At 40.5% G+C, this 72,089-nt stretch overlaps 1 protein-coding gene across 1 annotated transcript; it reads right to left on the bottom strand.

The window, feature by feature from the left end:
- Positions 1 to 3,989: 3,989 nt before the first annotated feature.
- On the bottom strand, positions 3,990 to 50,407 carry LOC149305527 (matrix metalloproteinase-16-like). The gene is made up of 9 exons (XM_089477254.1): positions 50,304 to 50,407; positions 35,406 to 35,528; positions 31,004 to 31,308; positions 27,116 to 27,277; positions 24,042 to 24,259; positions 10,157 to 10,295; positions 9,070 to 9,220; positions 6,156 to 6,271; positions 3,990 to 4,324 (listed from the first exon to the last, which is right to left on the bottom strand). The coding sequence occupies exons 1-9, from the start codon at positions 50,405 to 50,407 to the stop codon at positions 3,990 to 3,992; spliced, it is 1,653 nt and encodes a 550-aa protein (XP_089333380.1).
- Between the last annotated feature and the right edge of the window lie 21,682 nt (positions 50,408 to 72,089).

Here is a 72,089-nt window from a genome sequence, read left to right on the forward strand (position 1 = left end):
TTGATTCTCAGCACCATGGCCACCTCTTGGTGTACTGGAGCAGGGCACTACAATAGGACATTATATCTTGGCTTTGTACTTCAATACATCAATACGCAGGTGGCTGGACAGCTAAGGTAGGTAGGTAAGCCCTGATTCTAACCACTCCCCAGATAAAGAGATATAATACACCAACGCTCACCACCAGGAAATGTAAATATTACTTCTTTATTTTTGATCCATATTCAAAGTAATACATGACCGGCCCCCCAGGACTCCTACAGCCTCACGAGCTTTACGCTACAGCCCTTAATCATAGGCAGTTTATTTGGATTCTAATTACAACACAACAATGGAAATTACATAAGATGCAATAGTATAAAAAGCCATTAGACCCTTCCTTCGGCTAACACCCTTATAGCTGACATCTTCCCCGCCCCAAATACCACCATTAAAAGGAACATAAAATAAATATAATAAATAGAACCAAGTCACTGCACAGACTTTTCCCCTTTGCTGTGTAAAAACAAACACTTTCAGCTTCTTTAAATGTTCCCAAAGGAAACTCACAGCATAAGATTCAAAGAATCAGACCTCTGAGTGCCAAACAAAAGTGCACTTCTGACTTCATCTTCTGACTATGAAATGGTTAAAACATTGTAAACATTGCACTTGAAATGGTAAATCATGTTTTACATTAAATTGAATGAGTCCATGACCCCTGGACCATGATATAATATGACGACTACAGTTGACATAGACATTTATTGTATAGTATTTTTGTATTAATTTACCCATGCAATGACTTTAGTTAATAAAATACCACTTTTGTGTGAATAACATACTGTTTTATGCATCGATTAAAAAGTCAGATGTAAATAAACTTAGTCTAAGCACCACAAACCCAGTTAGAACTCACAGTCATTAAAAACGTTTAGCACCATTTATTCTGCCTTGCATTTGCACACAAATAAGTTTTGTGTTTGTCCGTAGAAGAAAAATTAGAATATTATATCTAATGGACCTTAGAAGGTGAATATAAGACATGTCTTATGCTGGAAATTGTCCTGCCAGTTTATTACACTACAAACAACAGTGAATATTATTCCCCCTACTATATGTGTGTGTGTATGTATATATAATATATATAGCGATCTATCTACACACGTATATATAATATATATATATATATATATTTGGGTTTTTTTTATTTTATTTTAAAATACCACTTTTTTATATTGAAAACTTGATCTAAATAACTTGGCTGTTCGCACATTTCCCCAAATCCTTTTTTTCAATATATATATATATATATATATATATATATATATATATATATATATATATATATATGTTAGTGAAACAATTAATCATATAGAAATGGATGAATAGCAGATTGGTATAATAGGGCCACATAATAATTTCACTTTTAACCATCTTCCGACATGGCTGCAATCAAAAAGCAACATTTGCACTATAGGAAAGAATAATATTCCTTAATTTTTTTTCTACATTTGTTTTCTAAATTTACAATATAACTCTACAAGCCTGAAGCATTTCTTTACAACTATTATATCGGACTGTATGCTTGCCATTCAAATTTAAACAATAAATCAATAGATATATGGGGTTTTGTATTGTTTATGTTTACAAAATAATTCTGTAAAGTATTACATAGTTATTTTTTAAAATGAACAGAATTCTTAACATAAAAAGTACATGTCCGCCAAATGGTTATAATTTATTATTTTAATTATGTACATTCGTGTTTCTGTAAATTTGAAACTTTATTTAAAATATGTGTTCAACAGTAATGAGCGAGTTATTTGCATTTCACCTAAAGAACAAATGTTAAACAATGTTACAGAATAAAATGTGAAAAAACTACACTTTTACGTTCAGCAAAATAAAACATGGGGTACCCTTACTACTAATTACTCAATATACATAATTTAAAAAAAAACGTTGACATGTTGGTGATCAGATGTCAAAAAAATTGCTCTAAAAATTCAAGTAATTTTGTAGTTTGTTATTTAATAAACACGTGACAAATGAAAAAGTTATGCTTTATTAAACTCATTTTTAAGTTAATGAAAAAATGGTTCTTTATTTATACTATTTATTTAAAGAAATTGCTAGTTATAGACAATATCGTGTTAATTTAAGTTCTGCCTAACACCATAAGTATACTCTGTAAATTCTTTTTTTTATTTAATAGTTAACTGACTCTCATCAGAACAAACGCAATGTACAGACAAAATTATTCGCCCAACTTCGTAAAGTTACTCTCGCTAATACTGACTTGCAAAAGAAGTCGGCCTAAATAACCACGGGCCTGCATTCTGTTCGGGACTGCATTCGGTTTTGACCGCCTCGACGTTTTTATAGCACTGTGCCTATAAAATCCTAACCGCAAAAGGCAGTTTTTTAGGTTTAATAAAAAGCTCTGTCAACTTTTCTTTAAGGAAAATAGGCTCCTGCTTTGCAGGTCACACAAAGAAGACAACAGCACTTTCAGTACATAATACGCTTGACAAGAAAATGCTTTGGTGGTCCTTTGACTCCATAACTGTTCGAAAGAAACTGTCACGTGTCAAAACACTAACTCTCCCCTTTGACAATTATAGCAAACATGCATAGGGGTGACAAGTAATGTTCGCTACACGCAGCGGACAGATTGTAGTGGGCTGACATTATGCGGACCTGGATGTACTCATATAAGGCAATTAGTGCTATCGAGCAACGTAATCTGAGATAACAGCAGACACATCTTATAAAATGGTGAAGATATTTTTTTCGGTATCCAGTCTTTTCTTTTTTTTTTTTTGTATACCCATTATCTGAAACCAGCTGAGAAGAAAAATAATACAGACGCTTGGAACTTACATCTGGTACAGAATTAAAGCCACTTCTGGAAGCAGATGAATATTTATTTTATGAAACGTACTGTATTCTGTGTACTTCAATTCTTGTCTACTATTTCTCAACATTCATATAATCTAGAAACAAGCAAGCTGAGAGTTAGTTCAGAGTCTGAAAACTGGTACAGTTGCACTCAAAGGGTTACAAAAAGGTAATACTTTTTAGAAATTTTCTTCACAACATGACAGCCATTTCGCAGGCGCTCTTTGCAATCCACTTCAGAGACATACAGATTCCCGCTAGGCTTACAAATGAGTGTTCCTGATAGACCTGCTAAGGGCCCCAGGCAAATTGGATACAGCTTGATCAAATATGATTCAAACAGAAAACAAACAAAATAAAACTTATATTAAAAAAAAGTTCGCTTTCAGTATATTAATGACTATAAATGTTTTTCAAACATTTTGGACAAAGCTCAGAAAAAAGTTGTAGAAAACACAAGATGACAGTATTATTAAGGCTGTTACTATATTGCAGATATTTTGGCCCCTTGTAAGCTGGAAAAAGGCTATCCAAACAGTCTCAAGGTCCTGCGTGACAATGCTTCCCCACGTATCCATGGTGGGCATCTATCCATAGCAAACAGGGAAACAATCCTCTTTGGAAACAAAGCTGTTTGGGGTCTTCACACTCTCCTGGAGCTTAATTTTGGGTGTTTTTGTTTCTTTTGTATGCTGTGTAATATTGAATTATTTAGTTGTATTTGCACTTGCAGCACATAACTTCTCAAAGAGGATCTGGAGTAATATATATATTTTTTTAGAACAAAAACGAAACTTTATTATCACCGGGCAATGTATGTTTTTCCTCCTCGTTGTTCACTCGTGAAAGCAATTCAGAGTAGAGAGGAGAGGCCTCAAACCGAATGACAAAATAATACAAAAGGGGTGGAGGAACAGCAGAAACCGCATTTCATGGAAGCTTCCCAGGTGATTGAATCCCCACTCAGGTGCAGGACACGAAAAACCTCTCAGGTTTTGAAGGTCAGCCATGACCCTAGCTTGCAGATACCTGCCTCTAGCTGGAGAACAGCGTAATAGCTCTGATGTTTGAATCTCAAGTAACCGCATCAATCTCAAGAGTTTGAATCACACCCACTCTTGCATAGAGCGTTTACAATACAGTATGTGGCGGGGTGTTCCTTTTCTTTTGAATTGAAACACAGTGTAAACCAAGACAAGGAGGCACAATGCCAGGATACAGGGTATAACAATAGCTATGGCTTTCACAGTGCTGGCAGTGTTATCCAACTTGATGACAATGTCTACATCATCTTGAGGACTGGTTCTGTCCTTGTCCTTATCGGCTGAATCGTCACATCCCATGAAATCCTTAAGGATAGATCTGGGGTAACCAGATTCCACCCTTAGTCTCTGATTGTGGAATTTCCAGTATTCTTTTCCTTTATAAAAGTAAGTAAAGCCTGAAAAATATAATTAGGATTTTTATTTCTAAGCATTTGTGATAAATAAGCACTAACATTGCAAAGATTTTATACAATGATTAACAATGATTGCAGAAACACTTACTGTATAATGTTTAATTTTGTAAAATACATAATGAGGTTTTATGATATAGTTAAATATATTTCTTAAATAATACAGTTATATTTATTTTGATCAAAAATTTTAGAAAATGACATAATAGCATTTTTACGAATGATCATACGTATAAAAAAAATAAAAAGGGAGTGACCTTTCTTCTTCAGAAAAAAAGAAGCTTTTGCATACAGTATATAAAAATATAGTATTTGTTAAAAAACTAGAGGGAAATGCTACTTTGGTCCGTGACGTGGATGATGTGAGACGCGCACGGTGGGAGGCGCGTTAGAGGACGGCATGTAGCGGTGTGGAGACGCGATTACGCAGCGGTTACGGCTATCGTACCACGAGGAGGGGACGGAGGGACGGAGCGACCGCAAACGGCAGCCCCGAAGATCTAATGCCCTGCGGCAATAGCTTAAACGCCGAACGCCAACGTGGGTGCCTGTCGGCGTTCCACACCGTTCTGCTCCTGGTGCCCCTGATATATAGAGGTCGGCGAAGGTCGGCGGAGATACCCTGGAGATATCCTGACCGATAAAACGACAATCGCGCCACGGAGCTCTTGAGAGGGGAAAGAAATGAGGAGAAGCAGCACTACATAAACTGATAATAACAACTATTAAGAAGCTGATAACAACGGTGTCTCGACACTTGAAAACGCAAGTACCAGCTTCTATTTGGGGTTTCCCCCTCTTTTTGGAATTGAGTCTCTTCATATATATACTCAATATTTTGCTGCTCAGCATTCAATGATTGTAATATGAAAATGCTTAACATATCTCTCTTCTCAACATAAAACTGAAGAAAACTGATTTTCATAATATGGTTGATATAAAGTCTTCAATTACTGCTTTATTAATGATACCATACTAATATTGTGTTGATATAATTTTCCCATAAACATCTTCAGTATAATGATGGGAAATTTGATCTAATATAATATAATAGGGACGAGAGAACTAAGCAAATTAAGGCTATCCCTGTTTTCTTGCGAACTTTCAGTATAACAAATTAATGCAGGGAAAACTACGCAAATTTTACTTGTAATATAAGAAATTCATCAAGGAAAAAAAAAAGAGAAAAAAAAAATTATATATATATATATAATTTAATGGTTATATAATAATCTGCACCTTTGCTTTAATAATCATTATGGCCTCCAAACGGGAAGAATCAAAATACAAGAAAAGGGAAAAACCGGATCAAACGAAAGAAAAAAAGATCTCTACATTATTTTCTCCCCAATGTTCAAAAAAAATGGAGGAATCTTTATATCTCTCAGATGCAACAATAGAGGAATCAGGAAGACAATCCATAAGCCCTAGCACTCAGATGACACAAAAACTAGAGGGAAATGAAAGTTTACAAGGGAAGTTTGATAATTATTTGTGCTATATAAATAAAAAATGATAATATTAATAGGAAAATGAATATAACAGTATTGGTCCAAGGAAATATGGCGTCTTCAGTTGACTTTTTCGTTCGAAAAAACACTGAACAAACGTGTGCCTACATTAATTCAACCTGTCATGATGCAATTCCTACTAGTTTGGCTTATTTTAATTAACAATTGACAGAACCCCACAAGATGTCGGTATTTTTTTGCCATTGAAGTGATTGAGATGATCACTTGAAACCGAAACTAATATCAAAGCTTTTTATGGACTAGGAACTATTTCTGCTAGAATGAAATCTTTAGTTTTTGCTTACCGTTTTCCTTGTCAACAAAAGCTCCTTGTGGAGATTCAGGTATCCCTCTCCATATTGAGATTAATTTTGGATAACCAGGATCCATTACTCTCATGTCTTCACTATAACGCCAGTATCTGCAGAAAAAAATAAAATCAGGAGTTAAGCTTTCAACCTGAGTTATATCTAGTAGATGTACTCATCTGAAAAATCTGAAAACAAACAATATTCAGTATTTTAAGCAAAATTACTTATAGATGGGTTTGGTCATCATTTGTTCATATTTTGTTGGTGTGCAAAATTCCGTGAAGCATGTATGTACAAAATGCACCCATTTCCTAGTCCGAGACATCTATAAATTACCTATATGCTGCACAGAATAGCATAGGAACCGAAGGGTTTATTGGGGTGAAAGCTTCCAATTAGTTACTGCCTGCTTCCTTTGCCTTGCAATAGATTTACTAAAGAATCCTCGTCGATGACAGATTGTCTATACTGTGGCAGTATGTGGACTGTGGACTATATAGTGGCATATTATTAAATACTTAGAATGAATGTCAAATGAAGTTTAACAAATCTATTTGTAACAGTGGAAGTCATGTTTTTTTTCTGTACCGATTCTCTTAATATTATTTCTGTGGATTAATAAAAAATGTAGCTCAATTATCAGCGGTACCACTAATGACTTGAATATGTTCTTTAAAACCTCATGCGCTACTGTCGATTCTATTTTTGGAAGAGCATGATTGCTGAGTATGATAATTATGGCTGGAGAATGATTATGTTCACCTTAACGACTCTTCAAAACATCTACATAGATAGCTACTTCATATGCCAATAAATGCTTATTACTTTAGATGAAAATTAAATTTGAGACATCTGTGTAAAGCGTAGAACATCTTGATTTAATGAAGAGATTTAATATTATCTTGTCCCATATGTCATTCTTGGAGTGCCGCACAACATGTTGCAACACGCTGCAGTGACACGGACCTCTGTAAATCGTTGAGCATCCATAACATTTTTATGATCAAACCTGAATAATTTATATGAAAACATTCACAAAATATAAAGTGCTTTATAGAACAAAAAACCTAAATCTTATATATTGTTTGGATTTAGTTTAGTATTTTTATTATACTTCACTGTCAATGATATGATGAAAACATACACATAATGTGAGCATAATGTTGTGTAGAAGGTCCAATCTGTACTGTCGAACAAGTAGAAGATAACTGTTCTTTCTTGGTATGACTGTCCCTTTAAGGCACAACCTTATGCATGTTTTAAACGCGATAAAATAAGTGAAAGCTCTAGTCACACTTGTTTCCTTCCTAGATAATAACTACAGACCCAGGTGACTTAAAATGTATTTTCTGGTGAGCTGCTAAACAAATTCAAAACCGGCTGCACTGGGGCTATCTGTCCTTTGACATCCACGCTGAAGGATCTGTTGGCACTGCATGCTGTGGTGTTGCTGTGGAATAAACTAAACAGATGATCTGTCAATTCCAGCATAATTAAAATTGGTTGACCTTTGTAGAATAACTGTGTCCCTCATACATAATCACTGTCCTTTGGCATTAAACACAAACCCTGTCATTCTACCTTGACTAGAAAGATAATGCAGTGATTATTATACTTTTAAACGTCCAAGCCACCTACAATCTTCATATATTTGTGGTGTACATGTACCACGGGACAAATTGCTAACAAGAAAGGGATCAGGCAATAAAAAATCTTTTCAATGCTGTAAAATTGGGCTACAGTGTTTTATTTAACATATTATTATTATTTAACATATTTACCAAGTACTATAACTCCTCATTATGTCAAAGAACTCCCTTTTATAAGACTGATTAACTAAGGTTTGTACCTGGTTATAAAGGTTTTCAATAAAGCCTAGATGTTCACTATAAAAACTTAGGGAAGGTCTCCCTATCCTAATCATGGCTTCTCAGAAGGTGATGCTGTAGTTGATCCAGCTAAAACTCCATACCCCCATTCTGTCTTTGGGTCCTTGCACATATCCAGCGGGCTCAGAAAGAAGCCTGGCTCTGTGTGAATCTGGCTTCTGACCACCATGATCCGTTCTCTTACATCATTCAGCAAACTAACTACTGCAACCTCATACTTATTTAATGTAATTGCTCATAATTTTTCCTATAATGTGTAGTTAATGATTCTTGACAACAAGTAAGAAAATCCAACATTATCTGGATAATCTGGATAATGGAACCTCTGTAATTAGCTAGAAGTGAGTTTAGTGGCACTATAGTGATAGAAAACCTAAAACCTCTTCACATTCAGTCCTGAGAGGCTGCAAAGTGGCCAAGAGGTCTGTGTGAACAAGTAGTTTAATAACGGAAGTGTGTGTACTCTAGACAGTAGAATGTCCAAAATTGTGGCCTGTTTGTGGCCCTCAAGGACTGTCTATTGGCTGATTTAATCCATAATAGGACCATCTTGTAAACCTTTGGTGTACACAGCAAATGTATTATCATGCAAAGAAAAACATAACTGAAGTAGAAAAAGCTGACATGACTGGGGCTTCAAATATACAATGTTCTCAATTTCAGGAAAGCCAAGCATGCATACCCAAACTGCCTCAATTTAAATGATATCAGCTGCCTTCCATCACACAGACTGTTCTTTTACCTTGGGCGTGAAACATGAGAGATTCGCTTTCCATCAGTGAAACTCTCTGTACTTCACAGTAAGTAATGGGTGAAAAATGTTGCACGTTTGATTTAATAACATAAAGTTTCATAATAGAAACAGCAAGAATGTTCCAATGATTTGATGCTCTTTTTCCCTATAGTTGTGACTCCGCTACAATATTGCGATCTGTTCTTAGAAGTACCATGTTTTAACTGCTAAATTATAGCCTTTTGGAAACAGGCCTATGGATTTTTTTTTGGGGGGGGTTTCTTACCTGTCACCTTTGAAAAAGTACGTTTTCCCAACATCTTCCCACCAAACAGCTGTATCTATTCCATGAGGGGGGATACCATACCCCAGGTGAACTAAGTCATCAGGGTAACCAGGCTGAAGGGTTGTGTCTTTAAAGACCCAATATTTGTTACCTATAAAAGGAAGTCAGGTCATGTTATTTTCTCACGCTTTAATATTTTGGAATATAGAATGTAAAATAAGTTTTTTGTACATAATATGTTTTCACAAGAGGCATACATTTGTGGACAAAATCTACAATTTAACAGTTGAAATATGCCTATTTGGTTTGATCGTTTGCCGTCTAAAATTCTCCTTTCTATAGCATCTTTTCCATAGATGTGTATTCATGCTTACACTACACCATTCATAAATAGAATGTATGTTAAATAACAAGTAAATAGGAATTAGTAAATGTTTAGAATCAAATGCACACTATCCTTATTTTGGAAAAAAATGGCAGATTTATCGTATACACATTTTCCAGACGCAAGAGACATTGTTGATCGCCTCCCGACAGTTTTTTTTACGTTTTGGTCGTTGCCACGTATGGTGAATACTATTGCTCCTAGAAGCGGTCTTCCAGGGTCCCTACATTTCTTTCTGGTGTTGTCGATGCCAAGGCATTAGAGCATTAAGGCTATTCTTTGAACTGAAACTTACAGGTCTTGAGCCTTGATACTACAAAGTTAATTCAGGAAGATGAAACTGTAGCTGTCCTAGTAATTCCCTCATTCGTGAATAAACACCATAGTATTTGACTAGTATTTTGATATTACAATGATTATAAGATTGGATTCTTAAACACCAAACATCTCGGACACTAGTCAACCTTATTAATTATTGACAGCTGTCAATGGCACGTTTCTCCTTTTGTGAGCTTTGTTATTTGCAGTAACCAAGGACACAAGGATATGAGAGCCATCGAGCACACGCGATGACCTGAGGAATTGGGGTGGGTTCTTTCTCAGTGTTGGACTTTACCTGATGTGGACACCAACTTCTTGACAGATGGGAGAATAAGCTACAGCTCTTTAATATATTCTATTTTAGTAGTAACAATATCTTACCTTTAAAGAAGACAAAGTTTCCCTCACTGTTTTCATAAACTGCATCTATACCAGTCGGCAATCCTCTCCAGAAGTAGGTGATCTGCATTGGATATCCATCCATAACTTTGTTGTTTTTGACACGCCAAAACCATTGATCCTATGGAAGTAGAAAAAAAGCCTTCAGTGCCTGGTGATTGCAATCGAGAACCGGTTGTGCAGTTGTAGAGTTTCCAGATGGATATAGGTGGAAGTTTGGGGCACCCAAAAGTCAAGTTCTGTGGCTCCAATAATTAAGTCATTCTGGGCCTCCTACCCTGCTCATAACCATCAAACTTTTTTGAGTTCACAGACAAGAAGGACACCAGGAGTGGACAGAGGGATTTGGGTCCCAAACAGGGCCCCTTAGGGAGGAGTGCATAACATTGATCTCTGACAATATGCCTGGAGAAATAAAATATTCTTCAACACATTAAATATTTTGAACCTGTAGAAGGGAGATGTGGCAATATAACATAGGCACAGGGGTTTAGAGGAAACGCTTACTACAAACATATTTGTTTTGATTATTTTTCATGGTAAGGGCAAACATGTTGAGTCAACCATTCCATCTTAATACATTTCCCAGTGCTGTTGCAATATGCATTACTATGATTACAGTGTTGTCTTTAAAATGTCACACAGCACTAGCTCCGAACATCCTAACCTTTGAATGAATTAAGGTCAGATGTAACTAGTTAATATAGTGCAATATAGATTTTGCTTGATTTTCCCTCAGTTTGTATATAATCTATAACGCAGCGGAAAGAGCAGTAGGTCACATTTCCTGGTTTATAAACTACAGGAATAAAAAGGTTGCGGTTTCAACAATAAAAGGAAGTGTTCTGTGGAAGGGTGAGACAACCAAATTAAATGACATCCTTTAAGTGAAAATGGAAACATAACAAAAACAGGTATGCCCTTTGCATACCATATTCATAATAGCTGAAGCTACCAATGTACCACCCTTTACTTGCCCTTTTCCAAGTTTATATAGTTTTTATCCAGTTTAATTCACTATGCAGAATGCAAGACTACATAAATAATTATGGGTGTTTATATGGCCAGCTATCAAATACAGAAACACTGACAAGTAACTATATAAAACAAAGGGAACAAGCTGGATAGTTGATAGAGTTAATCCAAAAGCTTTAACTCCTTAATGACAAAGCCCGTACAATGCATTGTTTTCAATGGGTTTAGGGACCGCCCATTGTCCTTAAGGGGTTAACGTGTGTGTAAGTAATTTCATTTAGGACAGATGCACTTTGAGATCAATGCTTTTTTCAGAAGAGCTGGGATTGACCAAAGTACACTATGTGCGCATTACATGGTGTCATCAAGTTTTGTTTTCTGGGTTTGTTGTACCCCATAGGCATGTGAATATAATTAATAATTATAATTAGTAAAGGATGCTGGATAGCTAAGCAAAATCTTGGTCATGTCAAAAGGGACCTCCCAGGAGTTTATGTGAGACCTTATTATAGGAATGCATTGGCCTTCTAAGACACTATCTCCTTTGGCACCAATCCAGCACTATTTATTTCCATAGCATAATAGCTAAATCTAATCAAGAACACATCCAGCAGCATGGATATTCAGGTTTGTGTTTATAAAAACTGTTAATTTAGTACAGCAGTTTAGCACTTGAGAGTATAATCCAATTTTCATAGTTCACTGGCCTGCAAGAAACAGTACATCTAATCCATGCTGTTAATAAATGTGCCAGAACCTTTCCAGTGACATTTAACCTGTAGAAAAGAACAATTTATTTGAAGGCATAAAATGTTACCATCCAGGAATGTGATTCTAGTAATAGATCTTGCTCATTTCTAATCAGAGCTGCGTTAGCTACCTCTTTACATTGATTTGTTTTGGACCATCTGATTCGAAACGTTAACATGGTTTACTGGTACTGATTAAATGACCCGCAAACTAATGTGTCAGGCCATGCAAACACCGAAACAATTCAAGGAGGGTGCGATCTCATGGTCACAAATGGCTGTTTTAAATCAAATGCTGATGTTAATAGAGGTCATATTATTCGCACTTCACTTGTGTAATTCAATTGTTCATTCTATAGAATTGGTTTTTCTCACCTTTATGAAAGAACAAATCAAAACACATTTTATTGATAGTGGAAACTATCATGTTTACTATTGTGAAAATGTTTTGCTTGAAGCAGCCAATCAGTGGCAGGAAAATGATCATTAGACCTCCTTCCACCAGAAATCTCACCAAACCAGTACCGGAGTTACCTGGCGGTAAGTATATGATATAGGAGGAAATGTGCTCGGCAGGACATAGTTCCTGCAACCTAAACAACTGGATGGGGGGAAAAGGGTCAAATGCTTAAAGGGGAAATTCTGCATAAAGCCTCCATTCATTTGGAAGAGGGACACCTTGAGGGACCATTCATTCAAGTCCATATGATGGATGGAGTGTAACTATTACATGCCAAGAAATGTTTCAAATATATTTCTCCATTATATATAACATTTAATGAGATTTAACAAAGTACATCCAAGATTTTAATACAGTTTAAAGGAGGAGAAACGGGCAGACTAGATGGGACGAATGGTTCTTATCTGCCGTCATATTCTTTGTTTCTATGTCCAGCACCATCAAAATTCCTCGTTTAGTCTACAGAAAGAAATTTGTCTACTTAAAATCATTTATACAAATTAGTCAGAAAAGCATTTGGGAATGTCAGCCACTCTGCCGGGGACCTTCACTATGAAAGGCAATCAGTTATAATTTGGTTTGAAATCCATTACTTTAATTCATGTAACTGCCTGCATGTCATGAGTTCAGTTCGATAATAAAATAATGAAGTCGTTTTAGAAATGTAAACATACCTCCCTATGGAGCTGCTTTATTTGGTTTCAAAGACATTTAAGTAGTCATAAGTGCATGTTAGCAAACATTAGTTTTTAATTAGCTGTGGGTGGTTTACTTTTTGTCACTTGCAGGTAGGGATCTTTTAATAACCTTCATCTTTGTAGACCAGGAACGCTATAGTCCAGGTCATTCAATGGAAGAACCGTTCTTCACAATGGGACAGTCGATCAGTTTGCTTGCCCCTTTCCTTCAATATTTAGTGAGGCTTTTCTTCAAGCTGACATTTGTAACTTGGGTATGTCTACATACAAAATATCCAACATGTTGCTTATGGAAATTTGTATGACATTTTGAGAGCCAAAGGTACATTCTTTTTTTTATAATATAATCGATGTGTTGGCTTGCATAAATTATTTTCAAATTGTGCTCGAGGGGGCCACCGGTAGTCTTAAGGACCATTAGGTTTCTCCTCAACATAACAAAGAAGTGTGATGGAGAAGGTATTTGCTTTGAACAAAGTCTTTATATTGAACCTTCAGGTAACTGAAATATTGGAATAGATAAAAGACAAAATAGATTTAGAGTTTTCACAGCACAGATGGCAGAAAAAAAAATTCACCACAGATATGCAACTCCCATGCAATTTGAATAAATTTTAGCCTTCAGAATTTCCACGTTAGTTGCTAAATTGAAAGAATTCAAGGATGTGAAGGTAAAGCTTATACAGACAATGGTTAGGAGTAAAGAGTAGTTTACATGTCAGAAAGCATTAATTTTATTAAATTCAAATTTTCTCCACAAAAATGATACCCAAGACACCACCTGATCACAAAATAGTATAAAGTGTTTTAAGAGTCTATGTTGGTTTTCCTTCGTGAAAAGATGGGGTTAACATTTTAATCACCGCTGCAAGCTTTTAGTCAACATTAGTATGGCTTACAACAGTAAAATTACAATGGATTTTTGTCCCTGCCTTATGTGTGGCTGAATAATATATATTTTGTTGGCTAGGGGTTTATTTAATTGATGCAGGTTTTAATAGCTCAGTGGGTATAAATTATGTTTGTTCTGTAGAAATTCACACACAGTGGCTTTAGTTGTCATGCCATAAAAACAAATGGTCCATTCTTGTTCTTGATCAAGTGAGAACAATTAATGAACATAGCAGCAGAAATATATCTAAGGGTACAAAGGAGAATGTATCTAAGTGTAATTTAGTACTGAACTTTCTTTATTTAATGGAGTATTTTCACACTTTCAAAAAAAATATAAAACTGCAAAATAAATTACTCTAATATATTTGTTAAAATAAAACATGTTTTCCAACAACGTGGCTCAGAAAACAACCCCATTTTTAAATATAATGCATCTATTGAAACAAGAAGGGTTTCAAATCATCACACACGGCACAAAAAAAAGAGAATGTGCATATAGTCACAACCTAATTTACAGCAGTAAACAAATAATCCATACAGAATAGAAGAACACGACTACTTAGAATAACATTATTGTCTATACGCATTTAACTCTCCTCTATTGTCCAGTTGTGTTTTGTAGTCCAAGGCAAACCTCCCTGTTGCTCTTGGAATTTTCAGGCACTGTCCTTCATTCTAGGTAGCTGCCCCACCGTCCAACTTTTACAGACAGTGGGGATCATGGGGCGATGCCCGCTTCTGGTGGCCCATTAAAAGGTGCCAGGTCTGCCCCTCCTCACCTCTTGACATACACCCTGATTTGGACACCGAAAATGTTGACATGGTTACATTTTGTTGGGACCAACAATCTTTTGGGTAAAAGTGTGGTGTTAACTAGGATGGAGACTAATGTGATAATGAAACTTGGGAAATAAAGTTATTATTATTATTTATTGTTTTACATAGCGCCATTATATTCCGCAGCACTGTACAATGGGTAAACAGGACATAACAAGTACTGTATAAAAATGAGGAGGGTAAGGAGGACCCTGCTGAAACTAGCTTACAACCAAATCATTTACTTACTTAAAGGGAAGTTACATTACAAGGCTTATTGCGTACATCATTTTTCAGGCAATTCACATACATGTTGCATAAGATTTGTATGTTTGCCAAGTGTGTAAAATAAGAAATTTGTTTGCATACATAAGGAAAAAAAACATTGCTTATGAATTTCAGTGTAATTTGTGTGTACATGACAATATTTTCAGTAACTAATCCTCTGGGGTCTCATTCAGCTTCCATAGAGCTTGACCTTTAACGACAAAGGAAATGCCAAAAATATTATGACGCTATCGTCTGATAACTTAGAACGGCTCGCTCATGCACTACACAAATGCCTGTAAGTGCCACAACACATTATCATGTCATGTCTATTAATGTAAGCAATTCACCCAGAAAACGTCTGCAAATGTAATGTCAACAAAAGGTTGTCCGGAAACACAGGATATCAGGATATCAGGATATCAGGATATTCCTTATTATATGTGTTAGTTATCGGGACAAATGTTACAACGTCAGTGAATCATCTTCATTGATTGTGACATGGGAAGCAAAAAAAAAACCTACATTTTTGTTGCAGGTTATTATTATTATTATTATTATCCTTTATTTATATAGCGCCAACAGTTTACGCAGCGCTTAATACAATACATAAATTCAAGGGATATGACAAGACAAGAATTGACAGACTAAGACAAACCGATACATTTGGTGGAGAGAGCCCTGCTCGCAAGCTTACAATCTAGAGGGAAATGGGGTGACAAACATAAGGCATAGAGAAAGGGTGAGAGGTAGTGTGGGGGTTGTATCGATGACAAGGAAGTTCTAGCAGCTAAGATGGTATGCTTCTCTGAAGAAGTGGGTTTTTAGATGTTTCTTGAAAGTTGGGAGGGAGGGAGAATGCTGAAGGTTCCTTGGGAGTAGATTCCAGAGATATGGGGCAGCTCGAGTGAAATCTTGTAGACGGGAAAAGGAAGAGGTGATGAGTGAGGAGGAGAGCCTTAGCCCATGGGAGGAACGTAGGGATCGAGTAGGAGAGTATTTGCTAATGAGGTCAGAAATGTACGGAGGAGCGGTATTATGGATGGCCTTATATGTCAGTACTAGGATCTTAAATTTAATTCTAAAGGTAATTGGGAGCCAGTGGAGGGTTTCACAGAGGGGGGAAGCAGAAGAGGAGCGACGTGCAAGGAAGATGAGCCTAGCAGCGGCATTTAGGATAGACTAAACTGGGGCGCAAAAACAAATTGCTAAATCTACGTTGTGAAATATGGTTGCAGCACATGGCTACATTGTCTAAGGCAGGTCCGGTCCCGCCACATCATGGCCGGAACGTCTCTTTAATGTATTGTAAGCCAAGTGTGACCTTTTCTATTCGGCATACTTCCGGCATCCTAGATTTCGTAGTCATTTTGTGTGATAATATATTTCAGTATAGCTGACTTACTAAATATTAACTCTCTTTACACATCATGCAAAATCATTATAGAGAGAAACAAACGATTCAGCAAATTATTCCGGGTAAAATAACGCAACTTAAAAAATTTGTGCCAATGGGTACTTATGGGCTCATTGTCCTTTGGGAATATAATAACATTCCCATAGAGTGATGGACTGATGACTTTCTGATATGGAGTGCTAACAATTATAACAGTTTGAGGGCAGGTGATATATTAATAAGGCACATTGGTTATTACAGCGTGAGTGAAGTTACAGGAACATGGGTCAATATATGCCATCTATATGCAACTAAGACACTGTGTACAGGAAGTATATATATATATATATATTGTGCACCCTGTAGCATGAGGGCCATACATGTCACATTTAGGGGTCATAAGCACAGCTTGTTGCAAAACTCAAACCATAAAAAGAAACACCTAGCTCCCAATTGGAGCCTCTCTAACTGAACTATGCTGATCCACACTGAGCAGCCTAATCACTCACTAACTCAACCTCCCAGCCAAACCCAGCTATGCCAGGCTCTGGAAAACCTCCCCCAGACAGCACACAAAATGTCCAGGCAGGTATTGCCTCACTTGGCTCAGCGATGGTCTTCTTGTTCAGGGCCTCTCCTTGCCCTCTGGGAGCGCAGGGAAACTTCCTCTTCCCCCAACAGTCTCCCTGAGTATCAGGCTCCAGGGGTTTTTAATGCCCAGCACCTGTGCCCAAATGCCACACTAAGCATCTCTCTGGGGTTTACACTATATATATATATATATATATATATATATATATAGTCTCGTGGATTTTAGTAAAACTTGTATAACCTAACTAAAGCTTACTAAAGGTGAAATTAGACTTGGAAGGCAGAACGTGTAATACAAAATAAGAGTATAGCAGTTTATCAGGACCTCTTCCACTGTGCAGGCAGCCTCCATGGGCTCATGCCTGCCAGTTAACAGCGGCGCTGACGGACGTGACCTCGCGGTAAAAGCTAGGCTGCACGCTTTTCTACGTGTGACCGTGACCGGGCTGCCAATGTAGCTACAGGGACAAAATCTATATTGCTCCTGCACCTTCACTGGTGGCTGCACGGGCCCACAGGCACACGTTTAATTAAATGGCCCACGGGAGGCAGCCTACCGGGAAATCTACCGGTACCCCGGTAGGCCAGCCTGGTCCTGGTTTTATGGAAGGATCTGGGATTTGACAAAGCAAGACTATATTCTGGCTGTACTTTATGATATGTTCACTTAAATCAAGGACTCTCTGTGGCCCAGAACCTCCCCACTGAGAAATGGTCTGAGTTAGTTAATTGGTGCCTAAAGGCAAAGTCTTCAATATCCTGTTATAATCTGCTTTCTGGTTTTTTTGCATGTTTATCTCACTAAATCTCCACCTCTATGAAAGTGTCTACACACTCATTTAATGTATGCATCTACTATTTACAGTTTACAATTTAATAAATGGCAGGTACAATATGTGCAGTCATAGTGCAGTAGTCCACAGACTTTTTGATTGGGGTGCAATAGGTATGACTAGGAAAGGCGGCCCCTGCTCAGTAGAGCCTATAGTCTAAGTAGTATTAAGGAACTGATTGAGATACTGATATAACCTGGTGATGGAGGTGGTATAGTGAACAAAAAAAGGGGTTGACTTAATCGCATTAATTCCACTTGGTATGTCAGGCCACATATTAAAGAACGTACTTGCAGTATCTGTAGGATTATGGCTACGCGAATAGGTTTTAAGATAAATTTTCAGTCTGAAAAGTTATGGTAATATTTGGAAGAGAATCTCAGGATCTGACTATTGTAACTTATAGAGATTATAAAAAATACATCCTATCCTGTCAGCACAGTAGCCCACGTCAAGGATAAAAATCTGGGATTCCATCACACTACATGGCCAGTCCAATTCTTCTTGGCTATATTGCTTACAAAGGAGTTTTAATAGGACACAAATTAGTTCCACAAGCAGCCTGACCATTATTGACAAGCCTGACCATTATTGACAATGCACCAGATGATAAGAGATAAGCGAAACGCGTAATGCGTGTTGACGACATCGGGAGGAGGAGCAGAAGTGGATCAGAGGACTAAGACGGCGTCTCTGTGTGGTAGCGCTGCTACAAAGTTTAAAGCCAGGACTCAAAAATTATCATTTTTATCTACTCCCCTCCATCTTCTTTATCTACAAGTACCGTTGTGGGATAAAGACTCTATGTATGGGAATATTTATGCCTTTTAAATTGTAAGGGTCCGATCTGCTTAATACCATTTTTTTGAGACCTACTTTGAGATACTACACCATAATTTTTTCTCTCTTTTTTCTCTTCCCTTTATATATGAACCTTTTGGATACTGTGTGTGGGAACTCTCGCTGGAAGGGTATCTTTGTACATATTATTTTTGTGTTGCACATATAATTTACTCACTTATTATTTGGGTGCGCAGACACTTGTGTGGTTTTGATTGTATTTAATTTGGAACATTTTGGGGATGTCTATATACTGTATTGCTTAGATGCACTTGCCCTGACTGTTCTGCATCAAGTTTTTATATCGGAAAGATATTAAATAAATTGTTTTAAAGTAACTGATCAAATATTATAAAATAACAATACAGGTACGCATTACCTAGCTAAAATCCCAATAAAATTCCTAGATTTATTTATTTTTTCATTTTCTTGCAAAAATAAAAGGTACTTATTTTTACCAGTTAGCCATGAACTTGAATGTTTTTAATCTCTGCTAGAAGATTTCAGAGCGTGTGTGAAATTAAATATGTCTGTGTTTCATTATTTATAAAATGGCATATTCAGAAGTCAGGACTATAAAATGTCCCCACCATCAAGATGAAATGGCATACCGAGTTAAGCTTTACTGCGTTACAAATTTAGCAGTGTAAAATTTAATGCACAGACCCAGAGCAACACATCAATATTCTTAATTAATCTAAAATATTGCAACCATAAGTAATTGAATATTGATTTCAAAAAATTCAGCATGCTTTATCCACACAGCTAAAACCCTGGTGTCTGTATATAGTCTTAAATCAAAAGATGAAACTTGCTCAAAACGCTGCCTTGTTATGAAATATTGCAGGAGTTATTAACTTTTTCATCAGAACGTGTCCTTAGCCAAATAATAATTCACCCGCAATACATTTTGTAGCCTTTAGCGAATGCAAATTAATTTACAAATGCAAATAAATTAGAAATGCTTCCTGGACACACAACGTATAAAATGATTGAGCACATGATGGTCATGTTTTGTGGTTAACTCCTCGTGTATTACTTAAGGAGTTCAAATGATGTAACATATTTCATCATCTGTCAACTATACATGCTAACATACTGAATCTAGGAGCACCTTTAATATAGAAAGGTAAAGGGACGTGCCATTCACCTGGATTCATTGGACTTTGAGAGCTGTAAGGTGCTAAAGCAGCTTTTATAATTGTTTGCAATGCCAGGATGATTTAAGTTTCCACAACATGCTCCTCCTGTGAAACGAGGATATTTTTGTGCTTGATTTCATTGCTGGTTTTAAATGTGGGCAAAAGGGACAGCTGCTCAGGGCCCAGGCTTACGGTAAGACCCCTTTAACAGCCATCTAAGCTGGGGAGCTCTCCTAATGCTTCCTCCCTTGAGTCCTGCACACCACCCGATGTAGGACTGCACATGGCTATGATGTCATATCCTGGTGCCCTAGGATTAGATGACACGCAAACCATGTATAAAGTGTTAGAGGAGGGGTCTGTGCCCGTAGCTATACAGACCTCTGCCTTAGGGATTTTCTCCAAGTTCTTTCATGTTCAAGAACAGCCTTGGCATACAGAAATGGCCAAAGGAGGACACTTGTTTCAGCAGGTGTAGTACATCTAGAAATAGGGCTTTCTGACCTGTCCCTTACGAAAAAATTACTGCAGTTTTTCTGAAGTAATACTGCAGTTTTCTGGACATGAAAAAAACTGCAATACTGCACTTTTACTGCAGTTTTACTGCAAATTTACTGCACTTTTTTTTTATACTGCAAACCTACAGTTGTACTTCAATGTACTGCAGCTTTATTGCATTTGTACTTCCGTACAAAAATAACTGCAGTAAAACTGCAGTACAGTGAAGTACAAATGCAGTAAAACTGCAGTAAATGTGCAGTAATACTGCAGTAAAAGTGCAGTATTGCAGTTTTTTCATGTCCAAAAAACTGCAGTATTACTTCAGAAAAACTGCAGTAATTTTTTCGTTGAGTAAGGTATTGAGCATAATACTGATGCATACAGTGGGCTGTAGAATACACTAATACCCACCAAACATTCAGAGTTGCTAGCAAACAGGGGATCAGTGCAGGAAACATGGACAGAGGTATTAAGGTCCCCAAGATAGACATTCATCCTAAAATGGGACACTAGGGAGGTATAAAGACCTCTCAGAGTTTGCCTCCATTCTTATTATTATAAACTGGGAAACAGGTGTACCCAAATACCAGCCCAGTGTAGACTTGGTGTCTCTAGTAGGCGACACAGCACTTCTGGTCTCATAAGGACCATTTAACCAGTTGAAGAACTTGAATTATGCAATGACTCTAACAAGAATAATACAAAATATATGTATTTAAGAAATACTACAACTACTTAGCCAAACCACTAATATGAAGAAACAAATATATGGAATTTATTAAAACACAGCAAATATGTTGTCCACTATGTAGTCACTGCTGGGAATGCCATATTAAACCTAAAACCATAAAAGCATCAAACCAACTTTTATATTTTTCCTGACCCATACATTTTGTTTATGCTTAGTTACAAAGTGAACCTTGGGTCTCGCAAGAATTAAACGTAAAAGAGCCTAGGTTCATTTTATAAAGCTGTAGACCAGAGGGTCTCCAACTTCCCATTTAACAAGAGCTACTTATAGATGCTAGAAAATGTAAAGGGAAAATGTGACTTTTAAGTTGTTTTAAGTATATATTCTAGTGCTATTTTACGCTTTGATTGTATTTTTTTTTCTCATGGTTAGTTGCTCTAGAACACCATTCCTCCAAATGCGAAGTGTGCCAGTCACTTGATAAATATTTAGAGGCAACCAGAGAGCTATCAATACTTTATGGGCTGCCCGTAAGAGACACCCGCTGCAGAAATTTACACCTTATAATTGCACTCTATATTAATGTAGAGAATGTTAAATTGATTTGAATAAAAGTCTCATTTTATTTTTATTAAAAGTGCAACCTTTCCAGGTTCTTGTAAACATTTTCCATTTATGCTCCACACAGCTCCGTCTGGCACATTTTAAGTATTTTCATCTGAGTGTTGTGAATGTTTGCTAGTTTTAATTTACTTCCTTAAGGGATCTGCCTCGCCAGATCTGGACTCTCACTTAAAGTCTCAGAAAATAAGCCAAAAGGGAAGAAGCTCATTGCTGAAAACATCAAATCGTAAAATTATTTCACTCTTCTCCAGTAATATACCCCCAAGACTATTTTCCTTCAAGGACAGATATTTTTTTTCTTCATATTGTATAACTGAAAAAATTCATCTTGTTTAAATTAGGTCTAGCTGGAAAAAAAGAACAGAAAAATGATGAAATCCATTATTTATTGATAATATGATTTTAAAATACTACTAAAAGAAGCTATTGTTTTAAAGTACAGTATAATTGGCTGCAGTAAATACTAATAAATAAAATAGGTTTTTAATAATAGGTCCTTGGTATCAGTGCCACATTGATGAACCTCTTTTAGGTCGATGACTAGTATTGGGGTACCGGATGGAAATGCTCATCTCAGTCTATATCGATCTATATCTTTACATACTTTATTTCCACATATAAAAATGCTCATAAATGTCCAAGTCATACATATAATGGCTGTGCAATTAGACGCGCATAAAGCTGTCATCCTGGATTACCAGGAAAAAAGAATTATATATTTTTCATCAGAGCAAACAAGTATGTTACTCTTGACTTTCTTTGTGCCTAACTTTGGAAAAAACTAAAACTAACTGCATTGCTTTTTACCTAGACCTCTGTTGGTTTTTTACAGTTCACCTCCATTGGCCTCTGTAACGTGCTATTTTATTTTTATTTATCGCCTTTTCTCTTTTAAATTCCCATGACTTTGACCTTTAGGAACACATCGTTTTTCTGCTGTCATAAATACACTGCCATGGCACAAATACAAATGAGAATAAGAACAAAAGTAAAAAAAAACAAAGAACAAATTAGTAAAAACCTAAGAAAAGGGGAAAAGGAATAAAACATGATTACGGCGATTGCTCGATAAATTATAAAACAGTTTTTATCAATGTAAACATACATATGATACAAGGTACCTCTTTTTGTAAACTCACGTTACATGTTCTTCATTGTTTAAATATTTGTGTTTAATTCTTAATTCTGTGTTTTAAAGCTTTGTCTAAAACAGCAGGTAAGGGATTAAAAAACCATATACCGTGTATTTTAGACATGTCCAGATTATCGTAAATTATATTTTGCATACTCTGCTTTATACAATGGAGGTTTTTGTCACTGTTGACCAAGTTGGTTTTATAAAACAATGGGGTTCCAAAAAGGTGTTTGGTTACTTTATAGCACAATTTTCTTTGCCATATGTAAATTCACAATTTTAAGCTCTTTTAAAAGTCATACTGATACAATTACTCTACAGCACTATGGATTGTATTAAATTAAACCGAATCCTCCAAATCCTTTATCCATCAAATGCTCAAATCTAATCCGTATTTCTTTCAACTGAGTAGCGGAATAAACACCAAACCATGGACAAATATTAAAAAGGAAGAAAAAAGATCAAATTCATCAACTCTGGAGTCATCACAAAGAGATGTCACAAAGCAGTGATTAATTGTAAGTACATCACAGTTTCAAAGGCAAAAGAGATATTCTTATTGTGTGCGTATATAAGAACTTTATCTCAGCATAACACACAAAATATGCTGTTTCTTATATTTCTGTATTAGGCAGTTTACATTTAAATAATGGCTTTTTAGATACCCTAGACAAGTGGAATCCCACAGCTTTCTTCAGTTGTGCATCAGAAATTCATGGGGATTGTGTATAAGAAGACATCCTGGTGTGAAGTGGCAAAAATGGTAGACTCAACATCAGAATCAATGGAATATACACGAAGACTACATGGAGATACCTACTTGTACATTTTGTTGTTTTGTGCACCATTTCAAATGTTCTATCTATTATTTTAAGAAATAGTAATTTTTCACTAAGACTAGTCATCCATGTCAACTATACTAGAAGGATCAGACAAACCGAATTAGCACATGGTCACTCCATCATTGAATTAACGCCCCACCAAGGCTTCAACCACTTTTACTGTACATTCACACACCATTTGCACCATACACACAAGACAGTGCCAGCGTAGATATCAACAACTCCGGTCTTATATACTAAATGGCTGACCACAATAGGAACTGTAGTCCACAGTAGCTAGAGCAAAGTCAGCCATTAGGGTTGCCACCTTTTCTTTAAAATAATACTCGCCATAGTCACAGGTCATGTCTAAAGGACAGTCCCTACATGGGAACATATACAACCATACATGAATAACAATACCAAAAGCATACCTTAAAGACAAACATTTCCCTGCGTAGGATAGCCAGTGTGTTAAAATTCCCATCACAGATGTTAGGTTTGGTTCCTGGATAAGATGGCTTATCTCCAGTAGGGTTTCTGGGAGGTTTGGGATATCTGTCGTTCTTACGGGGGTCAGCTGGTGGGATGGACCGGTGTGGTGGCACTGTAGAAAGAGGCTTTGTTGGTGTTGGGATCTTCTCAGGTGGACCTAACCAAATTATGTAAGAAAACAAAAGTATTAGAGTGACAATGTTGGTAATGATACGATTAATAATTTGTGAAATATTGATGCAAACAAATACACAGACTAGTAGAAAGTACCCATCTAGATACAAATCCCCCATAAGATTATGTTAACAAAATGCTATACCACAAATAAGCTCACCACCACACAACGGAAGTCCTCATTTGTGTCCATGTGGATCAAAATACTTAGCAACAGGAGGAGTATGAGTTGGCTTTGATTAGGCAACATAATCATTAGAAGGAGCCCTAAGCAAAAAAAAAAAAAGAGTCCTATTGTCAGGACTTCAGGTACTGGGTCTGGTAGGAGTCTCTGTGCAGGGATAGCTTCAGGATCAGGACCCTATGTGCAGCAGGCAGGTGTAGATACACCTGGGTGCAGATGGCTGTCTGCTGCAGCTTCACTGGTCTTCCCAGCCGCCATCTACAGGCACTGAGCAGGGAACCCAGAAGACTGAGGATACTGGCAGCAGAGTCTGGGGTGACTTGCAGCAGAGTCTGGGAGACTGGCAGCAGAGTCTGGGGAGACTGGCAGCAGAGTCTGGGGAGACTGGCAGCAGAGTCTGGGGAGACTGGCAGCAGAGTCTGGGGAGACTGGCAGCAGAGTCTGGGGAAAGTGGGTCAGGCAAGCCAAGGTCATTACACAATAAGAAACAATAGCGCGGTACCAAAGGATAATCCAAAGAATAATCACAGTCCAAACCAAGATCAGGTGTAGTACAATGGGCAAAACAGGAACCAAGTCAGAATTGGCTTGGGGGCCAAAACCAGGAGATTCACAGCACAATGTCACGGTGTAAGGTAGATGAAGTGGATCCAACTAGGCAGATAAGCACTGTTTAGGGAAGTCCAGTAAACAGTCCGTGGGCAAATAGCAGGCAACGAGGTCAAACTTATCCGAGGTCAGAGCAGGTAGATCAGGTGCAAAAATGATTAAACAGGTCCGGGTTCGTAGGCAGGCAGAGTAGAATCGAGGTCAGTTAACATGCAAAAGGTCGGTACACAAGGCAAAGATATACGACGGTCACACCCAATACGCTAAATAACGCTTAGAATGGGCAAAGATAGGGAATACAAATGGGGTTTATATAGGAGACAGGTACTCACGTCACAGGCCGCGCCACTGCGTGGACTGTGTGGACTGTGTGCGTCGGGTGTCATCAGGTGCGTCGCCGCGGCCGACTCAGGCCGTTGGTACGTCGCCACCATGGTCCCGGCACGCGTGCGTGGAGGACGCGGCGTTAGGTCCGCGGCGCGGTCGCGCGTGCACGCCGTGGTTGAGGGGGCAGGACTTCAATGCCGGCGTGCGCCGGCAGACGCGCGCGGTGTAGGAGGCAGAGGCGGAGCTGCCGGCGGCGGGCGAGCCGGTGTGAGCGGCAAAGGTGAGATCCGCGGCGGCGCACGTGACACACAATCACCATCAAGATCAGTGTATAATGATAGCTGTTATTCTGTACCATTGTCAGTGGTTGGCTCGCTATATAGTGACAGGTGTTATGCTGCATCGTATATGTTCAGTAAATGTTATTTATTTAAACTCATTTAATTCATTTTTTCAGATTTCTAGTTTTTTTCCAGTTGACATACTGTTTACACATTTGTGCAATAAATATTCTTGCCAACATTTTTGTGGGTGTCTTTACATTTTAAAGTGGGAGGGGGGGTGCCACATACAGGATTCGCCCGGGTGACAATCTAGGTACAACCCTGGAGCTCCAGGGCCCTTTTTTTTATCTTATCTGACAGTTTGTCAGTGTGTGTAGCTTTGTCATACCCTTTGAAAGTATGCACTGTAAGGTGCTATAAAAATAAATGGTAATAATAATAATAAAATGCATGATACAAAAGTTTAATGGAGTATATAATTAGTGATAACATTAATATGAATTAATTCATATTATTTAATTAATATCTACAGGCCTGGAGCAATTGGCATATTACATACCTGCCAGCAAAATAGTTTTTTTTCTTTATTTCCAAAGACTACAAATTACACTGTCACTAACACGAGGGGGAGGGGGCTGATGGCTTTTAACCCCTGTGGCAAGAATAACACATTATAAAGACTAAAGGAACTAATAAAATTCTAGGAAATGGAAATCATTAAAGCCTTTAAGTGAATTGTTTTAGAATTTGACACAAAACAGAGAAAGGCAGAGCTCTGTGTTTTGCTTTTGTATCTTCAGTATTTTGGGTTTACTTAGGAGCACTGCAGATTTAAAGTCTACAGGTATCACAGCCTGTTACTAAGTCTCTGCGTGGGCAGTGGCATCTATTTGGCCATTCTTAAGCACCCACCCATGCCACACAGTTGTACGTAATCACACCTTTTGGTTGATTGTGTCCCCCTTACCATTGGGGTATTTGCCTGTTTCTCCACTTACTAGATGTGTTCAGTGTTTACAACTCCTAATACGTGATATACTTAGTGCCAGTCAGCTTTAGAGCTGCCTCATCAAATGCTCCATAAAGGGGTACACGCTACAAGCATGGCCTGAAAGTACTACCAATAACCTAAATGGGAGAGTTTTCTTGCTACTGACTGGCTGCTTCAAGCCGTCAATCAGTGGCGTAAAACATCAGACCACAAAAGGTGCAGGAAGCTGCAGCTTTGGAGCTGTAACTTCTCCTGAAGCTACTTACAAAGTACTCATAAGCATTCACTGTTTAGGGGCTCCCTGGGACAGTTCAGTGTCCATTCAATGTAATGTGCATCTAACAGTGTAGTATCTAACAGTAAATCTTTGATTAGACTATGTGTAATCCCTCAATAGCTACTAAAACAAATAATGAAAATAATAAACAATAATATAAAAAGTACCATATATTTTCTGGATTCCCTGTAAATCATCTGTAGGTAGTTTGAAATTGTCAGTTTCCATGTACTGGTAAAATGGAGCCATGATCGCAGTCGGGTCATTGGAATGTTCTAAACCTAGCGCGTGGCCCAGTTCATGCACCGCAACCAAAAATAGATCATTACCTAAATAAAAAGAGAGAAACATGTCAGAGAATGTTATTAGTATGAAGCAAAAAAGTTATCTAAGAAACTGTTAAAAACTTATATTTTTTTAAGTTGTGTGAAAAATACATTATTAATACTAAGTGTTGTCTTGCCAGAAGAAAAAACAGACAAGGTTGGGGTTTTTTTTATAAACTATGCTTGAAACCTTATTGTTATACTCTTGGAACTATGACAGTTGTCCTATATTTATTTAAAAAACAATTAACCAAAAAAAGGGTTCCAGGTGTTTGTAAAAACGTTCTTTCTAAATTTCTTTCAGGACCTTTAAAAAAAACCTTATCCTAGCATTTTTAAAGTACTGGTTTTCAAAAAGCATCATGGTGCATTAACTGTACACGTTTTATGGATCTCTCTAAAAGTAAGCAGGCTGTTCTTTCATTAATACAAATAATTATTTGTGGCTCACTGAGCCTCCAAGTTCATAGGATTGCTTTTTAAAATCCATGCTGTAACGCTGAGTCTCCAAGACCAATATGAGAAGGGGTCTTCCAGGGGTAAAAGGCTATGTAAAAAGTAATAGAATCATATTGCATACCAGGTTACGCAAAAAAACACTGTCACATGATTACTACTAATATAATGAAACTTCATTGACTAGGAGCTAATATGTTGCCCAGTGCTGTACAATTTAAATATAAGATGATTAACAAGAACATAACAAAAAAAAACACATACAGATACATCAGAAACGGAGGTCTCTACAACCAAGTGATATTACAAACTAGTCATATTTCTAGCTTCATTACACTAGAAAATTTCCCACGTTTCGGAGTAAAGGAGGCACAGTCCCCTCTTTCCTCCCGTTTATTGTAGTTTTTTTGGTTTGAGTGTATCAGGGCTTTACAGCCCTATAAATCACAATAATGTCTATAAAATATCAAAAACTATGTCCATACCTTCCATTGAGCAAGTAAAGAGAATTAATCTATAAAATAATTATAACATTCTTGCCCAAATAGTTATCAATAGATGATACTCTAGTATTAACTAACTAGTTAATGTCCACAATATTCAGTTTCCGATGCACCTAATTAGAGTTTTGTCAGTAGGTATGCTCAAGCTACAGCTAACCTGCATTACAAGTGGGCAGAAAAATATGAAATATTTGTGTTAAATACATTTCTAGCTTTTCTCCTTGATCCAAAATTAAGTTTCATATATTGGAATATAAAAAAAAATGAAATTAGCAGTTGGAATACAGAGACAGGCACTTATGCCCAGGTGAATGACAGGCACTACTTGTAATCAAAAGACTGTCCTTAAAACCTCCAGGTAATTACCAGTTTTCAGATGATTGGCAATCAAGTAATTAAACTGTACTCGCTGTGTTTCATCAACATAAAATGTGTTGGTTGTTGAGAAGAGAATGATTGTGAGTATTCTTTCCACTGGGAGCTAAAGTTGTCAGCATATAGTGAGAGCCAAGCAATTAAAAGGCATCAAACTGTAACAAGGCATGAAGCTGTGACATTAAGAATTGTCAGTCTACTTCATTGTGACTTCCCAGTGATAATAGTTTATTCTTTTTTGGTGGTTTAATCCCTCCAGTACTTTGTATGCAGAAAACCGGAGCAACCATATACAATTATAAAACATATATCACATTTTCACACTGTGAATAGTAATACATGTATTCAAAAACATCGGTCTACGGAAAAAAAAACAGGTTTTGTGCGGTTTAAAAAATGTAAAAATAGATGGCATTTTCTAAAATTGAATGACCTTATCTTGTTTGACAGATACAATTATTTTGAATACTAGGGAGTGAGCGAACTACTCTAATTTGCCTCTCAGAGAAGAATACAAAGCGTACTTTTGGCAGTCAGAAGCATGGTTAAACTAAGCATGAAATATCCTTTAAAGCTGTTTCTATTGAGTGAGGACTCATATTGGTCTAGAGGCCTCTTTTTCAAGATGGTTTGAAAGGACTTTCTTACTTATCTGGGTCTCATAGCTTATGTCTAAGCAACTAACAGCATGGGGGATCCAATGTAAATTCTTCTCCTTCTATATCAGTATGTCTTAGCGCTATCCATGTTATTGATAACAATGTATACTGCTAATTGTAATGTTATTATTGGTCAAGGTCCGTCCAGCCCTATTATAATGTTAAATGCATACTGGAGCACATTTTGCGTGGACATCAATGGATGTAACTACATGCAAACAGGTGCAAACATCCTTTAGTTATTGGGCCTGGAAAATGAGGCTTCTGTCTTATTACACATCTTCCGTGGCTGCTTTTACTGAAAGCAAGAACCATTTAAATCACTCAATATTATCAACAGAATCGAGTAACAGGCCTGACCATAATGGTAGAATATTCAGAAAAAATATATCATATATTAAAAAATATTAGTGAAAAAACTTGAAATGATCTAAATAGCACCAGCTTGTGTAATGTAATGTAATAAATCTTGTATAGATATTATATTAAACATTTATACATCAAAAAGACAATAAGCTAAGAGCCTAAAAACTAGCTATATTGCAAGAGAGAGCGTTCTTTGTACTTTATGAAGTAATTCTACTGTTTGGTGATTTATTGAGCAGGAAAGCTCCAATCAAGCATATGCCATTTTATTTCAACAGACTGCATGGCAGATGCTCCAAACAAATTGAAAACAATATTAAATGCAGCTGTCTTTTTATTATTTTTTACTTTGCAGAAAATTAAAATCATTCTGGTATGATGTTCTTGATCAATAACTATATCCCACAGAGCATCATAACAGTTGTGCGTTAATGAGTGTGTTTAACCGCCAGTCTACAAGATATGTAATATACACAATACGTAATGACTTAATATAAAAATACAAGAATTTTTGGATTTAATTGGACAATTCATCAAATGCGTCCATTCAAAAAACGTCAAGACCATTGTTTGTTATTGTGCACCATGACAATTGGATGATGTAATTAAGTATTGGTTCGGGCATGGACAGACGTTATGACATAAAATACAAAGGTGGTTGTGGCCTTTTAACCCCTTAACGCCAGCCCAGGCACGTCAGACACAAGCGGTCAGGTAACAACCAATGACGTGTCTGGCACGTCACTTCATTAAACAAGCTTATAAAGTGATCTACGATCACTTTCTTCACTTAAACGGCGTTGCTGGCATTCAGCAACACCGAGATCGGCATCAGGGGCCATGTCTGGCCCCTCCCGGGGACGTCAACATCCGCCATACACTGTACGGTATTGAACAGCCGTTTTAAAAGGAGTTTAGGAGGCGATCAATGATCACCTCCTTAACTTCAATGCTTTCGCTGAAATGCCTCACCCCAGGACGCGTCTTTTAAAAAATAACAAAGTTGGGAAAGTTTGCTAGAGGGTCTCCAGACCCTCTTGAGAACTCTGGCAACCATTAAGGTTGCTGTTCGCCCTGTTTTCTTGAACTTACCATTTTTATAACTAGATGTAGCATTCAAAACATCATCCACAAAAAGCATGGTATACAAAGATGAACAGTACCTTTTCTGCTGTCTAGACTGGTTTTATCTGATAATAATATAAAAATAATATTCACAAGCATCATTAATTTAACCATTATGGTACTTATCTGCTGAATATCTCCAGCACTTTGTGCGATCATTAGTGAAATCGCTATTGTTAATGCAGTTGAAGATAAGACATGGAGTCGATTTGACTATGCATGAAAATAATAGGAATTGTTCTTACCATCATGGTTAGGGTTTCCTAAGGTCCAGGGCTCATCTGAATCAAAATGTGTGTCTCCCCCTATTCCAGGTCCTGGAAAATAAGCGTGTGCTAAAAATCCCCCCTCTCCATCAAACGGAGAACTGTCACCATGAAATCCAGATGCAAATATAATTGTAATGTCTACTTCTCTTTTTCCATTTTCCAATTCATGGTAAGGAACTTCTTCGAATGTCAGTGGAGTTACATTCTGCCAAACATCAAAGGCACGGCGAATGGCTTTACGGGTTTCAGTGTCTCCTACTTTTGGAGTGACGTTCTTTATACTAGAATAAAAATAAAAGTGTCAGGAAGAGTTACTTAATAAAAACAGTAAGCTGGAAAGGCTAAGAACTTTGTTAATTTATCATGAGGAAAATCAGTGTTTGTGATGCAAGCAAATAAAGTAAACTTTAGATAAATGGTTATCATTGTTTCCAAGAAGCAATCACTAGATGCTAAATGTCTTTCTACAAAATTGAATCTTGTTATGTGGCACGATCAATTTCATCAGACTACAGGAATCAACGAATGATCTGTTTGACACAGTTGGTCTGCTGGGCAAATAGATTTCTGGAGATTTGGTGTGTGGCATGCTATTAATCAAGCAAACACATGAGACGATGAGGTTGTTTGCACAGCCTACAAATAAGTAGGAGCACAGATGGACAGGCTGACTAAGAGAGGTCCTTTTTTATTTGGGTATTCTTCAGAACAACCAAATCTGGGCAGATATAAAATAGTTACCATATCTGTCTATATGACATTTTAATATTTATAACTGGTCATCAGTTATTAAGGGGACATATATACATGTAATGTATATGACAGCTCAATGCATGTAGGAGTTTATCTGAACCCCCTCGATACATCTGCATTTTGTCCCCGGCCCCCAGCCCCCAGCCCCTTGGCTTGCAGTAGATGCCAGATTCTCCTTTTCACAGTGAACAACATCCATGTATATTCCATGTCAGTCAGCTGGCTCACATGAGAACTCCTGGGTGTCTAAAACCCCGCACCACTTTCCTGCCATTGGTGTTTTTTTCTGCAAAGCACAACTTTATGTAGCCTACATTTCACCGCTTTTGCTGGACCACTAACCCACATGTCCACACTTTGTTTACATGACCCACCTTGGGCACAAATGCATCAACAAGCATGACTTTTAATGTTCCACCAATGATGAATGCATTTGTAAGTACTTTAAAAGGCATTATTTTACCTAGAAGAAGAACAAAAAAACTAATCTTGGTAAAACAATGTAGCTCTGGAGCCCCATGATTTTTAAGGTTACATATCTGCAATGTGGGTGAAGGATGTGGAGAAGAGGTTTCACAGGTAGTCCAGGAGTCCTCCTTCCTCAACAAATCACTCTCCTAAGAGTTGACTCACTTAATAAGTGCAGCACCCTGAAGCCCTTCGTATCAAGCCACAAATCATCAAACTCTACGGACTGCATAATCTGCTTGTGTTGAAGGCCATGCTTTAATGTCTCATTCTGCATACAGCATAGCTGTAATGAAGATGTCCTTGTGCTGCTGGAAATTTGCAGCGACATTTACATGTTAACTTTTCACAGTGAAATGAAAGATTAAAAGGCGCTGTTATGCACAGCGTTACGATGTTCAAACACCATCCTCCGAGCGTGTCTGCCGAAATACATTCAAATCCAAACTCACATGCAAACAAACCATCCTAATCAGTTAATTAGTGAATAATGCATAATTTGTCAGGGTCTTGTAAAAATCAAAAAAGCTAACAATTCGGCATGATTTGTTACACCTGAACCTTTTCATTCCAGCTGGAATCAATCAAAGCTAAGCTGAAAAAAAGCATCTCCCCATTTTGTCTCGCAGTATGGTTTATTGAAATAAATGAATCGCTTCTAGTCAAATATAGATCCCATCTTCTGCTTTTCCTTACTTCGAGACACTTCGCATCGGCGTATTTTATTAATCCTTTTGCGGTTTAAAGCATTCTAGGCTTGCTTTATTGATTTGTCACTTTAACGAACTTTACAAGAGACGTTCTTGTAGTAGGTGACCACGTTATATCCTTACACGGAAAGATTTACAAACCCGTCATATATGACAAAATTAAAGAGGTTAAATAACATTGTCATTGCCACTTTGTGGCACATCTCTGCCAGCCAGTTCTTTTGGTGCCCCGGTAGGCGTATCAGCGAACGCTCAAGGTTTGACCAGGAGTCTCTGGTCAAACCTCAAGAGTTCCCTGATACGCCTACCGGCTCAATGGCAAGCACTGCTTCCCCGGGTTTCTAGATCACTGCTTACTTTCTACTGGCAGGAGGAGAGTTGTTCAAGCCATGCTCAATCCTCACCTGCTTTCCCTCCTAGCCAAGACTGTCTATCCATTCCTGTCCTTGCATAGTTAGCCATACCCCATGCAGGGCTAATCCAACCTATACAGCTGGTTTATTTCTCCTCCTTGCAAAGTCTCTCCTCGAGAAGAAGGGCTCCAGGTAGCCTACCCAAGGAAGTTCCAAGTTATGTTGGTAGGCCCGTTGGCCCTGACCACCTATGATCCAATCACACTTTTTAAAATACATTTCTTAACAAGTAAATGTGGGGTGTAATTTGGTTTATAAGGTTAGATAAGTAAGTACAAGGCAAGACAATAAAGAAGGAGATATTCGAAACTGACTCCTTTTTTAATTTAACTCGCCATTTAGTGAATAAACCGTTGATTATTATCCTTGTCACTGGGCTGGAAAATTATGAATAAATACAGTGTCAGTTTTATAATTTTCCTGTCTGAACAAAGCAATTGTGTTTCATCATGCAGAATAATAAAGTCTGTTTCTCTTAACTGTTTCTCAAGGCCGCAGAACATTTAAGTCGCAGGTGAAAATGCTAAAGTTAATGCTAATTCTAGTGGAAAATGTAATTACTGTACCCAGGCTAGATACATGTTTCTGTTTCATTGGTAGACACCATACTGGCAATACGTGGAATCGCGTGCTGGGAAACTTAAAGAAATATGGTTGAGGGAGCTCTAAGCCAATTATTCAGGATGACTAAAACCTTTACCTAGTTCGTTCTATAAGGGACTGCCCAAACAAAAGCTATAATAATAAATTAGACTGCCAACAGCATTTGTAAAGAACAATGTTTTATCTATTCCTTCATACTATATTGGCTGTTTATGGGCAAAGGGGCATAAATATGTCAGTAGGGCCACGTCCCTCGCTATGCCGCCCAGCGTAAAGGAACAATGTGTGTTATACATGACTTGTTTAATTAACGTGATTATGCTGCACGCTGTGTCATATACATACATTATATATATATATATATATATATATATATATACATTATATATATATATATATATATATATATATATATTATATATATATATAATGTCAAAGTCAAGCATTCCTTACAACTATAGGACAATAAATATAATGGCTATAAAAACATGGAGTGAGGGAGCCCTTTAAGCTATGGAACAATACCTTTTTTTATAAAAGTTCCTAGCCAGGGACAGAGAGAATATGTGAGAATGGATACGGTAATCACACTCGGAAACCTGCATTTGGCACGGTTCAAAAGACTACGAAATATAAATGTGAATAAAGATACGCAGATTTCTAATACAAATATTTATGTAGGATCTTAGATCACACACAGATCATCGAAATGATTTCTCTGTAAGGTTTTGCATTCCTTTACATTAAATTCTCCTTTCTACCTTTACTTATATGCATTAATATGCGTAAAAGACCATTTTATATTCCCAATAAGCAGGGGACGGTGTTCCCACGCGGGGATATTGGCAGCAGGGCTAACCCCTGGGCTGCTCTAATTTAAAGATAATGGGCCTTTGCCAAGCTCTATCGCTAAAAGGGGAGTTGGAACGATTTACTCATGGGCTGAATATTCTTTGTGTTCCTGTTATGTGTTTTCATGCAATCTCTTTCTGTTAATGTATTTTGATTGAATAGTACCCCACGGCATGTTGTCTTTCACATGAGCTATGGGCTAATTTGTTACTGGGCCAGCTTTCTGGACTTGCCCTTGGGCTGAATGTTCTCAATGCTCCCCTGCCAATGAGGGACCAACACATAGCATATTTATGAAACTGAGTAATTTTATTCTTTAAAGCTCATTTAAAGAATTTATTTTGTGAAAACATTTTCTTTTGCTTCTTAAAGATATGATTGCATCTTATTTTAGTTCTGTAGAACACCATGGGAGACATATACCCAGCAAACACATATACACTGGGTGATAAAGGTGGAGAAGTTTCCCAATGGAATCATTCTGCTTGCTGCACTTAACACTAGAATTACTCTTTACAAAGAAGACTAATTTGTAATTAAAAAGCAAAGGAACATTATTAAAGCTTTCTCTTTGTCTACCTGTAAGTGATATGTTTGTGATGCCATTTCTGCCCTGTTAAGGCATATCGCTTCCGTCGAACATTAAATCTTGAACTACCTCTTGTTTGATCGGGTACTCCACATCGCGGCTTCTTCATCCAACTAATAAAAAAAATATGTATAGAAAAAGAATTAGAATAGTTTAATAAAGAAAAAAATAGGTAAAAATACGTAGACAAAGAAAATGGACATGCATTAAGAAAAAAGTAACACCCTCAACCTCCTGATATCCTCAACTTGTATCTTGAAAGAAGCCATCCATCCTCACTCCTTTGAGGTCTACACACCGCTAAACTTCTCCACATCACAAATCATCCCATAATTAAATGTCATCCAAGCAGTCCCTCATCTCCCCCCTCAACTTCATAAAATATTGTAAGCTCATAAGAGTATGGCCCCCTTTTACTTCTGCACCAGTATGTCTTAACATGTAATATGTATGTCACATGTGAAAGCCTTGTTAGATGATTTATAATGGAAATCACATGAAAACCGATACTATCTAGTTCAGTGGTGTGAAACCTTTTTCTATATATGACGAGCATAGGATTATTACCCAACCATGAGACCCCAAAATCAACATGCCATATCCAGAATATTTCCAGGTATGTTTCCTGATATAGCAACACAACATGATACTTAATAAAGAGATATTTTTCTCACCTCATTGTGTTTTCACTACACCACACAAATGAAGCATAGGGATAAAACAAAACATGATACTATTATAGTTCAACACCGCAATATATTTATGCATGAAAAACATTTTAAGATGTAAATGGTGGATTTGCCTTCAGAGACTGTCCATACTTTCCCCCACCAAACAATATAATACATTTACAGTGACAAGATTTACTGAGTTATGAACTGTTTTACCTCTGCGAAGATGTGCTTTGTAAAATTATTCAAAGAATACATTTAAACAGAAATAGGTCTAGGTGGATCCAGCCCCAGACTTCAGGGTTTTGGAAGGATACAGATGCAATTAAGTCTGTATTATGAACAATTAAGTTAAAAAAGTTAGGACCACTTCCATGCACGGCCAGTATAGCTTCAGGCAGGATAGGCTGCTGACATACATGGGAGTTGGAGATGTAGAACAGTTCAAAAAGACTTAGACCCACGCTAACAGTACAAAGTCGCCATCAGCTTCAAGTATTAGCAAAGGTAAATGTAGGGAGTATATACATGTGAGGGGTGTATGTATGTGTAAGATATTGTACATAAACTTGCATATGTAATTGCTGAAGGACATTTCAGTACACCGTGCTGCATAGTGATCTTTTTAATTTCCACTGAATTCAATTTTAGATTTTAATGTTTAGTTCTTTCACTACCCTCATGTGATGATATCACATTATGGAACAGAACATGAGCATCTGGTGTCCACATAAATATTCCTGGTAAGTTACATATCTTCCTGGTGTCTCCTTTAAGAAAGGTTTTAATGCAGAAACATTGGGTGAAAGTTTCCATTATCCTAAGCATATTGTAATTTGGTTTTTTTCAGTGAACATTTTAATTTTGGATTTAAAAAACAGTTTTATTGCTTCTATATTTCTATGAAATTCTTCAGTGGATACCAAGATCCAGGAAGGTAATTTTCCATAGCTGCCTGTACTCCTTGGCTTTCTCTACTTACTATCACATGTACTTAGTATAAATGAATTTTAGATTAAATGCCAGTTTTTGCCAATACTTTTAAGAACATTTTTTAAATAAAAGCTCATCTTATTAGATGCAAACCCACACAAGCTTGCTTGTTTTGGAACAAAATGTGTATCCGACAAATTATTATTTTTTCTAGCCAGTGATAAATCTGACCATTTATTCAACACTAAATCATCTTTTCCTTAGATAGAAATAAAAGATTTTCCACCTTACAAAAACTGTTCTCATAAAAGCATTTTTTACTGACAAGCTTTGACAAATTAGCCTGGAACAATATAATGTATTTGTCTACACTGACATAGCAGTAGTTTTGGTAAAGCAGATGGGAACTATTCATCAACTCACTGACCAGCGTGAGGGGAAAAAAGTGTTCTTTTTTGTGTTCTATATAAAAAAAAATGCTTACTTACAAGCACCCAAGAGAAATGTTCTTATGTCTGCTAATGAATACAAACACTCAATCACTGGCATAAGTTTTCATTATGAAAAATAAACAAGCTACATCAGAACTTTAGAAATGTGTAGGGACTAGCTGAATAGCATGGGAATTCTCACGCTGGACAGAGATAAAAGCAATGTGAACTATAACTGGGACTTTCTTGGCCTGGGGTGACCACGAATTTGCATGTTGCAGGGTCTGCAAGACAGTGCTGTGCAGGGTGAGGGGCTGCCAGGTAGTGCTGAGCACAGTGGGGGTTTGACCAGATATTGTTGTGAGTTCTGCTGGATAGTGTTCCCTGGGTGTGGTGGGCAGTTGAAGGTTCTGCCAAATAGTTGTGTATGGGAGGGGAGGGTGGTGAGAGGTTGCAGGATAATGTGGTGTGCAAAGAAGAGAGAGGCTACTGGATAGCAATGTGTGTGGGAAGGAAGCAAAGGGTTTCTGAAAAGTACTGTTGGGGTGGGGGCTGTTGGATACTCTTGCTTAGAGACAGAGAAAGGGAAGAGGAAAAAGAAAGAAAAGAAAGAAGGGAGAGTAGAATACAGGAAAGTGGAGGTGAAGAGGAAGAAGAGATGCCTGTATTCATACAATTACTGAGTTACAAATAATCATAAAGTGACTGTAGGCGACAGTTTTATTTTAAGCGTTTTAAAATTATATATCATACATAATGAACTTTCAATGTACTGTCTGTAATTCAGTAATATTATAGATTTGTTAAGTGGGTTGAATACCATTGCAAGCCACTGCCATTATTCCATTTCTACCTTTGGCAGCTATATTTGCTTTAGCAGGTCGGAAATCAAAGTTTCCAACCTACTTTTGTGCTTATTAATTCTCATGTGGTAGTTACTAGACTTGTGCATTCGTCTTCGGGCGAACATGAAAACGAGCACGAAGAGGCCGTTTTTTTGTTCGTTCCGAAGGAACGTAGAACAGAATACAGTGCCGGCAAACCGTAGGCGAAGACGAAGACTCACAATCACGAAGAATCGAAGATTCTTCGTGATCGTCTTCGTTTTTGCCGCGCAACCGCCAAAATTTCAAACAGGAGTGAGCTGATCCTCGTCTGTCCAATCAGCTCACTCTTGTGACGTAACGCTAAGGGTCTCGTCCAATGCCTGTGCTGCTGTTTTTTGAATTCTGAAGGCGCCTTTATAAGACCAGAGCTTGCCTGAGAGATCCATTCATTTTTCGCTGTGACTGCTTTGGCAACACTGCTGTGCTGCATCCGAGCGTTACAGAGAGAGATTGTTCTGTTCTGTGTGAGACTGGTAAGCCTTAGCCTGCCATTTCTCACTGTGTACTTCATCCTCACTTCAGTGCTACTTAATTAATATATTTAATAATAATAATTTGATTAATTTAATTTTTTTTAAATTAATTTGTCATCAACTTTAGTGTAAGTGCTGTTGAGTTGACAGTGCACCCAGTGCCTCAGTGGCACTGGGGTGCCCTTGCCCTGGGCTGGCACTAGTGCCTATTGCCTGTCCTGCTTAAATAAATTAAATAGAATTTATACATTACAATTTAATAGAATCTATAATTTAATAGTTCATTATAATATTATATATATATATATATATTTGTCAGTCATATATATATATATACTATAGTATACTAGTGTAGAGTGTACTGTAGACATTCATCTACTAGTGTCTAATTTAAAATCAGTAATATTAATTAATATAATTAATAATTGAATTCATTATAAAATTATATATATATTTGTCAGTTATAGTTAGTAATAGTATACTAGTGTAGAGTGTACTGTAGACATTCAGAACATCTACTAGTGTCTAATCTAAAATCAGTAATATCAATAATTCTCTAATTCTTTCTTATCTTAATAGTTAATTAAATTAGCTATAAATAAAAGTAATAATATTAATTAATTACTACTAGCGTATAGTTCAGCTAATCTTATTAGTACTGGTGCTGCAGCTCTATAGTTTGTGCTTTGTTTTAGCAACAGTAAGAGACCAAGTCAATTTTTCTTAATTAATCTTTCATTTTATTTCATTTGTTTTGCTCACCTCAGTCCATCAGTGAAGTGAACTTGTTGGGCTAGTGAGTGCAGCCGCATAAGTGCTGTGTTTTTTTTTGATCAGCAAGCAGTGACGTTAACTGTTTTGCAAAGATTTTCTCATTTATTTTACATTTTATTTCAATTTTATTAAAAGTACCCTTAGTGTTTTGCTCACCTCAGTCCATCAGTGAAGTGAACTTGTTGGGCTAGTGAGTGCAGCAAGCAGTGAAGATAACCGTTTTGCTGTGACATTTTATTTTATTTCTAATTCTTTTCAAGAAAAATTGACTGTGACGAGCTGTACTAAGCAAAGCTTCAAGCTACTAGCTGTAGTACTAAAATAATTCTAATCTTCTTTAATCTTAATCTATAATATATTATAAATAATAATATTCTAATTCATAATCTATAATATAAGTAATTCTAATTCTAAATTCTAATTCATAATCTATATTCTTCTATCTATAATACATAATATATAAGTAAATTAGTTCTAATCTATTAATATTATATAACTTAATATTAATTAATAAATCATATACTGAATCTGATTTAACCTCACTTTAGCTTAGTGGGTTTGAGAGCGTCTGCCTAGAGGTAGACTTATAGTAAGGAAATATAGCTTTAGGCTAGCATAGTGGTAGGCTAAGCTCTTAGGCCCGTGTAAATTCAAATTAAAAATAAAATACTGCTAGTTATTAAATAGTTAATCTTGAGTTAATAATTTCAATAACTTTAGGATTTTGGCAGATTGCACACAGCACAGTGCAGTAGTGCATAGTTTTACTTTTTAAGCAGTAGCACTGAAGAGAACTTCCTCTAATTTTTTTGTCTTTAATTCGTTTTTCCTTTTTTTTATTTTTATTTTTTTATTTTTTTTTTTATAGTTTTTTAAACACTACACTACACTACACTACACTACACTACACACACAACACAAAATTTGAAATGGATCCTCCTTTTGGGACTAAGGAGGGACAAGCTCCATCTACCACCACCACCACCACCACCAGCACCACCACCAGCTCTAAGATGCAGCCTTTGCGTCAGTCTAGTCGGCCAAGTAGGCCAAGCTCTCGCTTATCATTTGGGGAAGCATTGCTTGAAGGATCATCAAGTAAAGGAAAGGCACCAAAAGCAGGCAGTAGTAGTGCGGCTAGGCCCACAAGCTCTATGGTTTTTTACGGAAAGCCTAAAGCACCAGAAGCACGTTCAAAGTTAAAGGGTAGCACAAGTAGTACCAGCCCAGTGACTAAAAAGAAGTGCCTTTTGCCCCAAGCAGCATCTTCCCCATCCACCAGCAGCATGCAAGGTACCAAGCAGAGCCAAATTAGCAGCAAGACTCAGAGGGGTCCCAAACCAAAGCGATCTCATTCCTTTGTAGGGAAAACCACCACCACCACCACCCCCGCCTCTACCACCACTAGTGCTGCGCCTACTGTTCCCACTGGTACCGCCACGCCATGTCCTCCTAGTACCTCTAGCAAGCCACCAAGTCCTTACAAAATTTTTGTAAAGACAGTTAGAGAGAGGGCTACACATAGTGGAACTCCACCTAGCGAGGTAGCAGAGGAGCCTGAGACTGAGAGGCCAAGTGCAGAGTCTATTCTTCTTGCTCGCACTACTACTAGTCACGAGTCTCACGACGATATCAGTCTTAGCTCCAGCCTAGCAGGAATTCCATTCGATCTGGCTAATGAAGAGCTAGACTATGAGCCAGAGGAAGTAGAGGAGATGAGTGGTCAGGAATCAGATTCCTCAGGGAGCAGTGTCCAAATGACTAGTGCACAATTTTCCCCTGAGCCTCCACCTTCTCCGCTACGATCATCACCATCACCACCACCAGCAGCAGCAGCAAAACCTAGCAAATCTAAAGCAATTAGCAGTCCCACTATGGCCAGTACTGTTACCACCAGTCCCACCACCACTAGTTCTGCCTCTGTTCATCCACCCCGAGCAGTAAGAGCAGCACCCAAGGCACACTCCAAGGCTATGCGCGCCCCAATTTGGGAGCACTTTGAAAATGTTGAAGAAGGGCGCTATGGAAAGTGCAAACATTGTGGGAAGCTAATAAGCAGAGGGAAAGTGTCTGGCCATTTTACCAGTGCTAGCATGAAGCATCACCTCAGCACTCAACACAACGCTGTGCTATTGGGGAAAGATGCAGAGGTAAAACTTAGTGCAGGCAGCATAGCTGGTGGCCGTGGAAAAACCCCAACAGCTTCTTCTTCTGAGCCAATAGCAGCAGCAGCAGCAGCAGCAGCAACTAGTGCTGGCAGCCAGAGACCAAGGCAGGTTGGAGCACTGCATGCCCAGCCCACCCTGGAAGAATTTGGGGCATTCCACTCCAAGAGAACGATGCCCAAACAGCAGGCCAATAAAGTAACGCGACTTATTGGTCAGTTCATTGCTGTTGGAGGGGCATCCTTCTCCATGATTGAAGGGGAGCCTTTCAAACAATTGATGGCGGCTGTGGCTCCACAATACACAGTTCCGTCACGTTCCACTTTCAGCAGGAACATTGTCCCCTCGCTGTATCGGTCCTGTGTTGCAGCAGTGAAAGAGGAGCTTTCCAAGGCTGCTGGTCAGTGTGTTCATTTCACTACAGATTTGTGGAGTGCACCTAGCGCCCAGCATGCCTTTCTTTCTTTGACAGCACACTGGTGGCAGCCCGGTGTGTCTAAGGAAGTTGCTGCAGCAGGCTACCGATCATTCCTTCTCCATGCAGAAGTGATGGATGAAAAGCACACTTCCCAAAATATTCTGCATGCGATTAGGAAAATGTTTAGCCTTTGGGTGGGAGCAGAGGCGGGCACCAATGTTGAAGTTGGTTTTGTGGTAACTGACGGAGGTGCCAATATGGTGAAAGCGCTGCGAGATGGTCATATTGTTGGTGTGTGCTGTGCAGCCCACATCATCCATCTTGTAGTGAAGGCAGCAATGTCAGAAGGAAATAATGTGGCAGCAGTAGTTCTGTCCCGCTGCAGAAAGATCGCTGGGCACTTTCACCATAGTGTTAAGGCTAGCCAACTTTTGAGGGAAGAGCAAGAGAGGTCAGGTCTTCCCGTACACTGCCTACGTCAGGATGTCAGTACACGGTGGAACTCCACGTTAGACATGCTAGAGAGGATTTTGGAGCAGCAGAGGGCAATCCATAATCTTGCCTCAGAGCACAATATTGGGATTACCTCTCCATTGAATAGGGAGGATTGGACAGTGATCGCCCAGCTAGTGGCAGTCCTTAAACCATTCAGGGATGCCACAGAAAATTTAAGCTCAAACACTGCCAGTCTGGCCCAGGTAATCCCAGTGTTCTCCCATCTAGGCAGCAAGATGGATGTGTTCCTTGGAAACCGTGAGGCTGTTCAAGGTGGCACTCTACATCCTGACGTAGCAGCCATAGTCAGGAAGCTGAAGGATCTGCTAAAAGTACACCTTCGCAAGCGAATGGAAGAGAGTCCCGAAATGATGCTAGCGTGCCTTTGTGATCCAAGAATTAAGGGAAAGCTAGCTTTGAAATTCAATGTTCTCAGTAGCTACCGGGAGCAATTGGTCAACAAGGTGCGTGACTGGCAGCGTAAAATGGGAATGCTGTCCGAGGAGGGTGAGGTGCAGGAGGAGGAAGAGATGATGTGGTCTGCTACCCCTAGCAGCAGCATCAGCAGCAGTGCCACAAGCAGCACAACACAGCTGAGTGGAGCAGCTGCGTTTTGGGAAGAGGCACTTGGCAGTATAGTTGGACCATCTGACAGAGCTAGCAGCAGAAAGGAGAGTAGTGCTGCTGAAATGGTCAAACTTTACCTCTGTGAAGTTCCTTCTGCTCCTAATGTTGATCCTCTTAGCTACTGGGATGAAAAGAAGAGTGTGTGGCCTGCACTCTCATGGGTTGCGCAGCAGCTTCTATCATGTCCGCCAACCACTGTTCAAAGTGAGCGCGTGTTTTCTATGACTGGAAACATACTGAGTCCACAGCGCTCACGCATGGCACCTCATCTGATGGAGCAGATTGCCTTTCTTAAATTCAATCTGCCCAAATTGGGTTACCCAGCTCTTAGCTTGGAAAGTTAAATTTTTTCTCTCTAATGTTTAAGGTAGTTTCTCCCCCTGGTTGCACTTGCTGCGGTGTGGCAATGCCTGCTACCTCCGCTGGTGTAGCCAATTTACGCTATGGCCTAGTGTCTGAGCTCTGTAAGTCCGCTCCCAAACGCCTAGGACTGACAGTCTTTGGATGCTTTGCCCTGGGGTGAAACAGGTGAGTGGGTCGTCAATTGCCCACTCATTCACCTTTTTCCGTTTCCAACGCTGCTGCTGGTGGTGGTGCCAGTATCTTTTGCCAGTTCGCTTCCTGGCTGAAATCATGCCTCAGATGTCCCTAATGGAAAGGGTAGTTTCTCCCCCCTGGTTGCACTTGCTGCGGTGTGGCAACGCCTGCTACCTCCGCCGGTGTAGCTAGCTTATGCTAGGGCCTTGTGTCTGAGTTCTGTAGGTCTGCTCCCAAACGCCAAGGACTGACAGTGCTTGGATGCTTTGCCCTGGGGTGAAACAGGTGAGCGGGTCGTCAATTGCCCACTCATTCGCCTTTCCCAATTCTGCTGCTGCTGGTGGTGGTGCCAGTGTCTCTCTTCAATGCCAGTTCGCTTCCTGGCTAGTGTCATGCCTCGAATGTCCCTGATGGTAAGGGTAGTTTCTCCCCCCTGGTTGCACTTGCTGCGGTGTGGCAACGCCTGCTACCTCCGCCGGTGTAGCCAGCTTACGCTAGGGCCTTGTGTCTGAGTTCTGTAGGTCTGCTCCCAAACGCCAAGGACTGACAGTGCTTGGATGCTTTGCCCTGGGGTGAAACAGGTGAGCGGGTCGTCAATTGCCCACTCATTCGCCTTTTCCAATGCTGCTGCTGCTGGTGGTGGTGCCAGTGTCTCTTCTCTGCCAGTTCGCTTCCTGGCTAGTGTCATGCCTCAAATGTCCCTTATGGTAAGGGCAGTTTCTCCCCCCTGGTTGCACTTGCTGCGGTGTGGCAACGCCTGCTACCTCCGCCAATGTAGCCAGCTTACGCTAGGGCCTTGTGTCTGAGCTCTGGAAGTCCGCTCCCAAACGCCAAGGACTGACAGTGTTTGGATGCTTTGCTCTGGGGTGAAACAGGTGAGTGGGTCGCCAATTGCCCACTCATTCGCCTTTCCCAATTCTGCTGCTGCTGCTGGTGGTGGTGCCAGTGTCTCTTCGATGCCAGTTCGCTTCCTGGCTAGTGTCATGAATCAAATGTCCCTAATGGTAAGGGCAGTTTCTCCCCCCTGGCTGCCTCTGTCTGCGGTGTGGCAACGCCTGCTACCTCCGCCGGAGTGGCCAGCTTACGCTAGGGCCTTGTGTCTGAGCTCTGGAAGTCTGCTGCCAAACGTCTAAGACTGACAGTGTTTGGGTGCTTTGCCCTGGGGTGAAACAGGTGAGTGGGTCGCCAATTGCCCACTCATTCGCCTTTCCCAATTCTGCTGCTGCTGCTGGTGGTGGTGCCAGTGTCTCTTCGATGCCAGTTCGCTTCCTGGCTAGTGTCATGAATCAAATGTCCCTAATGGTAAGGGCAGTTTCTCCCCCCTGGCTGCCTCTGTCTGCGGTGTGGCAACGCCTGCTACCTCCGCCGGAGTGGCCAGCTTACGCTAGGGCCTTGTGTCTGAGCTCTGGAAGTCTGCTGCCAAACGTCTAAGACTGACAGTGTTTGGGTGCTTTGCCCTGGGGTGAAACAGGTGAGTGGGTCGCCAATTGCCCACTCATTCGCCTTTCCCAATTCTGCTGCTGCTGCTGGTGGTGGTGCCAGTGTCTCTTCGATGCCAGTTCGCTTCCTGGCTAGTGTCATGAATCAAATGTCCCTAATGGTAAGGGCAGTTTCTCCCCCCTGGCTGCCTCTGTCTGCGGTGTGGCAACGCCTGCTACCTCCGCCGGAGTGGCCAGCTTACGCTAGGGCCTTGTGTCTGAGCTCTGTAAGTCCGCTCCCAAACGCCTAGGACTGACAGTCTTTGGATGCTTTGCCCTGGGGTGAAACAGGTGAGTGGGTCGTCAATTGCCCACTCATTCACCTTTTTCCGTTTCCAACGCTGCTGCTGGTGGTGGTGCCAGTATCTTTTGCCAGTTCGCTTCCTGGCTGAAATCATGCCTCAGATGTCCCTAATGGAAAGGGTAGTTTCTCCCCCCTGGTTGCACTTGCTGCGGTGTGGCAACGCCTGCTACCTCCGCCGGTGTAGCTAGCTTATGCTAGGGCCTTGTGTCTGAGTTCTGTAGGTCTGCTCCCAAACGCCAAGGACTGACAGTGCTTGGATGCTTTGCCCTGGGGTGAAACAGGTGAGCGGGTCGTCAATTGCCCACTCATTCGCCTTTCCCAATTCTGCTGCTGCTGGTGGTGGTGCCAGTGTCTCTCTTCAATGCCAGTTCGCTTCCTGGCTAGTGTCATGCCTCGAATGTCCCTGATGGTAAGGGTAGTTTCTCCCCCCTGGTTGCACTTGCTGCGGTGTGGCAACGCCTGCTACCTCCGCCGGTGTAGCCAGCTTACGCTAGGGCCTTGTGTCTGAGTTCTGTAGGTCTGCTCCCAAACGCCAAGGACTGACAGTGCTTGGATGCTTTGCCCTGGGGTGAAACAGGTGAGCGGGTCGTCAATTGCCCACTCATTCGCCTTTTCCAATGCTGCTGCTGCTGGTGGTGGTGCCAGTGTCTCTTCTCTGCCAGTTCGCTTCCTGGCTAGTGTCATGCCTCAAATGTCCCTTATGGTAAGGGCAGTTTCTCCCCCCTGGTTGCACTTGCTGCGGTGTGGCAACGCCTGCTACCTCCGCCAATGTAGCCAGCTTACGCTAGGGCCTTGTGTCTGAGCTCTGGAAGTCCGCTCCCAAACGCCAAGGACTGACAGTGTTTGGATGCTTTGCTCTGGGGTGAAACAGGTGAGTGGGTCGCCAATTGCCCACTCATTCGCCTTTCCCAATTCTGCTGCTGCTGCTGGTGGTGGTGCCAGTGTCTCTTCGATGCCAGTTCGCTTCCTGGCTAGTGTCATGAATCAAATGTCCCTAATGGTAAGGGCAGTTTCTCCCCCCTGGCTGCCTCTGTCTGCGGTGTGGCAACGCCTGCTACCTCCGCCGGAGTGGCCAGCTTACGCTAGGGCCTTGTGTCTGAGCTCTGGAAGTCTGCTGCCAAACGTCTAAGACTGACAGTGTTTGGGTGCTTTGCCCTGGGGTGAAACAGGTGAGTGGGTCGCCAATTGCCCACTCATTCGCCTTTCCCAATTCTGCTGCTGCTGCTGGTGGTGGTGCCAGTGTCTCTTCGATGCCAGTTCGCTTCCTGGCTAGTGTCATGAATCAAATGTCCCTAATGGTAAGGGCAGTTTCTCCCCCCTGGCTGCCTCTGTCTGCGGTGTGGCAACGCCTGCTACCTCCGCCGGAGTGGCCAGCTTACGCTAGGGCCTTGTGTCTGAGCTCTGGAAGTCTGCTGCCAAACGTCTAAGACTGACAGTGTTTGGGTGCTTTGCCCTGGGGTGAAACAGGTGAGTGGGTCGCCAATTGCCCACTCATTCGCCTTTCCCAATTCTGCTGCTGCTGCTGGTGGTGGTGCCAGTGTCTCTTCGATGCCAGTTCGCTTCCTGGCTAGTGTCATGAATCAAATGTCCCTAATGGTAAGGGCAGTTTCTCCCCCCTGGCTGCCTCTGTCTGCGGTGTGGCAACGCCTGCTACCTCCGCCGGAGTGGCCAGCTTACGCTAGGGCCTTGTGTCTGAGCTCTGGAAGTCTGCTGCCAAACGTTTAAGACTGACAGTGTTTGGGTGCTTTGCCCTGGGGTGAAACAGGTGAGTGGGTCGCCAATTGCCCACTCATTCGCCTTTCCCATTTTTCAATGCTGCTGCTGGTGGTGGTGGTGGTGCCAGCATCTCTTCTCTGCCAGTTCGCTTCCTGGCTAGAGTCATGCCCAAAATGTCCCTAGTGGTAAGGGCAGTTTCTCCCCTCTGGCTGCGTCTGTTTGCGGTGTGGCAACGCCTGCTACCTCCGCCGGAGTGGCCAGCTTACGCTAGGGCCTTGTGTCTGAGCTCTGGAAGTCTGCTGCCAAACGTCTAAGACTGACAGTGTTTGGGTGCTTTGCCCTGGGGTGAAACAGGTGAGCGGGTCGCCAATTGCCCTCTCATTCGCCTTTCCAATTTTTCAATGCTGCTGGTGGTGGTGGTGGTGGTGGTGGTGGTGGTGGTGCCAGCATCTCTTCTCTGCCAGTTCGCTTCCTGGCTAGAGTCATGCCCAAAATGTCCCTAATTGTAAGGGCAGTTTCTCCTCCCTGGCTGCCTCTGTCTGCGGTGTGGCAACGCCTGCTACCTCCGCCGGAGTGGCCAGCTTACGCTAGGGCCTTGTGTCTGAGCTCTGGAAGTCTGCTGCCAAACGTCTAAGACTGACAGTGTTTGGGTGCTTTGCCCTGGGGTGAAACAGGTGAGCGGGTCGCCAATTGCCCTCTCATTCGCCTTTCCAATTTTTCAATGCTGCTGGTGGTGGTGGTGGTGGTGGTGGTGCCAGCATCTCTTCTCTGCCAGTTCGCTTCCTGGCTAGAGTCATGCCCAAAATGTCCCTAATTGTAAGGGCAGTTTCTCCCCCCTGGCTGCCTCTGTCTGCGGTGTGGCAACGCCTGCTACCTCCGCCGGAGTGGCCAGCTTACGCTAGGGCCTTGTGTCTGAGCTCTGGAAGTCTGCTGCCAAACGTCTAAGACTGACAGTGTTTGGGTGCTTTGCCCTGGGGTGAAACAGGTGAGTGGGTCGCCAATTGCCCACTCATTCGCCTTTTCAATGCTGCTGCTGGTGGTGGTGCCAGCATCTCTTCTCTGCCAGTTCGCTTCCTGGCTAGAGTCATGCCCAAAATGTCCCTAATGGTAAGGGCAGTTTCTCCCCCCTGGCTGCCTCTGTTTGCGGTGTGGCAACGCCTGCTACCTCCGCCGGAGTGGCCAGCTTACGCTAGGGCCTTGTGTCTGAGCTCTGGAAGTCTGCTGCCAAACGTCTAAGACTGACAGTGTTTGGGTGCTTTGCCCTGGGGTGAAACAGGTGAGCGGGTCGCCAATTGCCCACTCATTTGCCTTTCCCATTTCCTTTTCCATTTCATTATTTTCCTTCTGATACACAACCAACCAAACATAACACACACAATAACACATATAACACATATAACACACAGTGACATCACACATAACACACATACACACACACTTACAATGCACAAAACACAAGGACCTTTTCCTTGTTATTTGCCCTGGCCTTCACTCACTAATAGCATTACATTAACACTATAACTCACACTTCACCCTATAACATTTTTCCATCCACATACCTGCCAACAGACCCAACTTTTTCAGGGACAGTCCTGCTTTTTTCCAGTCCTGTCCCATCTAATTTAGCTAAACTAGGTATGCAAAATGCAAATACACATAGGTAGTTATAGCTTGGTAGGTAACGCTACTATAAACATTTAATAAATATAATCAAGTACTAAATAATAAATCTAACTTTAAAATACATTTAAATAAACCCCTATTTTTTTTTTAAAAAAAAACATTAAAATTAAATTATTATTATTTAGACATAATCCATCTTTAACCAAACCAGTGCACTGCTACTAATCTTAAACATAACCGTACATTAACCCTAAGCTATTTTTTAGTTCTTGTCCAACATTTTTCCATCAGCATACCTGCCAACACACCCAAGATTTTGGTGGACAGTCCTGCTATTTTCCAGTCCTGTCCAATAAGTAAGTTGGGTTGTTGCAAAGTATGCCATTGTAAATAGGTAGCAAATGTTAGGCATGTAAAGTGGTCCAAAATCAATTTAAAAATGTAAAATATTCCCTATTCTTTTATTAAACATCTATGGACAGTACACCTCGGTATGTGTGTGCAACTCTATTGGTCGTTTCGGCAGGGGGCTCGCCTGCCATCAACGAATGAAGTGCATTCTGCAGTTCTGCAATTCACTCGTTGATGCCAGACCAGCCCCCTGCCGAAACGACCAATAGAGCTGCACACACGTACCTTCACGGCAGCTGCTGCTGCTGTGATGTGTTATTAACCCCGTATTAACCCCTGCTAGGCAACCAGGAGGAAAACGAAGATTAAACGAGCACGAAGAATGTCCGCGAATATTCGCCCGAAGAGAAGACAGGAACGGGCGAATATTCGCGGAATATGAAGATTTTTTTTTCCCCGAAGACGAGCACGAAGACGAACACGAAGAGCCCCCTGGTGCCCAAGTCTAGTAGTTACCAAGAAGCAGGTTTACCAACTTTTCTCCCAGCTCTACTTTCCAATATTGCATTATTACAAGCCAAAAAAACTACAGTAGAATTTCCTGACCATTAAACATTCTAGATACAGGAATTCTAAAACTAGGAAAATATTGAAGATTTAAGATATCATGGCGCCACTGGAGTGACTACAAATGACTACCGAAGCTTAACATTGTCATTGATAATGGCATACTTCTCTACTTATGAAATATATACCACTGACAAATCCAATAATTTTACTATACAAATAATATCCTCTTACCTAGGACTCATGTTACCCAATTATAACATTATCACATTTAAATAAACAGTTTATATAATGAGTGTATTCATTTTTGATTTCAATTAATTACTATCAGATTTCTAGACGTTTGTGGTATCTTGAGCTGCATTTTTATAAATACAAGTACATTCAAATTTGACATCGTGACACTAAGTAGCTAATTTATTAATTTAAACTACTTACTCAATTGTGTATTTGTCAGCTGTCCTTGTAATATTGATTCCATAAAATTGCTGCATAGCAGCTATAGCGGATTGCATGGTTTCTGCAGAACGCAATACCGACATTCTGGGGTCAGTTGGTGGAAGGTAGCCGTATTTTTGCAACCACACCTGAAGAGGTAAAGAAACAGATTTAGACATTTGTAATTCATCTCATATAACAAACACATGTATGTACATATTTGTTTATGTTATAAAATCTACATATCAGGAGCAACTATCAGCCACAAATCCACCGACAGTAAATCTGATTTAGTTTCAGGTCTAGAAACACTAGGATAAGAGACATATAGACCACTTGTGTTATTCTATTTCATATGAAAGTTTGAGATCACTATACCTGGGAACACTTTGGCCTTAACCTGGCATCCCCAGGTCTCTGGGTTTTTTTAGGATAAGGAGTGATGTTTGGGCATAATTACTCTCTGCCCATTCCCTCCTACTAAAGGTTAATTGGGGGGCTAGGCATGCCCCTTCACAAAGTATTTGTTACCTAGGTATGTATGAAGACAGAATGCCCAGGTAACACAAAGGACCATCCCAGCTGCACTCACTAAATGCTTGATTCCAGTACACATAGAGCTTGTTTTCCTATCATTATCCTTGTAATATATTGATATTTGTAGCTTAAAAAATTACAGTGCTATCTACTTAAAGGAACAATCATCAAGGTTTTTTTGGCTAAATTCCTAGACTGTTTATTGATCGTTCCTAGATTATTAACAATAATCAGACTCATTCCTTGATCTGCAAACATGTTTCTTGGTCATCGTCACTTTGGGCAGTGCTTGCTCCTAAAAGCCAGCATTTTGCCTGCCTTCTTAGTATAACATTTTTAACAATCTTAGATTGCCAACCTTATAATGGAGGGTATATGCTCGGTCTGATGCAGTGACACGGGATGCTACTCGTTTTAGCACAGAAATATCAGTAGGCATTGTCTAATACCATTCAAAAGGGTATAAGCGCTCTGCAGGTTACTGGCTGCCTGCCTCTGACTATTACAAATGAGTCTGGTAATTTAGTGACTGGTTTTCACTTCAGCAAAAACTGCCTTGAACAATATTACATTACCTGCTATAAATCTTATTTAGCACTTCCCTACACCTGCTACACTGACCCAGCAACTATTTTATTACCAAGCATGTGTATAACAGCTATTTATTACAGCTGTTTAATTAATTGTCAAAATACAAAAAAGTGAAGCGCAATATTCTAATTAAATATAAGTATTACACCTTCTGGTAAAGTGGTGCTGCAAAAACACAGGAACAAACTCCCCAAAATGTTCCAAATTAAATACAATCAAAACCACACAAGTGAGCGAGAGTTCCCACACACAGTATCCAAAAGGTTCGTATATAAAAGGAAGAGAAAAAAGAAAGAAAAAAAATTATGGTGTAGTATCTCAAAGTACGTCTTAAAAAAACGCTATTAAGCAGATCGGACCCTTACAATTTAAAGGGCATAAATATGCCCATACATAGAATGTAATGGTCTCCTTAGGAGTTTCTTTATCCCACACCGGTACTTGTAGATAAAGAAGGTAGGCAGCGGAGGGGAGTAGGTAAAAACAATAATTTTAATGTATAAAAGAAAGGCAAACTTGTTGTCCTCCGTTTCGGATGTTACAGAGTCCAGGCTTCAAACTTCAAAAGACGGCGTCTCTTTGTGGTAGCGCTGCTACGAACCTTTTATATACGAACCTTTTGGATACTGTGTGTGGGAACTCTCGCTGGAAGGGTATCTTTGTACATATTATTTTTGTGTTGCACATATAATTTACTCACTTATTATTTGGGTGCGCAGACACTTGTGTGGTTTTTATTGTGTTTAATTAATTGCTTTATTGGAAATTCTTAAACAAAAACAATATGATTTATATGTTCATGAACAATAACAGCTGCTTATCCTTCTTCATCCCTATTGTGTTAAAATACTCTTATATCTAAAGATTCCGCTGTAGCAACTTAATACTAATACTCAATACCATATTTTATTGGTGTTCTCAGATTTAATAGAATGGAGAACAACCACTGAGCTACTTATATAAAAACTCACTTAGCAAAAGTTCTTAGCATGATGGGACAGTCATGCAATGTCTGGCTCAGGAGGTCACTATTCACTAAACCAGAGGTTTGTTGTCTCACTGACACATCACTATGCATTAAGAAGAGTAACATCATACATTTCAGAGGTAATCCTGTTCAATGCACAGATCAATGATTGAAATGACCTTCTGGAAACCTCCCCACTTTAACTAAATGCTATGCAAAGACCATGCCACTCCATGCAGCAGGAGAAGTTGACCTGGGATGGCCCTTCATAATGCGTACTAATGGAGGTCAACTTATAGCTCAGGGTTAGGGAATATATCTTACTATGTACTCACAAAGTAGACAGGTATAAAGAGTTTCTTGGACAGAGAATAACGTGATGTCTAAACACACCAACAAAATGGGTGGAGTGTACCATGAGATCACCATGTCCCTCATCATGATACTACCAGCATAGATCTGGCCGCACACTGTAGCAGTGTATAGAGGAATGTTGGCTAATTGCCTGGTGTGTCGGATGGCCAGTCCGGCTCTAGTGTCCGATGTCCAGCTACGGAAAGAGACACTCAACTGTAGGTAAACCACGCTAGGAAAACAGTACCAAAGGAAGCCCTGGGCAAAATTTTACTACCACATTCCGTACACGCAGATCTTTGCATATGAGATAGAAAACCGAAAATGGTTTGAAAATACACAAAACAGCAATTTATTGAGTGAAATATAAGTCCAAGCTCTGCAAAATAAAATATATAAACAAATTCCAGATGCCACACTAACAAATTTCACCTCAGCGGTTGACGTGTGTGCCTTTTGATATATGGCATAAATGGAACAGTATTGTTTGCCAATGTAAATTATTTCCTGACTCAACACTGGTGTATTTAATCTTTGGAATGATGATATGCATATATTGCTCATAAGGCCTATAGAAGCAAGATGATGGATTGCCTAACGTGTATTATAAAGACAAATTACAGTCGCACATTATTTATTGTTGCAAAAGTAAGTTTACACAAGTTTCTGTGTTTTTTGTCATACAATACATTCATTTTGAAAATAAGAGACCTTTCCTGAGAGGTCTTCGGAATTTTGATAAAATATTCATATTGTTGATAATGCATAAACAAGATGCATTTAAAGGGGAACTGCTACCGTTTTTTTATTACTAGTAACAGATTAAGAATACATTTTTCAGTTTTATTTAAAAGAGTCCTAGTTATTGCATGTTATGTTTGCAGGCAGCTGCATATTAGTCTTTTGTATTTGTTCTCTGTCTATGTAAGAATGGACTTCATTGGCATTGCCATAAAGAATAATCTCAGTGCACTGTTTCAACAGGGAAAGGCACCCAAGATATCACATAAAAACAATGGCAAATGTGACAAATGGATAGAGTTCTACTTTAGTGCCAGTATATATATATGCTAGACGTGTCATAAGAAATCTTGTGACAAATGTAATCATATGTCCGTAAGACTTGTGTTAGTGTGTGCTAGTGTGTAAGTTGGTTACAAGGGGGGCACTCGGCACTCCCTGTCAAACACCACATTGAGCTGAACCTTTATGGCAATGCTGTATGTCCAATGAAATCCTTTCCTCTATAGACTTTCCTTTGGGTGTCAGGCTGGTTGATTAACAATAAGCCATTCTATAGTCAGATTGCCTACTGGCTTGGGCTAAGACAACATAGCTAGAACACATACAAATGGCAGCTGCTGAAAATATTTTATGCAAAAAGCACAATATTTTTGAAAACCTGTCTTTAATCTGATACTGGTACTAAAAAAAGGTGGGAATGGTTCTAAACACTGTCTACCCATCTGCTTCGGAACACATAGCCCTCTTCTAGCCCCTCATCCTGGTAAGAAGCTCTATGCTGTGAATGAAATGCAAATGAAAAGGATTTTACGGCAGTAACAATCAAGGTTAAATACTCAGCTATAAACTTACCTCTTTGCCTGATTATAAATTACATGTGGAAGTGACAGGGCTAATATGTCCCCCCACACCCCAGAAAAAAAGTATTTGGATGCCCATGACTGCAGGGCTGCATTAAAGGCTGAAGAAGCTCAGAGTATGTATTTTATGAAATTGTTAATTTAACAAGTTCTGACAGCCAACCAATGCTTTTGAATGCTGTGTTGTTAAAAACCCGGGCATTAAATCACTGCCTTAGAACATGCATTCCTGGGAACTGTATCCAAAATATGAATTCAACACAAAAGTACAAAATTCCTCATAAAAGAAATAAATAAAAATTAGCCATTTAACTTATTTATACCCTTTGCAGCCTTTAAAGAGTATCCTATATTTAATTATTTTTATTATTTGTATCATATTTAGTTCATGAATTGTGAAACAGAATAACATCACATGTGGTAAAACCCATCTCCAACAACCTTCCCTACCAGGATGAACCCTTTCTGTCTTTCTATCTAGATAAATATACCCTATTCTGAATCTGGTTTTGCTCAGAGAGCCCTTGACTCAGCTGGTGTTATTTTAGCTGAACAAACTAACCATGCACCCATAAAGACATTTGTTGTTTATTGGTCATTAAAAGTCAATGACACATTTTGAAAGAAAAAAAGCAACATTGCAGGCAAGACAAACATGATGAAAACCTTCACTGTTTCTACTACGTGGAACAAAAACAACACTGTTAAAAGCGCATAGGACATTAATTTAAAACACAAATCAGGTTAAAAAATAGATATATAAATGTTATGTAACTAATAAGTTAAAAATTATCTTTTTATCAAATTTTTGATGCACAGCATACGGCAGAGGGTTCATAATTATGGGTGCTCAAATCAAGCTTGTTTTTATTTTAAGAATGTTTGGTCCCAAAGAGAAAATGTGACTTTAAGCCACCCTAAACTGTAATTTGAATGATCAGTCAGCGTCTTGGTGAAAAGACCCAAATATATACCCAAATAATGTATAATTGATTTTGTTAATTGAGAGATAAGCTAATTTTCTTGTAAGGATATTAGCAACACAGATTATATTTGTCATAGTCAAGAACTAGACTTGTGCATTCGTCTTCGGGCGAACATGAAAACGAGCACGAAGAGGCCGTTTTTTTGTTCGTTCCGAAGGAACGTAGAACAGAATACAGTGCCGGCAAACCGTAGGCGAAGACGAAGACTCACAATCACGAAGAATCGAAGATTCTTCGTGATCGTCTTCGTTTTTGCCGCGCAACCGCCAAAATTTCAAACAGGAGTGAGCTGATCCTCGTCTGTCCAATCAGCTCACTCTTGTGACGTAACGCTAAGGGTCTCGTCCAATGCCTGTGCTGCTGTTTTTTGAATTCTGAAGGCGCCTTTATAAGACCAGAGCTTGCCTGAGAGATCCATTCATTTTTCGCTGTGACTGCTTTGGCAACACTGCTGTGCTGCATCCGAGCGTTACAGAGAGAGATTGTTCTGTTCTGTGTGAGACTGGTAAGCCTTAGCCTGCCATTTCTCACTGTGTACTTCATCCTCACTTCAGTGCTACTTAATTAATATATTTAATAATAATAATTTGATTAATTTAATTTTTTTAAAATTAATTTGTCATCAACTTTAGTGTAAGTGCTGTTGAGTTGACAGTGCACCCAGTGCCTCAGTGGCACTGGGGTGCCCTTGCCCTGGGCTGGCACTAGTGCCTATTGCCTGTCCTGCTTAAATAAATTAAATAGAATTTATAAATTACAATTTAATAGAATCTATAATTTAATAGTTCATTATAATATTATATATATATATATATTTGTCAGTCATATATATATATATATACTATAGTATACTAGTGTAGAGTGTACTGTAGACATTCATCTACTAGTGTCTAATTTAAAATCAGTAATATTAATTAATATAATTAATAATTGAATTCATTATAAAATTATATATATATTTGTCAGTTATAGTTAGTAATAGTATACTAGTGTAGAGTGTACTGTAGACATTCAGAACATCTACTAGTGTCTAATCTAAAATCAGTAATATCAATAATTCTCTAATTCTTTCTTATCTTAATAGTTAATTAAATTAGCTATAAATAAAAGTAATATTATTAATTAATTACTACTAGCGTATAGTTCAGCTAATCTTATTAGTACTGGTGCTGCAGCTCTATAGTTTGTGCTTTGTTTTAGCAACAGTAAGAGACCAAGTCAATTTTTCTTAATTAATCTTTCATTTTATTTCATTTGTTTTGCTCACCTCAGTCCATCAGTGAAGTGAACTTGTTGGGCTAGTGAGTGCAGCCGCATAAGTGCTGTGTTTTTTTTTGATCAGCAAGCAGTGACGTTAACTGTTTTGCAAAGATTTTCTCATTTATTTTACATTTTATTTCAATTTTATTAAAAGTACCCTTAGTGTTTTGCTCACCTCAGTCCATCAGTGAAGTGAACTTGTTGGGCTAGTGAGTGCAGCAAGCAGTGAAGATAACTGTTTTGCTGTGACATTTTATTTTATTTCTAATTCTTTTCAAGAAAAATTGACTGTGACGAGCTGTACTAAGCAAAGCTTCAAGCTACTAGCTGTAGTACTAAAATAATTCTAATCTTCTTTAATCTTAATCTATAATATATTATAAATAATAATATTCTAATTCATAATCTATAATATAAGTAATTCTAATTCTAAATTCTAATTCATAATCTATATTCTTCTATCTATAATACATAATATATAAGTAAATTAGTTCTAATCTATTAATATTATATAACTTAATATTAATTAATAAATCATATACTGAATCTGATTTAACCTCACTTTAGCTTAGTGGGTTTGAGAGCGTCTGCCTAGAGGTAGACTTATAGTAAGGAAATATAGCTTTAGGCTAGCATAGTGGTAGGCTAAGCTCTTAGGCCCGTGTAAATTCAAATTAAAAATAAAATACTGCTAGTTATTAAATAGTTAATCTTGAGTTAATAATTTCAATAACTTTAGGATTTTGGCAGATTGCACACAGCACAGTGCAGTAGTGCATAGTTTTACTTTTTAAGCAGTAGCACTGAAGAGAACTTCCTCTAATTTTTTTGTCTTTAATTCGTTTTTCCTTTTTTTTATTTTTATTTTTTTATTTTTTTTTTATAGTTTTTTAAACACTACACTACACTACACTACACTACACACACAACACAAAATTTGAAATGGATCCTCCTTTTGGGACTAAGGAGGGACAAGCTCCATCTACCACCACCACCACCACCACCAGCACCACCACCAGCACCACCACCAGCTCTAAGATGCAGCCTTTGCGTCAGTCTAGTCGGCCAAGTAGGCCAAGCTCTCGCTTATCATTTGGGGAAGCATTGCTTGAAGGATCATCAAGTAAAGGAAAGGCACCAAAAGCAGGCAGTAGTAGTGCGGCTAGGCCCACAAGCTCTATGGTTTTTTACGGAAAGCCTAAAGCACCAGAAGCACGTTCAAAGTTAAAGGGTAGCACAAGTAGTACCAGCCCAGTGACTAAAAAGAAGTGCCTTTTGCCCCAAGCAGCATCTTCCCCATCCACCAGCAGCATGCAAGGTACCAAGCAGAGCCAAATTAGCAGCAAGACTCAGAGGGGTCCCAAACCAAAGCGATCTCATTCCTTTGTAGGGAAAACCACCACCACCACCACCCCCGCCTCTACCACCACTAGTGCTGCGCCTACTGTTCCCACTGGTACCGCCACGCCATGTCCTCCTAGTACCTCTAGCAAGCCACCAAGTCCTTACAAAATTTTTGTAAAGACAGTTAGAGAGAGGGCTACACATAGTGGAACTCCACCTAGCGAGGTAGCAGAGGAGCCTGAGACTGAGAGGCCAAGTGCAGAGTCTATTCTTCCTGCTCGCACTACTACTAGTCACGAGTCTCACGACGATATCAGTCTTAGCTCCAGCCTAGCAGGAATTCCATTCGATCTGGCTAATGAAGAGCTAGACTATGAGCCAGAGGAAGTAGAGGAGATGAGTGGTCAGGAATCAGATTCCTCAGGGAGCAGTGTCCAAATGACTAGTGCACAATTTTCCCCTGAGCCTCCACCTTCTCCGCTACGATCATCACCATCACCACCACCAGCAGCAGCAGCAAAACCTAGCAAATCTAAAGCAATTAGCAGTCCCACTATGGCCAGTACTGTTACCACCAGTCCCACCACCACTAGTTCTGCCTCTGTTCATCCACCCCGAGCAGTAAGAGCAGCACCCAAGGCACACTCCAAGGCTATGCGCGCCCCAATTTGGGAGCACTTTGAAAATGTTGAAGAAGGGCGCTATGGAAAGTGCAAACATTGTGGGAAGCTAATAAGCAGAGGGAAAGTGTCTGGCCATTTTACCAGTGCTAGCATGAAGCATCACCTCAGCACTCAACACAACGCTGTGCTATTGGGGAAAGATGCAGAGGTAAAACTTAGTGCAGGCAGCATAGCTGGTGGCCGTGGAAAAACCCCAACAGCTTCTTCTTCTGAGCCAATAGCAGCAGCAGCAGCAGCAGCAGCAACTAGTGCTGGCAGCCAGAGACCAAGGCAGGTTGGAGCACTGCATGCCCAGCCCACCCTGGAAGAATTTGGGGCATTCCACTCCAAGAGAACGATGCCCAAACAGCAGGCCAATAAAGTAACGCGACTTATTGGTCAGTTCATTGCTGTTGGAGGGGCATCCTTCTCCATGATTGAAGGGGAGCCTTTCAAACAATTGATGGCGGCTGTGGCTCCACAATACACAGTTCCGTCACGTTCCACTTTCAGCAGGAACATTGTCCCCTCGCTGTATCGGTCCTGTGTTGCAGCAGTGAAAGAGGAGCTTTCCAAGGCTGCTGGTCAGTGTGTTCATTTCACTACAGATTTGTGGAGTGCACCTAGCGCCCAGCATGCCTTTCTTTCTTTGACAGCACACTGGTGGCAGCCCGGTGTGTCTAAGGAAGTTGCTGCAGCAGGCTACCGATCATTCCTTCTCCATGCAGAAGTGATGGATGAAAAGCACACTTCCCAAAATATTCTGCATGCGATTATGAAAATGTTTAGCCTTTGGGTGGGAGCAGAGGCGGGCACCAATGTTGAAGTTGGTTTTGTGGTAACTGACGGAGGTGCCAATATGGTGAAAGCGCTGCGAGATGGTCATATTGTTGGTGTGCGCTGTGCAGCCCACATCATCCATCTTGTAGTGAAGGCAGCAATGTCAGAAGGAACTAATGTGGCAGCAGTAGTTCTGTCCCGCTGCAGAAAGATCGCTGGGCACTTTCACCATAGTGTTAAGGCTAGCCAACTTTTGAGGGAAGAGCAAGAGAGGTCAGGTCTTCCCGTACACTGCCTACGTCAGGATGTCAGTACACGGTGGAACTCCACGTTAGACATGCTAGAGAGGATTTTGGAGCAGCAGAGGGCAATCCATAATCTTGCCTCAGAGCACAATATTGGGATTACCTCTCCATTGAATAGGGAGGATTGGACAGTGATCGCCCAGCTAGTGGCAGTCCTTAAACCATTCAGGGATGCCACAGAAAATTTAAGCTCAAACACTGCCAGTCTGGCCCAGGTAATCCCAGTGTTCTCCCATCTAGGCAGCAAGATGGATGTGTTCCTTGGAAACCGTGAGGCTGTTCAAGGTGGCACTCTACATCCTGACGTAGCAGCCATAGTCAGGAAGCTGAAGGATCTGCTAAAAGTACACCTTCGCAAGCGAATGGAAGAGAGTCCCGAAATGATGCTAGCGTGCCTTTGTGATCCAAGAATTAAGGGAAAGCTAGCTTTGAAATTCAATGTTCTCAGTAGCTACCGGGAGCAATTGGTCAACAAGGTGCGTGACTGGCAGCGTAAAATGGGAATGCTGTCCGAGGAGGGTGAGGTGCAGGAGGAGGAAGAGATGATGTGGTCTGCTACCCCTAGCAGCAGCATCAGCAGCAGTGCCACAAGCAGCACAACACAGCTGAGTGGAGCAGCTGCGTTTTGGGAAGAGGCACTTGGCAGTATAGTTGGACCATCTGACAGAGCTAGCAGCAGAAAGGAGAGTAGTGCTGCTGAAATGGTCAAACTTTACCTCTGTGAAGTTCCTTCTGCTCCTAATGTTGATCCTCTTAGCTACTGGGATGAAAAGAAGAGTGTGTGGCCTGCACTCTCATGGGTTGCGCAGCAGCTTCTATCATGTCCGCCAACCACTGTTCAAAGTGAGCGCGTGTTTTCTATGACTGGAAACATACTGAGTCCACAGCGCTCACGCATGGCACCTCATCTGATGGAGCAGATTGCCTTTCTTAAATTCAATCTGCCCAAATTGGGTTACCCAGCTCTTAGCTTGGAAAGTTAAATTTTTTCTCTCTAATGTTTAAGGTAGTTTCTCCCCCTGGTTGCACTTGCTGCGGTGTGGCAATGCCTGCTACCTCCGCTGGTGTAGCCAATTTACGCTAGGGCCTAGTGTCTGAGCTCTGTAAGTCCGCTCCCAAACGCCTAGGACTGACAGTCTTTGGATGCTTTGCCCTGGGGTGAAACAGGTGAGTGGGTCGTCAATTGCCCACTCATTCACCTTTTTCCGTTTCCAACGCTGCTGCTGGTGGTGGTGCCAGTATCTTTTGCCAGTTCGCTTCCTGGCTGAAATCATGCCTCAGATGTCCCTAATGGAAAGGGTAGTTTCTCCCCCCTGGTTGCACTTGCTGCGGTGTGGCAACGCCTGCTACCTCCGCCGGTGTAGCTAGCTTATGCTAGGGCCTTGTGTCTGAGTTCTGTAGGTCTGCTCCCAAACGCCAAGGACTGACAGTGCTTGGATGCTTTGCCCTGGGGTGAAACAGGTGAGCGGGTCGTCAATTGCCCACTCATTCGCCTTTCCCAATTCTGCTGCTGCTGGTGGTGGTGCCAGTGTCTCTCTTCAATGCCAGTTCGCTTCCTGGCTAGTGTCATGCCTCGAATGTCCCTGATGGTAAGGGTAGTTTCTCCCCCCTGGTTGCACTTGCTGCGGTGTGGCAACGCCTGCTACCTCCGCCGGTGTAGCCAGCTTACGCTAGGGCCTTGTGTCTGAGTTCTGTAGGTCTGCTCCCAAACGCCAAGGACTGACAGTGCTTGGATGCTTTGCCCTGGGGTGAAACAGGTGAGCGGGTCGTCAATTGCCCACTCATTCGCCTTTCCCAATTCTGCTGCTGCTGGTGGTGGTGCCAGTGTCTCTCTTCAATGCCAGTTCGCTTCCTGGCTAGTGTCATGCCTCGAATGTCCCTGATGGTAAGGGTAGTTTCTCCCCCCTGGTTGCACTTGTTGCGGTGTGGCAACGCCTGCTACCTCCGCCGGTGTAGCCAGCTTACGCTAGGGCCTTGTGTCTGAGTTCTGGAAGTCCGCTCCCAAACGCCAAGGACTGACAGTTTTTGGATGCTTTGCCCTGGGGTGAAACAGGTGAGCGGGTCGTCAATTGCCCACTCATTCGCCTTTTCCAATGCTGCTGCTGCTGCTGCTGGTGGTGGTGCCAGTGTCTCTTCTCTGCCAGTTCGCTTCCTGGCTAGTGTCATGCCTCAAATGTCCCTTATGGTAAGGGCAGTTTCTCCCCCCTGGCTGCCTCTGTCTGCGGTGTGGCAACGCCTGCTACCTCCGCCGGAGTGGCCAGCTTACGCTAGGGCCTTGTGTCTGAGCTCTGGAAGTCTGCTGCCAAACGTCTAAGACTGACAGTGTTTGGATGCTTTGCTCTGGGGTGAAACAGGTGAGTGGGTCGCCAATTGCCCACTCATTCGCCTTTCCCAATTCTGCTGCTGCTGCTGCTGGTGGTGGTGCCAGTGTCTCTTCGATGCCAGTTCGCTTCCTGGCTAGTGTCATGAATCAAATGTCCCTAATGGTAAGGGCAGTTTCTCCCCCCTGGCTGCCTCTGTCTGCGGTGTGGCAACGCCTGCTACCTCCGCCGGAGTGGCCAGCTTACGCTAGGGCCTTGTGTCTGAGCTCTGGAAGTCTGCTGCCAAACGTCTAAGACTGACAGTGTTTGGGTGCTTTGCCCTGGGGTGAAACAGGTGAGTGGGTCGCCAATTGCCCACTCATTCGCCTTTTCAATGCTGCTGCTGGTGGTGGTGCCAGCATCTCTTCTCTGCCAGTTCGCTTCCTGGCTAGAGTCATGCCCAAAATGTCCCTAATGGTAAGGGCAGTTTCTCCCCCCTGGCTGCCTCTGTTTGCGGTGTGGCAACGCCTGCTACCTCCGCCGGAGTGGCCAGCTTACGCTAGGGCCTTGTGTCTGAGCTCTGGAAGTCTGCTGCCAAACGTCTAAGACTGACAGTGTTTGGGTGCTTTGCCCTGGGGTGAAACAGGTGAGTGGGTCGCCAATTGCCCACTCATTCGCCTTTTCAATGCTGCTGCTGGTGGTGGTGCCAGCATCTCTTCTCTGCCAGTTCGCTTCCTGGCTAGTGTCATGCCTCAAATGTCCCTAATTGTAAGGGCAGTTTCTCCCCCCTGGCTGCCTCTGTCTGCGGTGTGGCAACGCCTGCTACCTCCGCCGGAGTGGCCAGCTTACGCTAGGGCCTTGTGTCTGAGCTCTGGAAGTCTGCTGCCAAACGTCTAAGACTGACAGTGTTTGGGTGCTTTGCCCTGGGGTGAAACAGGTGAGCGGGTCGCCAATTGCCCTCTCATTCGCCTTTCCAATTTTTCAATGCTGCTGGTGGTGGTGGTGGTGGTGGTGGTGCCAGCATCTCTTCTCTGCCAGTTCGCTTCCTGGCTAGAGTCATGCCCAAAATGTCCCTAATTGTAAGGGCAGTTTCTCCCCCCTGGCTGCCTCTGTCTGCGGTGTGGCAACGCCTGCTACCTCCGCCGGAGTGGCCAGCTTACGCTAGGGCCTTGTGTCTGAGCTCTGGAAGTCTGCTGCCAAACGTCTAAGACTGACAGTGTTTGGGTGCTTTGCCCTGGGGTGAAACAGGTGAGCGGGTCGCCAATTGCCCTCTCATTCGCCTTTCCAATTTTTCAATGCTGCTGGTGGTGGTGGTGGTGGTGGTGGTGCCAGCATCTCTTCTCTGCCAGTTCGCTTCCTGGCTAGAGTCATGCCCAAAATGTCCCTAATTGTAAGGGCAGTTTCTCCCCCCTGGCTGCCTCTGTCTGCGGTGTGGCAACGCCTGCTACCTCCGCCGGAGTGGCCAGCTTACGCTAGGGCCTTGTGTCTGAGCTCTGGAAGTCTGCTGCCAAACGTCTAAGACTGACAGTGTTTGGGTGCTTTGCCCTGGGGTGAAACAGGTGAGCGGGTCGCCAATTGCCCTCTCATTCGCCTTTCCAATTTTTCAATGCTGCTGGTGGTGGTGGTGGTGGTGGTGGTGCCAGCATCTCTTCTCTGCCAGTTCGCTTCCTGGCTAGAGTCATGCCCAAAATGTCCCTAATTGTAAGGGCAGTTTCTCCCCCCTGGCTGCCTCTGTCTGCGGTGTGGCAACGCCTGCTACCTCCGCCGGAGTGGCCAGCTTACGCTAGGGCCTTGTGTCTGAGCTCTGGAAGTCTGCTGCCAAACGTCTAAGACTGACAGTGTTTGGGTGCTTTGCCCTGGGGTGAAACAGGTGAGTGGGTCGCCAATTGCCCACTCATTCGCCTTTTCAATGCTGCTGCTGGTGGTGGTGCCAGCATCTCTTCTCTGCCAGTTCGCTTCCTGGCTAGTGTCATGCCTCAAATGTCCCTAATTGTAAGGGCAGTTTCTCCCCCCTGGCTGCCTCTGTCTGCGGTGTGGCAACGCCTGCTACCTCCGCCGGAGTGGCCAGCTTACGCTAGGGCCTTGTGTCTGAGCTCTGGAAGTCTGCTGCCAAACGTCTAAGACTGACAGTGTTTGGGTGCTTTGCCCTGGGGTGAAACAGGTGAGCGGGTCGCCAATTGCCCTCTCATTCGCCTTTCCAATTTTTCAATGCTGCTGGTGGTGGTGGTGGTGGTGGTGGTGCCAGCATCTCTTCTCTGCCAGTTCGCTTCCTGGCTAGAGTCATGCCCAAAATGTCCCTAATTGTAAGGGCAGTTTCTCCCCCCTGGCTGCCTCTGTCTGCGGTGTGGCAACGCCTGCTACCTCCGCCGGAGTGGCCAGCTTACGCTAGGGCCTTGTGTCTGAGCTCTGGAAGTCTGCTGCCAAACGTCTAAGACTGACAGTGTTTGGGTGCTTTGCCCTGGGGTGAAACAGGTGAGTGGGTCGCCAATTGCCCACTCATTCGCCTTTTCAATGCTGCTGCTGGTGGTGGTGCCAGCATCTCTTCTCTGCCAGTTCGCTTCCTGGCTAGAGTCATGCCCAAAATGTCCCTAATGGTAAGGGCAGTTTCTCCCCCCTGGCTGCCTCTGTTTGCGGTGTGGCAACGCCTGCTACCTCCGCCGGAGTGGCCACCTTACGCTAGGGCCTTGTGTCTGAGCTCTGGAAGTCTGCTGCCAAACGTCTAAGACTGACAGTGTTTGGGTGCTTTGCCCTGGGGTGAAACAGGTGAGCGGGTCGCCAATTGCCCACTCATTTGCTTTTCCATTTCATTATTTTCCTTCTGATACACAACCAACCAAACATAACACACACAATAACACATATAACACATATAACACACAGTGACATCACACATAACACACATACACACACACTTACAATGCACAAAACACAAGGACCTTTTCCTTGTTATTTGCCCTGGCCTTCACTCACTAATAGCATTACATTAACACTATAACTCACACTTCACCCTATAACATTTTTCCATCCACATACCTGCCAACAGACCCAACTTTTTCAGGGACAGTCCTGCTTTTTTCCAGTCCTGTCCCATCTAATTTAGCTAAACTAGGTATGCAAAATGCAAATACACATAGGTAGTTATAGCTCGGTAGGTAACGCTACTATAAACATTTAATAAATATAATCAAGTACTAAATAATAAATCTAACTTTAAAATACATTTAAATAAACCCCTATTTTTTTTTTAAAAAAAACATTAAAATTAAATTATTATTATTTAGACATAATCCATCTTTAACCAAACCAGTGCACTGCTACCAATCTTAAACATAACCGTACATATTTTTTAGTTCTTGTCCAACATTTTTCCATCAGCATACCTGCCAACACACCCAAGATTTTGGTGGACAGTCCTGCTATTTTCCAGTCCTGTCCAATAAGTAAGTTGGGTTGTTGCAAAGTATGCCATTGTAAATAGGTAGCAAATGTTAGGCATGTAAAGTGGTCCAAAATCAATTTAAAAATGTAAAATATTCCCTATTCTTTTATTAAACATCTATGGACAGTACACCTCGGTATGTGTGTGCAACTCTATTGGTCGTTTCGGCAGGGGGCTCGCCTGCCATCAACGAATGAAGTGCATTCTGCAGTTCTGCAATTCACTCGTTGATGCCAGACCAGCCCCCTGCCGAAACGACCAATAGAGCTGCACACACGTACCTTCACGGCAGCTGCTGCTGCTGTGATGTGTTATTAACCCCGTATTAACCCCTGCTAGGCAACCAGGAGGAAAACGAAGATTAAACGAGCACGAAGAATGTCCGCGAATATTCGCCCGAAGAGAAGACAGGAACGGGCGAATATTCGCGGAATACGAAGATTTTTTTTTCCCCGAAGACGAGCACGAAGACGAACACGAAGAGCCCCCTGGTGCCCAAGTCTATCAAGAACCCATAAGGAGCATGCCAGTCAACTGCACATTGAAGATGTTCTGATGTGTGAAGGACCAACAAGGTGCATGCACTGATGTATAGCAAATACAATGATGGCTTGCATAAAATTGATAATATTTGTAAAGTTGGGTCTATTTCTCCTTTCAGCTACAGGTCACAGTTATAACTAAATCCCTCTGTTGCATCATCGAGAAAGATGGATCTGCACAATAGTTGTGAAAGCCCCAAGTGATGAGACCTGATGCTATTGAAAAAATTAGTACAAGTAGATGACCTTTCCCTGGCAAACTGGGAATTTTACAGTAGAGCACTGGGTGGGGTAGTAGAGGTTATTGAAGACTTTACGGCAGGTGCCAGAGATACGGTTCACCTAGAGAGCTAGAAATCTCAGGGTCAAGAAGGCACTACAACTTTATATATGGACTGAAAGGAGGATTACAATGCACCATCACATCTTTTATTAGAATTTCTGTTGATCTCTACACTGTCTAGCAACTAAGCTAGAACATTCTAGAAATAGTTTTTATCTGTGAACCTAACAATTGCAGAATTGCAGTTCTGCTTTAAAAAAATAAAAAGCCTGCCACTTAAAAAGGCCATGCTACGGACAAAAGTTAATAACCACAGAAATAAAATAATTTCCCATGAGATTCCCTTTGCAGCTAAGCTTTAATTATACCCAATAATAGTAAAGGCGCCGCTAAACTATTTAAACTATTTATTACTGTTAAGAAAACCATTAAGTGAACTTTACAGATATTAAAAGTATCACTTTAATGCTCCTTGGAATGTATTGCAAAAAAGGTGGTTGCATGAAATGGACGATGGTGGGCCAAAAACTGATATTGTTTTTATTTTACAAATGAACAATAAAAATATTTAAAAATGTTTAAAAAGAAAAAGTTGAAACACATCTAAATACTCATGGGGATAATATACAGAAACATAACGCAATTCTCTAAAGCACTGGAAACCTGAGCCATGTTAGTTAGTAACTATGCAGTTTGCAGTTAGCTCGTGTGAAGAAATAGGACAAGGTCAGAAAGGAAACTACTTAAAATTGGCCTGTTTCCTACATTTAAGTTTTTTATTCTATTTTTCGAGCAGGAGAGTAACAGTAACCTTTGCATCTAGAGCAGAAATGTAAATCGAGCCCAGTTCATATACTGTTGCCAATTAGGGTAAGGTTATGTTGACATTATTGTAAACTGTGGGATGTCCTGAAGTTAAGATTAAACGATACCTATGTTTCCAGAAACGTCCATGATATATGTGGAAATAAATAATTACTTGGGAATATAGATATACTATCCTTATGCCTTACATGTACACTTTTCTAGCTTGTATCAATGCTTGTCTGTCCACCCAGTGCTCTCCTTAACAAAATGCAACATGGTTTCTCATAGAATCTAGAAAATGTTTTGGATGGTCTCATCAGGGGTGACACCAGCATCAATGCATCAAGTACAGCTTTGTTGCAGTACAATGGAGATTGTGTGGAAGTGTGGGGTAGTTAATGAAGCTGTCTGGCTTGGTTTTGCCAAGGGTTTGGTTCTGCCAAGAGTCTGGCTTGGTTTTTGCCTTTATTAATGGATCCATCTCTTCTACCACTTAAGGCAGCTGAAGACATATAAGTTAAAAAAAAATGTGCCACCATCAATAAGAAACAGAACAAATTGTCAAATCCAACAATTAACAGAATTTTACATTGTTTTAGGAGGACTATTATAATCCTTAGCCTGTCTTTCCTGATATTTAATGGTCTTGACAATATTATTTTCATTTTTACTCCCATGGCAACCAAGGGGTTTAAATTAAATTCAAACTAATTTTCGTGCTGGCTGTTTTTAATCAAATAAGACTATTTTTAGAAAAGTAATTTAGGCTGTACCAGGTTATCAGCAACAATGTGGCTGTAAAAGTGTTTTGTATCAAAAATCTTTTTTGATTAAAAGGTATTGGACCAAGGACAAGATTTGCTTAATACCGTTTTCAGTGTTTACTGCCACCATCTTCTTTGTCTATGTACTAGAAGGTAGCAGAAGGAGTTGTTTAACTGGCTTGGCTTTGCCTTGCACTACTTCCTTTCTGATGAGCCAGGCCTGGCAAGGAATTGGATTTGAAATTAAAAGAGTTTTGCCCACTTAGTGGGACAACAGGCTCAGCCTATTCTCCAGGTTTGTGGACATTTCTAAGCTGGTAATTATGATACACAGGTTTCTAATACATTGATGATATTCTTAGACTTGACGGACCACCACTATCTGTACTGTCAATAAAAGGAGTGTGAGTACTGTGTGAGTACTTTAAAATGCATACTTACCTGACACAGTGTTGCAGCCATGCTGCAAAAGCTGCCCTCTAACCCCATGGGGCATTTCTTGCCACTGATTGACAGCTTCAAGCTGTCAATCAGTGGCAGGAAAGCATTTCCATTGAAATCAATGGATGAAGTACACATGAACAGACCGGGCTGGAGAGAACATCTTGTGGGCATTTAGCTAGAGAGTGGGAAAGGGGTAAAGGCATTTTCAAAAAGGATCACACAAAAAAAGCCATCATATGAATTTACGTGGATATTATGGCTGAAGTGCCCCTTAAGCACAGTGCAATCTCTGCTGCTGTTGTTGTCTTCACCAACAAGGTATACAATTGCATTATGATTTCTAAAATACCTACATATCATTCAGTTGCTCATATCTCTCCATAATAGAACATTGTTGACCTGGAGTAACCCTATTGAAAATCTCCACTAACTGCTTTACCAGGAAAGGCTCAGGAGACCAGTAGAGTCAAGGTGATACCTTTATTTGCAGCAACATTCACCTGAGGGCAGGAGTGGGGTTGCACTGGTGCCAGAAAATCTATAGCTATTATACTGCGTCTAGAACAGGTTTCACTAAAATGTTTGACTTATACATCATTTGCATCAAAGTGATGCACACCGTGGACAAATAAGGGTCTCCAGTCCACAGCATTCTTTTGACGGTAGTTAATCATTACCTGTACTTAATACAATAATAATACTATGACTGCAAAATAGCAGATGGATGGAGAATACCTATGGTTTTCTTGGGGATGCACAGTCGGTTTCAAAGTACACCAGAGTAATAACGTATTCTCATCACACATCTTAAAAGTATTTCGCCAACAAAGCCTTGTCAGCTGCCAGCAATGTTTATCTAAACTACCAGCTGCGCAGATGGTAAAACGTGATTCAGCCTGGCAGCTGTAATAACTGATTTTACCATGGTCAGCACAAGTTCTGAATCACACCACTAGATCTAGGTCAAACCTACAGAGGCCTTGTGATGTTATATGATATATTACAGACAAAATCAATTTTAATTTACAAACGAAAACAGAAATATGATCCCCCACTTATAACTACATTATAAATAATGAAAATGGGATTACCAGTTGAGAATCAGCACTAGAGCATTACATGATACATGATTACTAGATTCCATGATAAAGTTACACAGAATATGGGTAACAACAGAATTTTTTTCTTGGTCAACATTTTAAGTAAATACAAGAAATATTATTTTATATATACACGCACACACACACACAGAACACATACCACACAACGTGTCTTCCATCAGACACAACTGCTTCCCTACGTAATACATTGCGTGCAACCTCTGGCCAACAGGGGAGAACTGGCAATGGTACTGTCATTGATATGGTCCACATTTATTGGGTATATTTATAATAAGGTAAGGCTTGTTAGCTAGACATCATCCTTTTAGCTTGGAGTCCTAGGCAATATGTAGACCTTAGGGTTGCTCTTCAGTGTTATCTGTTATGGACTTAACCTTAAACAATTGTTTCAGCTGTGCATGAAAAGATTGAAAAGCACCCATTATAATGGTTCCATGGATAAGACCATTTGAAGCTTAGCACACAAATCACTTTTCACACATACAAATCTAATTAACTTGGAGATACCTTACTAAGAATTCTATGTGGCCGCTCATCACATTGGAAGTTGTTGAATTCATTTTATTTTTATATCCACTTTTTATGGTTAAAACATTATAAAACATTTTACAAGACATGAATAAAATAACATTATATGACCCAATAGACTATGTCCCATTTTTCCCCCCAAGAGCCAGCTTTCTAATTTAAGATTATAGATTATATATACCAGCCTTCCAGGTGACACTTCCTTACTTCCTTTTCTACCAGGATCAGGACCTGGAACTTTCCCACCATCCCACCTGGAATGGATTGCTAAGAAGACTCACATTGGTATCCGCAACAGTCGGAAACTGGAAGAGGCCAAGCCAGTGATTTAAAGCTCTTGGAGTATTCTTTGGGTGTAACCACCTGGTGTGCTAAATCAGCCATCAGATGGCAGGTTGTTAATGTCCTCCAGTTGGCCTGGCGGTGACTATTTGTCCAATAAAGTTGTGGCCAAGCCCTTGCCCATATATTTGTGTTTGGTGTCTTACTGGGGAAGAGTGAAGTTATTCTACTGATACCTGTATGGATGTTACAGGCAGTCATGTAGATGACACCCTTTGATTTATATAACATTTATGGTAAATAATATAAGTTGGACTACAATTGACATTTTGTCTGCTAGGCTATTTGCTGTCATAATGATAATTGCTAATGCAAATATTGTCTACAATATAAAATAAATAACAAAAAAAATTACCAGCCGATTCAAAATAGTCAATGTGGAAAAAACAGGCATAGAAAGAAAAAAGAATAGAATGGTTATTGCTGTTCGTAACACATCTTAATGCAATAGAGGGGGCTCTTATAAACCATTAATAACAAAAGATAACAAAAGCACAGAAACCTTTTTGAGATATTTGATGCTTCATTAAACCGAGCAGGCACTGGCGCTATCACACAGTGACGACGTCCAGTCAGCATATCTGCAATGCTTTATGGTATTAGAGTGTAAGCTTGTTTGAGCAGGTCCCTGCTAGCCTTTTGTTTCCATAAGTCGCAATTTTTAGGTGAGACATTACTTGTTTTGTCCCGGTTTATCCATTATACAACTCTGCTGCGTATAATGGTGCTACATTAATCAATAAATAAAAATATAATTGCCACAATTATATGCTCAATTTGTTGCATCACATGGGCAATGCCAAAGAATCCACAGGATGCCCGAAATCAGCATGATGTTGCACACCATCAGTGGCTACAGAAACCTAGTAATGGTCAATTAAATAGGCTCACACTGTATTCTGTAAAGAGAATACAAAGGTTTGCATACCCTGGCGGAAATTGTGAAATGTTGGCATTGATTTTAAAAATATGACTGAACATGCAAAAAAAAAAGCAGTGTTTTATTTAAGGCTAGTGATCATATGAAGACATTTATCATCACATTGTCAGGCTTCTTTTTAAATCATAATGATAACAGATATCACCTAAATGGCTCTCATCAAAAGTTGACATACTCTTGAATGTTTGGCCTTGGTACAGACACACAGGTTAAAATGGCAATTAAAGGTTAATTTCCCACACCTGTGGCTTTTTAAATTGCAAGTAGTGTCTGTGTATAAATAGTCGATGAGTTTGTTAGCTTTCGTTTGGATGCACTGAGCAGGCTAGATACTGAGCCATGGGAAGCAGAAAAAGAACTGTCAAAAGACCTGCGTAACAAGGTAATGGAACTTTATAAAGATGGAAAAGGATATAAATAGATATCCAAAGCCCTGAAAATGCTAGTCAGTACGGCTCAATCACTTATTAAGAAGTGGAATTTTGGGGGATCTCTTGATGCCAAGCCAAGGTCAGGTAGACCAAGAAAGATTTCAGCCATAACTTCCAGAAAAATTGTTTGGGATACAAAGAAAAACCCACAGGTAACCTTAGGAGAAATACAGGCTGTGAAAAGATGGTGTGGTTGTTTCAAGGAGCCAATACGAAAATTCTTTAACAATGACCTGCATGGTCGAGTTGCCAGAAAGAAGCCATTACTGTGCCAATGCCACAAAAGAGCCTGGTTACCATATGCCGACAACACCTTGACACACCTCACAGCTTTTGGCACACTGTAATTTGGAGTAACGAGCCCATAATTTATGGTAGGTTTTGGTATATACCTCTGCATATACTTTATTGCGAATATAGGGAAGAACTTTAAGCCAATGCCAATAGCTCAGTGC

This window comes from Sceloporus occidentalis, unplaced genomic scaffold (assembly GCF_023333645.1).
Source record: "Sceloporus occidentalis isolate IW3139 unplaced genomic scaffold, rSceOcc1.0.p SCAF_11, whole genome shotgun sequence".
Classification (NCBI taxonomy): Eukaryota; Metazoa; Chordata; class Lepidosauria; order Squamata; family Phrynosomatidae; genus Sceloporus; species Sceloporus occidentalis.

Coding starts and splice junctions, on each gene's coding strand:
- LOC149305527 (XM_089477254.1), bottom strand. CDS start 50,407: ATGTCGGTATTGCGTTCTGCAGAAACCATGCAATCCGCTATAGCTGCT. Junction 35,529..50,303: donor GCTGACAAATACACAATTGA/GTAAGTAGTTTA, acceptor TTTTTTTATTAG/TTGGATGAAGAAGCCGCGAT. Junction 10,296..24,041: donor GGGAAATGTTTGTCTTTAAG/GTATGCTTTTGG, acceptor CTACTTCCATAG/GATCAATGGTTTTGGCGTGT.